This window comes from Mytilus galloprovincialis, chromosome 13 (genome assembly GCF_965363235.1).
Source record: "Mytilus galloprovincialis chromosome 13, xbMytGall1.hap1.1, whole genome shotgun sequence".
Taxonomy (NCBI): Eukaryota; Metazoa; Mollusca; class Bivalvia; order Mytilida; family Mytilidae; genus Mytilus; species Mytilus galloprovincialis.
The window spans coordinates 23,816,410-23,888,498 of record NC_134850.1 but is presented as its reverse complement, the minus strand read 5'-3'; the positions used below and the strand labels follow the sequence as shown (position 1 = coordinate 23,888,498).

The following is a 72,089-nucleotide window of genomic DNA, read 5'->3' as shown; positions in this document are numbered from 1 at the left end:
ACAAAACAAGTGCTTGAGAAGGTAAGTCACTAGTTATTTCTGCCATATTTCTCATGGTAAGTACATACTCTTTGATAGGCCTCATGTTATTTTCATGTTACAAAGAACAAGATTGTGGTAATAACAACCGAAACATACCCTCGGGTACAGCAAACCTACTCGTGGTGGCATGAGTGAAACTGTGCAAGGGATGGGTCATCAACTTTAAACTTGTTTGGTTTTCTAACAATTTTGAGCTGAGTGTCATGAAGCGTACGTCTGGTATAGCAAATTATTAGTACCTGGTACCTTTCATAACTATTTACCATTTCGAACCATAGTTCATTAGCTTCAATGTAGGCACCAATACTTTACAACGACAATTCTAAAAAAAATACCGTATCAACGAGCTGATATATATTACATATAAAGGCGCTGCTAGAATGGAAATTGAAGTGTTCCAGTCGTTAATTGATAATGCAGCTATTGTAAAAGAGGGACAAAAGATACCAAAGGGACAGTCGAACTCATAAATCCAAAATAAACCGACAACGCCAAGTCTAAAAATGAAAAAAAAAAGACAAACAGACAAACAATAGTACACATGACACAACATAGAAAACTAAAGAAAAAAAAGGAAATAAAGGAAATGCGTAATTTCTGCGTTTAACCTTTCAAAGATAGATTATCAAAAAGTTTACACATCTCTTGGTATTGAATGTCACCATATGGGGTTTCTATGTAATTGCGGTTAAAAACTTTTAGAACCTTTATTTCTATAGAATTGTAATGTAGTTTGAATGTCCGATTTTTAGAACTTTTTAGTGTTAAATAGTCGTTTAGACATGCATTGTTGATATTGTAATGCATCTTAGAATCAATAAAAGTATATTTTATATATTGAGTCTGTCGTTCATACAAATATTAAGACAGAGAACACTTGTTGCTTGTTTTTGAATCCTATGTGTATAAATCATAATATTTTTTGTTTAAACTAAGACAGAGCGTAACCTACATCTAAACATCATCGAAGGGGTGATTTCAACTTCACTATCTACTCTTTCTATGTATGAACTTGAGATGGTACTAAACCACAGGAACCCATCATACCATGGCCTAAACGGGACACCAATACACCATGCTACTATACAAGCATTATTGGATGTGCACCGGTCTCCTTCTTTGTATTATGTTAAAACAATAGACGGTGGAGAAAACAATCAATTCATTACACAAAAGCAAGACTGATCGGTTTTCATAGCATAACAAAGAGAATGAGACGTTTGCGGTCATACATGTAAAGCAATATACAATTGTGCATATACTTGTATGCAGGATTAATAATTCAATAATTAATTGAAGAATCTTATCTAAAAAAATAGGTTCTGTTTTTCAGATAGCGGCTTATAAGGAATATGGTCATTGTTATATTAAAGTTCGTTTCTGAGTGTGTTACATTTTAACGTTGTGTTTCTTTTGTGTCGTTTGTTTCTTCTTATATTTGAGTGTGAATTCACATTATTATAAGACGTGGTACTTTTCTGTCCCAAATTCATGTATTTAGTTTTGATGTTATATATTTGTGTTTCTCATCGGATTTTGTCTAATGCTTAGTTCGCTTCTGTGTGTCTTACATTTTAATGTTGTTTCGTCATTCTCCTCTTACACTAATGCGTTTCCGTCGGTTTTGGTTTGTGACCCGGATTAGTTTTTTTTCTAACGATGTATGAGTTTTGAAAATCGGTATACTACTGTTTCCTTTATTTGCAATATATATTATATATAAAGAGAAACGAGAAGTAGCAAATGTTTGTCACAAAAAGATTTATAAATAAGTCAAGATATCACAACTTGCCAACCGACTCTTTATAAGGATTTCTATACTTTTTAAATACTTTAATTGATAGATATAAACTGTAAACAGTTAAAGTGATATTCAATACAAGTGTTATAGGGGTAAATTCAGTAAATACATATGCGTTATCAGAGACCGCGCATATTGAAGAGAACTTTCTGTATAACACTGAATGTCTGTGCTCTTCGGATTGGTAGATAATGTTTGTAGGAAATATTTTTTTGATAGATGGATCAAAACTAGAGTTAAAAAAACGAATGCTAAATGCACTCAATTTCTTTACTACAGGGTTGGAAAGTATTGGCAGTCAGTATAGGAATTGAGTGCGAATCTACAGTGTTTGTAAACAGGACAAACAATGCCACATGACCTTATGTATTTGATTGTTGATGGGCTACAATTGTACTAAAATGATAAATATGTGAAAGCTTCTGATTCCTAAAAACAAATCAGTTATAAATTTAATAAAGACATAAATTTGCATACAAGTCAATGGCAGACTTTTTACTAAATCAACCCCTATAGAAATGACAATTAAAGTAATTTACAAATAGGCCAACATGACTGATCGCAGTTAAAAAAAACGTTCATCTGGCAAATTTTTACAAAGTGAGATATACATGCTCTTTGCAGTTTCCTTTGTTTTACCTATTTTATAATTTATTACTGTTAGAGGTGCATGCTCAATAAAGTGTATTATGTACTATCATTGGGTATTCCGGATAATAATAATAATAATAATAATAATAAATAATAATAATAATAATAATAATAATAATAATAATAAAAATAATAATAATAATAATAATAATAATAATAATATTAATAATAGTAATAATAATAATAATAATAATAATAATCTTTTATTCGTAAGCAATACAGCTGATAGAATATAAATGTTACACATATTCAATTACATCAGTGAAATATATTTACATTTAAACAATTAATCAAATAATCATATAAGTAAGTATACCCATAACAGTACAGCAGACTACATAACGTAGGTAACACTTGGGTCTGATGCTATCTGTATCATTGATCAAATAAAAAAAAAGTAGACAAGTGTCTTCTGACATGATATGTCAAAACATCTGATATAATAACGAAGAGGTGTGGCATGAATTTAATGAGACAAAATAGAAATGAAAGGTACCAGAGGGATATTCAACGTCGTAAGCCGAAAACAATCTGACAGTTCTATGTAAAAAAAAAACGAAAAACGACGAAACACCAATCAGTTCACTAAACACACACTCAAACTTCACCAAAAAAATGAGGATGATCTCAGATGCTCCGGAACGATTAGTAGATCCAGCTATCTCACATAGTTCAAATGCAGTAAGAATATATATACCACTTAAAATATTCGTGTTAAACATATCTACCAACTGATACATAGTGTGATATGCCAATGTATTCATCCGTCATTGTTCAATTATGGTAAGAATGACATGTAATGAAACTGATTCCATAAAATGACCTCGTGTTTTTAACAAATGATTGACTAATAAACAATTATCAATTATTATATGACGTTTATTCAATATTGACATTGTCATTGACGATTCTTACATAAATTGATGCATGTTTAATTTTAGCTTTAGTCGATTTGGTAAACACACAAGAACCAAACCTTATTATTTGATTTTTAATATAACGTCAAACTACAACTTCGGAAAAATCGCATACTTTGAAGCAATGATGCTGTTGTTTTTAATTATTAAACTTGTATTTAGTATCGGTGTACGCTGCCAAGGACAACAGGATTTACAAAACTTTTATACCAACTTGTTTAAAAACTACAATCAAAGGATCATGCCGTTGTCAGGATCAGCACCACTTACTGTTTCAATACGATTCAATCTCAATTCTTTGATATCTTTTAAGGAAGTTATTGAAACAGTATCTATTATAGGAGTAATGGCTGTTAATTGGATTGATCCGGCACTTAAGGTGGTACCCAACACTTTAACTAAAATTAATTTGGCTCGTTTAATTTTCTTAAAATTTTGACAAAGTATTTACTTTGACCTTTTTACAAAAATATAAAAATTTCAAAAAATTTGAACCAACCGTTTTATCAGAAAAATTACACTGGTTATATAGCAGTTTGACAAACACTTATTTTTATCATTGAGAAGCTTGATATTCCCTTAACAACACAACGTAATTAAAACGTTTAGCTGATTTTACAGAGTTATCTCCCTGTAGTGTTAGGTACCACCTTAAATGGAATCCACTTTCAGTTAACAATATATCCAAAATGATAATTGATCCATATGACTTGTGGTTGCCTCCTATATTCCTTATGAATGGAGTAGAAACAATGGAGTCTATTGGAACTAATACTTTGATCTACACAACAGTTGTATCTAACGGACGGGTATACTACAGTCCAGGAGAGATGCTCCAAGGTAAATGTCCAGCTAGCATTGCAAGATTTCCCTTTGACACCAAAGAATGCACTTTCTCGTTTCTTCCTTGGGGAATAACAAATGAAAGTTTAGTTTTATCATCCTTATATGAACATGCAAAGTTATATAGATTGGTATACACCAACTTCTGATTGGACCCTTCTAGAATATTCAACAAACGTTGGACGTGACAGTGGATTCCTATAGCTATGACATGTTTTATCTTAAGATAACAGTTAAGAAACAGTCCTTATATTTTGCAGTGATGAGTATTCTACCTACTTTTGTTTTTGCTTTATTAAACCCCATGGTTTTTATACTTCCGGCTGAATCCGGCGAGCGTATTTCCTTAGCAGTGACAATGCTCCTTTCCTAAACGATATTTTTAACAATTGTTTAGGAATCTATTCCTGTTTCGTCGAACCCTATGTGTGGGCTACTTATCGTCATGATAACAATAATAGTTGTGAGTTGTTTAAAAGTTTCCAGCGTTATAATTTGTTCACGATACGCAAACATGGATAATGTTGGAGAAGTCAGTACTATAGTTAAACGTTTAACAAAATGGTTTATTCAGAAAAGAAATAATGCAATAAGTAAAAAAATAAAGCCACTACCAGAGGTCAACGGAGAAAGTTATACAAGTGACATAAATGTGACTGGAAAAGATGTTGCTGCATTTTTAGATATGATATTTCTGTTGATATTTTATATGACTATTTGCATTTGTTTTTTTACGTATTTCCTGTATGTAGTGATCTGAAAAAACATCAGTAAATTCTGCCAAAAAATATAAAGTACATAGAGCTCGCCGATTCCTATTCGTCTTATTTTGCTGATGTGGTAACGTTTTGATTTTTATTCTACACTACAACGAAACAGGTCGATTTTCTAAACAAGCTTGTTAATACTATTCTAATCCTGGTATCTGTGATGAGTTTATTTCAATTTGGTTGTTATTCATCACATTACAAAGATAAAAAATTCAGGATTAATTAACTTGATGATCTATAGTTTCAAGCGGTCAACTGCTGCATAACTGATGTGCTTCTAATATTGACCAAAAACCCCATTCTCACGACTGATTAAATCATTTTTTTGTATCTGGCTTCATGAATGGCTATTAGATAAATATTTTGAAAATAGAAAAAAAATAACTATATAATAAAGATTCTTCTTCCAATTCCATTGAATTAAATATTGAATTACTGGATATACATTTCAAATTTTCCGAATTGGTGGTACTATATATATATATATATATATATATATATATCACTCTAAAGATTTGGACAACGGTACTGATATAAGATGTTATAATACGAAAATGTTGTTATTAAATCGTGTTGACAAATATTTCGGCTCAACAAATGGCCTTCTTCAAGTGTCACAAGTTTTAACTATACTGATACATAATGTATAAGGTGTAAAAATAGATCAGTAATAATACAGGTATGTTTTGGTCGATTGATTTTAATCCAAAATCCTGAATATCATAATATAAACAAAACACTATAATTCAATATACGTGACTGTGTATATTAACAATAAAAATGAGTGAAAAACAAAACTGTTAGTATTTCTTATTGATGCCGTTTGGATGATGTACATTAAGTTCCTTTATCCAAAAGCTTTCCCGAACCTGTCGCTGGGCATCACTCCAGTGAATGTTCTGTTCAATCACTAGAATTTTCATGCGGTTAAAGTCATCAGGTTTGTGACCCGACTGTCTGAAGTGCTGAGAAACTGGGAGAAGTGGCTTCTTGGAGATATCACTCCTATGGCCATTGAGGCGTTTGTGGAAAGGCTGCTTTGACTCACCAACATATTGGAGGCCACAAACCGAACATTCTAGTATGTAAATAACATACATACTTTTGCAGGTAACATTGCAAAATATCTTATAGTTGTTTTCAGTTGCCTTACTGTGAAATGTTGATGAATGCTCCATCTGTAGGCAGCATTTGCAGCGTTTTTCTTCACACGAACGACATTCTCCAGAATTACTTCTATTATCAGACACTTCAACCCGTACCAGCAGGTTCCGCAGACTACTAGGTTGCCTAAAAGCTATCATTGGAGGCTCGGGAAAAATCTTGGATAGTTTGGAATTCTTTTCAACTGATTTCCAATGCTCACGAATGACACCAAAGCTGTTTTTGAGAGATGGGTGGTAAGTAAGAACACATGGAGTCCTTTTATTTTTCTTTTTAACTTTGTATTCCAATAGTTCACTCCTCGGAATTGACTCCGCTTTCTGAAAGCTGTATTTGATATTTCTGTTTTTGTAGCCCCTTTGCTTCAAGCGAGTTTCAAGTTGACGTAGTTGTCTTTTAGTTGTTTCTGTGTTGGAACATATTCGCTTGACTCTAAGCGCCTGACTGTATGGGATGCTCTTGGTAAGATGAGCAGGATGGCAACTTTTAGGGGACAAATATTGATGAGTGTCAGTGGGTTTAGAATATAAATCTGTAGATATGATGCCCTCGGTGAGCGAACTTGAAGTATCGAGGAAGGCGATTTTGGATTTAGACTTCTCATGAGTAAATTTGATACTAGGATGTATGTTGTTGTCATGAGTGATAAAAGTATCTAAATCCTCGTCGCTTTTATTCCATTTCATATCCACATCATCTATAAATCTAAACCAGGAAAGCGGTTTTTCGATGGAAGTTTCAAGGAGTTGCTATCAACACTCGCCTCAAGGACATAACTACTATACAATCCAACAATTTAAGTGAAAGACAAAAAAGAAAATTCCGCAGGGATGGCATGGAATACATCCACCCTTCCTTACCATCAGAGAGAAAGACTAAACGAATTAGACGCTTTAAACGTAGACCTCAAAAGACTGATTCACCCTCCAACATCGTGGTCAATCTTTCTCAACACCATTTAACGGAATCGGAAACATCTCTTCTCTCTAGAGGCCTTAATTTCTGTCCTCTACCTGCTCCTGTCAATGACACCAAATTGTCGGAAGACCTTGACAATTTTGCTAGAAGTCTACGTATTAAGGAATATTTCACGTCGAAGGAGGATAACATAATAAGCTCGGATAGGGACTCAGAAATCTCAGAAGACGAGAACAACTACAAATTTATTAAAAAGAGTTCTTGGATCCCTAAACCGAGCAAAAACGCTACCCTGGAATCATTTATTGATAACTTTAAGTCGGACATTATTAGAAATACTAAAAATAACAATAAACCTTTTGACAATCTTACCAATGAAGAACGGACTGCACTGAAAAACTTACGATCTAACAACAATATCGTCATTAAACCTGCAGACAAAGGCAGTGCAGTGGTTGTCATGGATAAATCCGCCTATATTCAAGAGGCTGAACGGCAACTTGGCGATGCAAGGTTCTACCAAAAACTAGACTCTGATCCTACAACATCTTTTAGCAGAGAAATTACTAATAGTTTGGTAGAAATGCATGACGATGGTTTCATCGATGACAAAACTCTTGAATATTTGAAACCAGAAAATCCAAAACCGGGCAGATTTTATCTTTTACCTAAAATTCATAAGGCCAATAACCCAGGAAGACCTATAGTTTCAGCGAACGGTCATCCGACGGAAAAAATATCGGAATTTGTTGACTTCCATCTTCGTCAACATGTTGAAAACTTACAATCTCACATCAAAGATACAACCGATTATCTCAGAAAAATGCAGGCCTTAAATCCACTCCCCTCCGACAAGACTCTTGTTTCCATGGATGTCACCTCCCTCTACACTAATATTCCACATGCAGATGGCATCGATGCATGTAAAGAAGTTTGGAATTCCAGACCAGTGAAATATCCACCTACTGAATGCCTGGTCAAAATGCTCACGCTGGTACTTAAGAAAAACAACTTCACTTTTGATGGAGATCATTATTTGCAAGTAAATGGAACTGCCATGGGCACCAAAATGGCTCCGTCATATGCCAACATATTCATGGGCAAATTAGAGAAACAACTCCTTGAAACTTCCATCGAAAAACCGCTTTCCTGGTTTAGATTTATAGATGATGTGGATATGAAATGGAATAAAAGCGACGAGGATTTAGATACTTTTATCACTCATGCCAACAACATACATCCTAGTATCAAATTTACTCATGAGAAGTCTAAATCCAAAATCGCCTTCCTCGATACTTCAAGTTCGCTCACCGAGGGCATCATATCTACAGATTTATATTCTAAACCCACTGACACTCATCAATATTTGTCCCCTAAAAGTTGCCATCCTGCTCATCTTACCAAGAGCATCCCATACAGTCAGGCGCTTAGAGTCAAGCGAATATGTTCCAACACAGAAACAACTAAAAGACAACTACGTCAACTTGAAACTCGCTTGAAGCAAAGGGGCTACAAACACAGAAATATCAAATACAGCTTCCAGAAAGCGGAGTCAATTCCGAGGAGTGAACTATTGGAATACAAAGTTAAAAAGAAAAATAAAAGGACTCCATGTGTTCTTACTTACCACCCATCTCTCAAAAACAGCTTTGGTGTCATTCGTGAGCATTGGAAATCAGTTGAGAAGAATTCCAAACTATCCAAGATTTTTCCCGAGCCTCCAATGATAGCTTTTAGGCAACCTAGTAGTCTGCGGAACCTGCTGGTGCGGGCTGAAGTGTCTGATAATAGAAGTAATTCTGGAGAATGTCGTTCGTGTGAAGAAAAACGCTGCAAATGCTGCCTACAGATGCAGCATTCATCAACATTTCACAATAAGGCAACCGAAAACAACTATAAGATATTTTGCAATGTTACCTGCAAAAGTATGAATATTATTTACATACTAGAATGTTCGGTTTGTGGCCTCCAATATGTTGGTGAGTCAAAGCAGCCTTTCCACAAACGCCTCAATGGCCATAGGAGTGATATCTCTAAGAAGCCACTTCTCCCAGTTTCTCAGCACTTCAGACAGTCGAGTCACAAACCTGATGACTTTAACCGCATGAAAATTCTAGTGATTGAACAGAACATTCACTGGAGTGATGCCCAGCGACAGGTTCGGGAAAGCTTTTGGATAAAGGAACTTAATGTACATCATCCAAACGGCATCAATAAGAAATACTAACAGTTTTGTTTTTCACTCATTTTTATTGTTAATATACACAGTCACGTATATTGAATTATAGTGTTTTGTTTATATTATGATATTCAGGATTTTGGATTAAAATCAATCGACCAAAACTTACCTGTATTATTACTGATCTATTTTTACACCTTATACATTATGTATCAGTATAGTTAAAACTTGTGACACTTGAAGAAGGCCATTTGTTGAGCCGAAATATTTGTCAACACGATTTAATAACAACATTTTCGTATTATAACATCTTATATCAGTACCGTTCTGCAAATCTTTAGACTTATATAATGTTTTCCTTATCTGCATAGTATCGCCTATTCTAGACGATCCGGTACATAGTAAATTTGCTGGTTGGTCTTTTTTATAGACTTTTATATACTTTTATATATATATATATATATATATATATAAGTACGTATGAGTCAGTGACAACTCTACAACAGATGTATCCATCGGATCGCCATCAATGATGGTGATACATGGCTGTGTACATAATGTATATACAACTCGTCTAAACATCAACCCAACAATGTTAGATTTGTAAATTTGCCTTCGCAAATTTTTGGTTCTTCCCTCGCCGGGATTCGAACCCATGCTACTGTGATATCGTGACACCAAATCGCCTGCACTGCAGCCGTCCCGCTAGACCACACGACAACCTGGGCTCTCGAATAAAAGAGCTTTCGCTGGCCGTGTGTTACCTTTCCTCGTCAGTTTTAATCTAGTGGCGTACTACAGTACATGATATATATAAGGCATGAAGATGTTATTGTTACAGATCAGCTAAATTATCTATAGTAAAGGATCCTAGCTGATCTGTAACAATAACATCTTCATGCCTTATATATATCATGTACTGTAGTACGCCACTAGATTAAAACTGACGAGGAAAGGTAACACACGGCCAGCGAAAGCTCTTTTATTCGAGAGCCCAGGTGGTCGTGTGGTCTAGCGGGACGGCTGCAGTGCAGGCGATTTGGTGTCACGATATCACAGTAGCATGGGTTCGAATCCCGGCGAGGGAAGAACCAAAAATTTGCGAAAGCAAATTTACAAATCTAACATTGTTGGGTTGATGTTTAGACGAGTTATATATATATATATATATATATATATATATATATATATATATATATATATAGACCAAGAATATAATCCCTAGTGTGGAAATTGTATTATTTTCCCTTCTTTATACCCCTTCCAAATGTATTTGTACATGTGTTATGCAACAAAAAGTATTTCCGGGTATGAATTGACACTTTAATAACATTTAGCTCATGAATTTTACAGTGATTAAATATTAGCACTTCGACAGCTGTCAAAAGATTTCAAGACCCCCTTTACATAATTTTTTTTTTATATTTGAGTTAGAGCCGATGAAGTTTTCTATAATTGTGATACATGTATAATCTATCCCAAAGTACAATACATTTTAAAACTTTAATTCAGAAAGTGCAGGTGAGATTTTTTTATTTTTCATTTATTCTCTAAAAGAAATGCACTACGAAATAATTGTGGTCTGGAACCTTCTCTTATGATAGCAAGGCAAATAACGAGTCTATAATTCGAATGAGTATGGCGGTTAATGTTAGTTTGAACTTCTGATTCATTCTCTACATTTTGTTTCTATTTATCCTTCTTGTAGACAAAACATAAAAAAGATCACTTCTGGTCGCACCTGACAGTAGAAGTATCTAAGCAAACAATATTTGGTGAATAGTTGTCTCATTGGTAATCATACAACATCTCCTTTTTTGATATGGTTTGATGTGCGATTTCATCTAATAAGAGAAAAATAAAAAAAATTTCGAGTGTCAGTTTAATTACTTATTGTACAACCGAAATCAAAAATATTGAGATTCACGTAAACACCGATAAACAAGACGGTAACTAATGTGATATACAATGTAGAAGAGTCGACAGTTCCTGCTCATTTAGTTACACTAATTAGTCCAGTCAATCTAGCATGAATTTGACCCTAACCCACAAGTAATTTGCAACAGAAGATTTTAAAGTTTTCATCTCAAGCATTTTACCCCAAATATACACAGAAAAAAGTTCCATAAAATCTAACTTAAGGAAGACTATAAAAATAACCCTTTAAAATTGTTATAAAGATTTGCATTGAAAAGGAAGGGAGATAACTCTTGCAAAAAGGCAGAAATATCAATAAAAATTGATTCAAAATTAAAACTTTACCGCTTCTATTCATCAGAATGTATTGATTCTTGATTTTTTTGTGGTCTGTAAAGTATAACGAACAACTCTTAAGGTGTTTTCATATCTTTTATAAACCAGATTTCGTAATTCATTAGTTTACCATTTATTGAATTTTTCAACATGTCAAGGTAAAGAATTTCAAATTTAATCAAAATAATTAAGCATGTATTCTTCTTTTTGCGTTTTGTAGTTTAAAGTTTCTTTAAATAAGTAAGTTGTTGAAAAAATATAATACACAGACAATAACAACACAAAAGTTTCTCATTTTTTTCAAAATGGTCACAAAGCTTCAGATTTGCAATTTCGTTAATGAAAAATGAAAAACTACCTATAACACTTCGATTTTGTACATTTCATGAGCAGAAGATTATATAATTTAGTCAAATACGAACTTATAACCCCATCAAAGTATCATACTTTACATAATTCAAGAAAAACGACCAAAAACTGACCCCTAAAGACTCATTTTTGCAACAGTTCTCTCACCTTCCAATGTTAATTTCCATAGGAAATTAAAAATGCTGATTTTGAGTTTTTCTCAAGTTAGACTTTGTGGGACTTTTTTCTGTGTATATAAAGGACATAATGCTATAGATTAGACCTGAAACATTTTCTGTTGTAAATGGTTGGAGGTTAAATCTTAGTTTGACTGGACTAAATACTGTAAACCAACTAAATTTTGCATGCGATTAAAGTTTTTTCGGAACTTTTGCTAGGAGAAAAATATCGCGAATATAAATCGTCGCGAATATGTGAAACTTGGATCTTTTTTTATTTTTACTACATCAAACAATGTTGAGAATCGTAATTTTAAATCGCTGTGATATGGGTCAGTAAGGTCTTTACGCCTATTAAAGTATCTGTGAAAATAAGTTGGTTTACAGTTAGTCATTAAAAGTATTATATAATGTGCAACATCGTATAATACTCTATTTATCAATTTGTACTATACACTGTCCTTTAAAACTAGTGTTTGATACACATACTTGCATAGCAAAATGTTTGGTGTTTGCACACAAGTTTTGTAGTATTTGATCGATTGAGTTTACAGAATATTTTGTAGACGCTGGCTGTAATCATTCAAAGCATACAATATAATATATCTATCGCATTAACAAATCAAACAACAACATACCATATATGGAATTCCATTTCTTAAACATAAATAAAATACTTAGTAACTAAGGTTTTTCATATTGACATGTTACACCTTCGATCAAACAGTTAAACTTTCTAAGGACTTTTTATCATGGTGATGTTGTCTCATTGGTTTTATCTCCCATGTCCCCCTTTTTTGATAGCTAAAAGTTTCAATTATAAATCGAGTAATGTCTGGTACCCTATATAAACACCGTAATCAAAAGATTGTATAACACGAAAACTCCTTTAAAACAAAAGTTTAAAACTCATGCGTTATAGAAGGCTCGACATATGATGGTCATTTAGTTACTATAATAGTGCTGCTAATGTTATACTTCAAATAATACTCTGTATTTCTTTAACATTTTTTTTTTCATCCTGATGATGCTGTCTGTGTGGTTTTATTCCTTTTATGTCCCATTTTTTCATTGGAAAGCTGAAATATAAACATTTATTTTAATATGACGTGCTTCTTTCGCTTTGTTAATAAAGCCATGCTCTAAATCCAATATATTTTTTTGCTCATGCGTATATTGACTTCTGCAGAATACTGAATTTTATCAAAAAGGCATGCATTTTAATATATTTCATTAACTTAAAACACTTCCGAACTCTTAAATGGTGCACATTTTGTTACTAATTAATTTATTATGACTGTAATGTGTTGCACTCCGAAATGGACATATTTGACCTCGATACGACAACCGTTCATGCTGGCTGTCCAAAAACTCTGCCTTCTGAAAAACCACAGCGCATCCGTTTGCTTCATTACAAAAAAAGGGGAGGTTCATGGAAGAGCCTACACAATCGCTTAACCCATATACACATCGGGCATAGAAAATAATTGATGCAAACTAAACTTTATTATAGTTTTAACAGTGGTAGGCATTATATTTGTGTTATTTTAGCCCTCACTTTCGCTCGGGCAAAACTAATTACGAATATAATGCTTACCCGTGTTAAAACTACAATAAAGTATAGCTTGCATCAATTATTTCTTAATTATATTCTTTGTACTATATGAAATATTGCAGGTATATCCAAATATTTGAAAAATATATGGCTACTGATTTAAGTTAAAAATATCTTCACTGTTGCTTCAGGACCGTTTCTTGTTTCACAGATCGGTTTTTTTTCACATTTTTATATAAAAAAAAAAGAATTTTGGATGCGTACACATAAATTATAAGTTTTATAAGCTTGAATACGTTTTGAGAATACTTATCCATGAATTGATAGAATATTATTGGGAAATGAAAACAAGTGAACGAGACGAACTATGGTACATATATACTTAGTCGTGGATTTGTTCACTTACAGTTTCACTTAAAGTGATGGACAAATAAAAATATTTTAAAAGTCGCACAGTTGGAATTTCACTGATTATGGACGTTCTTATTGGTCAAAACGTTTATCACGAGGTCACTTTGATTATATAACGTAACTTAAGAACGTCAGTCAAAATTGTTTTACAAGATAGACATAAGTTTTATCTTTTCTTTCGACACTGCGTATTTTTTCTAAACTTTGCACTGCTTATTTGTAAGAACATTTGAAGGTGCAAAAAGTTTTCATATGGATGACATGCATATAATATGTTTTATAAACTCAGACTTTTATACACATGATACAATAGTTCAATTCAATTAAAAAAGACATGTTTCTTATCATTATTCATCAAGTTAAAGTATATTCCAGTGATCATGGGACAACTTTGTTTCATGTGCTATATGTTAACGTATTTGCACTGACTTATTTCTTTGTTTCAATCGTTCGTTTGGCAACATAACCCACAAATTGATAAAAAAAACATTGATCAGCTAGTTTATATGCTAAACACAGATATGCCAAACCACACATTATTACCTGATACTTAGGAACAATTAAAATATAAGATAAACAACCATCTAGTAGTGATAATAATCAACAGAAAAACACTCTGTAAACATTTATATTGATAGCAATCTAATTCAAAAGGGATACAATGGAACTTTTTGTAAATGGGACAAAAACGCGTCCTCCTAGAAAATGATAAAATAAAAAAGGCATTGTTGTTCAAATTAATTTTACAGTTATATTTAATGGTCTGTATGATGTTAAATAAAAAATATAAATCAATTGTATCACAATACAAATATCTCATATACGTAAGTAATAGCAAATATGCTTTGTTGTAATTAACCAAACAAATAAATTGACCTAAAATTACAATTGAAAAAAAAAATCAATATTGCATGAATCCTTAACTGAAGTGGGGAAACGTATCAGTTGGTTTCGATATTTTTTGTACACATTTCTTTAAAAATTTGAATATTTATGTTAATATTTGTTCAAAAGCAAACCACAATATCATTAAACCTCTTGAGGTCCTCAGTGGCTGCAAAATTTAAGAAGTACATCTGCATCAATCGGTCGCCTGTCAAAAATTGAAATTGGAACCCGCTCGCAACAGTTATATTCTACTCCTATCATATTTGACCAAGTATGACAGTTGAATTATTTCTCAATGTTGCGTCCTAGTGAATTAGATACAATACCGTTTTCGAAGGGTTGTTTTATCCCTGTGTTAAACACTGTTATTTTTATACTGATACATATTACCTTAAATGTGAGACCAAAGACTGAAAAACTTGTGCAATTTTACACATACACAGCCATGTTCAGTTCTCCTTAAATGTGAGACCAAAGGCTGAAAAACTTGTGCAATTTTACACATAAACAGCCATGTTCAGTTCTCCCTAAATGTGAGACCAAAGGCTGCAAAACTTGTGCAATTTTACACATATACAGCCATGTTCAGTTCTCCTCAAATGTGAGACCAAAGGCTGCAAAACTTGTGCAATTTTACACATATACAGCCATGTTCAGTTCTCCTGAAAGACATTTTGGTTTTTGATGACACATTACAACACTGTCGCATTTCGAAATGTGAGATCAAAGGCTGCAAAACTTGTGCAATTTTAATTACAGATGCTGAATTCACTAGCAATTTGACCAAGAAGTCATTTTTTACCAGAAGCTACGATGATCTGAATTGTAAATCGATAAATGTCGTCTACGGATTAGAGTGCAACCTTTTGCGGATTGTTATACGTCGGTGAAACGAAAGGAAGGCTAAACAAACGTATGTGCGGTCTTAGATCAGACACTAACCTCAATGCTAACGACATTCTATACCAGCATTTCTATCAGCCCGATCATTCCATCGTTTCCATGACGCATTATCGAAAAGATATACCATAGTTATAACAATCCTAATCTTTCAACGACCCTCCGTAGACAAAAAGAGGATTACTGGGTTAGACAATTGGGAACTGCGACACCTTATGGTGGCAATGACAAAATTGATGGTATAAGTATTCTATCTAGTCCTTCGTGTAACTCGGTGAATGTGATGAATATTTTAAACTCGACTCCTCGACGTAAACGCAGTCATGGTCATCTTCATTATGCATCACCTTCTCTGCATGATGTATCTATTAATGACTTGCTGCCATTTATACAAAAGCCGTTAGGTATTCATCACATTCGCACGAAACTTTATTCATTACCCCTTTCAAAACTTCATTCTCTGTTCAATTTATGTTTGGAATCCATTGTGACAAATCCTCATTCAAACCAAAACAAAATTACAGCTATAATTTCGGATATTGCAAGTCACAGACTTTTCAAGCCAGTCCGCATTGGCAAAGATGATAAAGAGAAAAGATCTTTCTTTAATCTTTCCTTTGCCAACAAAGGTAACGATGGCATCAACTTAGGCAATATCCTTCATCATAAATTAGTTCAATCGAAAATACCTCCTTATTTCAAAGACCAGTCTGTACCAATCATTTCTTATACCTATACCAAACCTATTGCAACTAAAATTTTCAATTACAAACACTTTTTGCAGGATCTCGATATTAACGACTTCAAGTCTAAACCTCCTGATTGCACTTGTGCTAGTTCCCAATTCACATATAATCCTGCTGGCCACGTTATTACCGGTGACCTCAACATTGTTAATAACACTTCTCTACGAAATGTGTTATCGAAAGGTCCGAAATATCGTGAGCCTAAATCCAACAATTGGAAATACAACTTTAAAATTTTGATGGATTCAGTTGATTATGCCAGGCAATGGGCTAAGCGCGAGAAGGAAGACGTAGACACTCTTTCCGAATGGATTACGGCAGTGAGGTCGTTGACACAAATCAGAATTAGGAAACTGAATGGGTCTATCAATGCTCATGCTACGTCAATCTTTAAAGACCTAAATGTTGCAAAACACCTATCCTACCTCCATGACAAATATGTTGTTGTCCCCGCAGATAAAGCCCCAAACAACATCGTTTTTGTGTGTAAAACTCATTACATTAACTGCTTGATAAACGAATTAGGTATTGACAATTCACTTGGAAACTCAACATATACCCTCACGACACTTACCAAAGAGGAAATCCTGGATAATCATAGGTCTGTTCTATGTTCCTTTGGAATTTCAACCAAAGATGAAGAACTGGATCTGCCATCACTGTATTGGATGCCTAAACTTCATAAGTGTCCTTACAAACAACGGTATATTGCTGGGTCTTCCAAGTGCTCCACGAAACCTCTTTCTAAATTATTAACATTTATTTTATCAGAAATCAAAGACGGGCTTCAAAGTTATTGTGAAACTGTCTATTCTAGAGTGGGCGTGAATCAGATGTGGATACTTAAAAATTCCAAAGATCTTTTAGAGTACATACAATCTAACTCTCTTTCATCTTGTAACAGTATTAAAACATTTGACTTTTCTACTCTTTACACTAGTATTCCACATTCCAAACTAAAAGACAAATTGAAAGAGTTGGTATTGCTTTGCTTCGTAAAAAAAATGGCCAACGTAGATACAAGAATCTTGTCTTAGGGAGGGATAAATCCTACTTTGTAAAGGATCACTCTGATTCGAACAAAAAAATCTCTGAAACTGATATTATCAAGAAGCTTGATTTCTTGATTGACAACATTTTTGTTACGTTCGGAGGACGTGTTTTTCAACAGACTGTCGGCATTCCAATGGGAACAAACTGTGCCCCTCTACTTGCCGACTTGTTTCTTTATTATTATGAGGTTGACTTCATGCAGGAACTTCTTAGGAAGAAAGATAAGAAGTTATCAATATCCTTTAACTCTACTTTTCGCTATATAGATGATGTTCTTTCACTAAATAATTCAAAATTTGGTGACTATGTGAAACGCATCTACCCAATCGAACTAGAGATAAAGGATACTACAGATACAGTTAAGTCGGCCTCATATCTTGACTTACATCTAGAAATTGACAATCGGTTGAAAACAAAACTTTACGACAAAAGAGATGATTTCAGCTTTCCAATTGTGAACTTTCCATTTCTAAGTAGCAACATTCCAGCAGCACCTGCATACGGGGTATATATCTCCCAATTGATACGATATTCCCATGCTTGCATTTCCTATCATGATTTTCTTGATAGAGGGTTGCTGCTCACAAGGAAGCTATTAAACCAAGAGTTCCAAATAGTGAAGTTGAAATCATCCCTTCGTAAATTTTACGGACGCCATCACGAGTTGGTTGACCGTTATGGAATAACCGTTTCACAAATAATATCGGATATGTTCCTTACGTCGTAACTACAATTCCCTTCCCTTTCATGAATGTGACCTACCGAATTAGACTATTTACCGGATTTGTTATCACATAAGCAACATGACGGATGCCATATTTGCAGCAGGATCTGCTTACCCTTCCGGAGCACCTGAGATTACCCCTAGTTTTTTGGTGGGGCTCGTGTTGTTTATTCTTTATTTTTCCATGCTGTGTTGTGTGTGCTGTTGTTTGCTTGTCTTTTTCATTTTTAGCCATGGCGTTGTCAGTTTGTTTTAGATTGATGAGTTTGACTGCCCCTTTGGTATCTTTCGTCCCTCTTTTATTATAGTGGGAGATATTATGGACATAATTGTGCAAATCGTGATACAAGCATGAAATTTGGTATAAAGGTTGACTACATGATACTTATAAAAAATCCGCTGCTGGCCAGAAAAAAAAATCATTTTTTCAAGATGGCCACCACAAATTTTGAAAATGGCATCATTACAAATTGGCAATCATTCGTTAATCCGTTGAATGGTATGTTATATGTAAAATCCAATGTTAGATTTAATAAAAAGTAAATGACAGTTCCTAAATTACGACTAGACAATACATTAATGAAACGGAAGGTGACTTCCGGTTTCAAAATGCCGGCAAAAAAGTCAAAAAATTGTATTTTTATACTTTCAAGCAACTTCACAAGGGATGTAAATCCTTGAAAGATGTGATATAGGTATAAACCAATGTAAGTTATGATAAAACGTTAAAAACAGTTCCTAAGTACGACAAAACAACACATAAATGTAGAAAAATAGTGATTTCCGGTTCAAAAATGGAGGAAAATACGTAGAAAATATTTTTATAATTTCCATCAACTTAACAAGTGATAACAGTCTTTGTTAAGTTTAAATGTCTAGTTTAGTTAGAAAGACAGGTTGCTTATCTTAAAATTATTTGACAATTGGCTGTGCAAGGAAAGCCAGAAAGGTAGCATTAACAGTTACCAACACAGCTGGATTTTTGCCTCCGCATTTCAAAAGTTCCCGAAACGAGGATGCAACGGCAGTCACATAAGTCCATTTCTGTTTGCAACTGTCATTTATGCTTTCTTTCATCCAACCCCAGTGGTCATGACTTGATACATGTACCTGTCGAATACATGAGTCAGGCTGAACTTAAACAACACCTTGATTTACTTCTCTTTTGATGTGCTCTGGAAAGGAACCTCTTGTATACGGATTTGTATCACAATGCCGTTGCTTCCTGGCAAACATTTCACCCCTTTCGTTTCCCACGACAATTCGACAAAATGTCACATCCACTGAATGCATGGACGAAAGGAAGAGCAGCTACACAAGGACCAAACGCATTTGATATGTCACGTACAGGAAGCCAACAAAAGTCTTTATTCCTTCTATTACCTATCCACAATGTGTTTTACCTAGTTGAGCGATTGCTGCAATTATTGATACTATTAAATCTGTGTCAGTACTACCTAAAATTACATTTAACAACACTTTTCATAATCATGCCGAACATGGACAAACATTCGTGTATCTGCTTCTTCATGATTACAAGTGGTAGATAGGAAGTATCCTTATTGAAATTGCAAAGAATATTTTCACAATGAATAACATACACATTTTAGTCTCTTTTGTCAGCAAGAAACTTGAACAATTTCATTTCGTTGTCATCTTCACAGAGAAAACTACTCCAAACCCTTGATGTTCTACAAGAACCATCACCTTTCCATCTGGCACAAAAACCTTGCCTTTGTCTTGCCTTTGTCTTGTCACAGCCTTTAAATTATTCATTTAGTAAACAACAAATACAATGTCTACTCTTGAATACTTATCGATGCAAGATTTTATGTAAAGCAGTATGACATAATTTGCATAATCACCACCTTTGTTGCCAAACCTTGTGACCTGGAATTAACCATTGCTGCCCACCAACGATCAATGCGTCCCCATTTGGATCAGCAAATCGCAGAATGTTTCAAGTAAACCCATTTGTAGCGATTTAATACCACTATTTCAAGAAACATCCTGAGATAAAGGCGGAGGAGAAGTTTGATTTTTATGGATTAAGAAATATTTCAAGTAAAATTGTCTACTGTGACAAGAAATGAAAAGTCTAGAAAAGATATTGCAATCACTTTTAAGGTTCTCTAGCTTTGTTTTTGACAAAGACGTTTCCAGTTTCAATTTTGCGGCCAAAATAAGAGGTTGTTGGTTTTTTTTTTGGTTATAAAAAGCAGGTTCTCCGTTTGTATTTGCTTCAACGATTTTCGTATTGTTTGGACCAATATCTTGGAGTTTACTTATATATTTTACCTGTTCAACAATTTCTCAAATGGAGTATATTTTTTTCCTAATCTGACGACTCTTCTGGAAATGAATTTCCAAACTCGTTCATCACTTTACAAAGCCTTTAAAGCTGTTTAAAGACATCTTTTCGTGTTTTCGTAGAGTCTTCATTAGGTCGTTCATCTGTTATAGAATGACCCAAACCACAAGATCTTTCAAATTCATCTTCTAGTATACTGACTGCTGGTCCAGCTACCAATCATCTGTCTAAATGGGATCTTCGGTTAATCCTATGGCACCAACATCGCACTTCACAATTGCATTATTCAGTTTTTGTGACTGATCAATTGTGTTATAAGAAAGAAATTTGCTGGTCTTACGTACAGTGAAATTATCATTTTCAAATTCCATTGACACCTGTGGGTGATGTTCGGGATGGGAAGTCATATCTTGGAGATGGGTCGGTAACGATCGAGCATAATTTACACGATCAACACCGAAAACATTACGCTATCATGCTTTATATTGACTGTTTGTAAAGAACGAAATCTCACTCATGGAATGAGCATAATACCAAAATTAAAAGAAGTTCTAATTTTTTAATTGAACGCCAGGAATGAAACTGTGGTCGAGATGACTCTATACACTAGTATTTTAAATCATTGTACGTCACAGAGTCATGACATAGTTATATATTCTGAGTTTAGCTTTCATAATCCGAAATTAACAGTGCAAGCAAAATACATGCAGTTGTCTGATGCGCCAGTCTAGTCCTAGGTACATTTGAAAATACATAAAAATAATCTGCCGTTCTTGGTGCTGCAATATTGCCTTCAGAAAGACAACATGTCCATCCCCTATTACGCAATATATCACCCAGAGTTTTATAACAAGTCATTTGAATGTGCATTCCACCAAATACGACAATAAACTTATCTTTTCCGTAAAAGTCAGGCCATTCCCAATGAATTTGCTCAGGAATTTCCAAAAGTGGCTGATCTGCAGTTACAATTGATGTTTCTCTGGGATTCACCACATTTTCGCCTTATCCATCGAATACCTGAGAATTGCCTGGTAGTGCATACAAATCTCTCTTGATGTCTATAAATAGTTTGCACATGCGCAAAAGTGTTAAACACATGTGTATCATAACCTTGAAAAATATGATCAAACCAATTCATAATATATCATTAGAAATCCAAAAACACTAAATTTATAGTAAATAGTTCAAATATTTTTGAAAGAATTTTGTAACCTTTCCGCGCATGCGCAAATACTGGATATTTCAAATATTCATTTTTAATAAATATGTGATGTAAAGAAGGTATCTACCCAACCTGACAATTGCAATTGGTTTTTACTGAAATAAGTTAAATAAAAAAAATTTCCAGAAAAATCAGTATTTTCAAACTGAAGAAACAGCCATTTTAGAAAATGGACGTGGCCATCTTGAAAAAAAATATTTTTTGAATGGCCAGCAGTTATTTCTTAAAAAGTATATAATAATGATGCTTTGTGGTAATTTTCATGCTTGTATCATCATTTGCACAATTCCCTCGATTTTGCTTGCTAATATCTTCAACTATTATACATGTTACAATCATAAAGGAAAAATGATGAATCATTTGATAGTCAAATGCTATGGCTTCGTTATTGTGATGAGTTGGGGCGTTCCTGACTCAGCAATCAACATACATTGTAATCAAAATGTCATTATAACAATCTTTTTGAACGTTTCTCTTAATGAATTATATTTTGTTTTATTAAAAGCGCTGAATCAATATTTTTGCATTTAGTAGTATTCTCTTATGTAAATGAAAGCAAATACTATAAATTGAAATGCACTTAATAGATAAATTTATTATTTTTCATGAAAAAAATGTTTAAGTTTGTCTTCACTTTGAATGCGTATATGTTTGCTTCTAGATGTTATGTTATCATTTCAGTGGTTTTTAATTCAACACACATGTTTCCGTAATTTTGTTGTTGTAAAGTCATATAACATTATAAACACGTTGATTTCGATACTACTCGTCGTAGTAGATTAAGCGAAATTTTGCGATGAACTTTAAATCAGCAGCTATTTACCTGACAATGTGTGTCTTTACAGTCACAGGACAAAACTTAGAAGATGCGAAATTATTACATGCCGATCTGTTGAAGGACTACAAACCAAGTGTCCGACCAGTTCTTAACCAATCAGAATCGTTAAATGTAAATGTGACCTTTTATATAACTTCATTTAATTCATTCAACCAGGTTGACGAAACAATATCTATAACAATGGGAACAACACTTACATGGAAAGATCCTTCTTTAGTTTGGGACCCTGCTTCATATGGAAACATTACGTTGACAACCCTTGATTCGATCAATATATGGACACCATTAATCTTCTTGTTAAATAGTGCAGAAAACTTGAAAACAATTGGCAGTGATGCAAAATTTCCATGTACTGTGTATTATACGGGAATGGTGGTACATCCTCCTGGTGGGATAATTTCAGCAAAATGTCCAACGGACTTTTCGAAATTTCCATTTGATACTCAAACTTGTACATTAATAATTATTCCCTGGGGTATGTCATCATCACAAGTTACCTTAACATCAGTTTACAGTAAGGCACAGCTAGGCTTCTACACTCCACATGCTGACTGGACCTTACTAGAGAGGAAAACTAGCACTGGACTGGCAGATGGCAATTATTCTGCATTTTATCTCAATATGAAATTCCAAAGACAGTCATTGTATTTTAATATACTAATCATTATACCAACTTTACTGTTTGCTTCATTAAATCCGTTAGTGTTTGTCCTTCCAGTGGACTCAGGCGAAAGAGTTTCGCTCGCCATGACCATCTTATTATCTTATGTAATATTCCTAACGCTTGTGTCTGGATCTATCCCTGCAACCTCAAATCCGATGTGTGCTTTACTTCTTATAATGATAGTAATTATTTCAATTAGTGGATTGATTGTTATTGGTACCATTTATAGTGCAAAATATTATTATCTGCACGCGGATGAACACATGGGATTTCTACCGAAATTGTTCGCAAAGCATTTCTTATTACGAACAGGTAAGATCGTTCCAAATGTAGATGGACCAGAATTAGTTATTACCGGTAAAGATGCGTCACGAGCTCTGGATACTGTATTTTTCTTTTTCACATATTTTGCAATTATCATCTGTGTTATTTGTTACTTTATCTATGTTTCCTCCTGAAAAAGATTTAAAGCCAGGTTTACGTTTGGAATTTTTCATTGTTCATATATATTTGTCGAAAATGTAAAATAATAAATTTGTTTTGATAGAACAATTAATGTTTTTGAACCGCCATTTGGATTTTGACAGTAGAAACCTCAAAAGTTGAAAGGTTGAAATATTTTTAGATAAACTTGTCATATAATTTCAGTACAATCTACTGTTGTTCAGTAGCCGTTGTAGTTGTTCAGACAACTCAGTATTTGTTTTATCAAATGTAAAGTCATATGCTTTCTACTGAAAACATAAAGAACAGCAGGTGTTAACTTTCCCTCTTCTCTGGTATGTGGTGTTAACATTTCTCAAATGATACGTTATGCTCGTGTATGTTCACATTATACTGACTTCAGAAGCAGGAATTTACTCCTTACGCAGAAAGTCTGTGTTAACTAACTTACGAATTTTTAACCATGTCTTAGAATTTAGTTTACCTATTGTGTCGTTTGGTCGGCTTAAGTAACAAACGTGACCTATTACCGTAGATGACGGTTTTACCGAGTGGAAATTCGCATAGCTAAACGACATGTCTCGGCATATATTAATCCAAAATTTATCTATTAAGTTGTTTCTTTTGTAGTATTGTTGGTACATTTCACATATGGTTTATTTGTCAGTTAATTGGTCAGTCGAAATATTTTTGTTTTTTTATAAATGATGTGGGTTTTCAAGTTTGTTACCTGTTCGGTATTACGTTATCTTGCCTTATGATACAGGTTTTTTTGTGTGTTTTTTTTCGTATTTGAGAAAAGATTAGTTATTTCACTTTACAATTCCAAATTGAAAGCAACATTGTGCAAAGAATTTGTTTGATTATACACAGTTTTGTTTAAGAAGAAATATTGACAATAAACTCATCGTAGATCCCAGGACTAAATTTTGTATATACGTCAGACTCGCGTTTCGTCTACAAAAGACTCATCAGTGACGCTCGAATTGACATAGTTAGAAAGAACAACATAATGACACCATATCAAACATAATTTAATATTCCTATCATTGTAAAGAAATACACGAATTAACATTAAAAATCAGATCCTATTTTCGCATTCTTGTTCCTGTCTGTAACACTACAAAAGTCAAAAAGTCTGAAAAGACCAGTTTTTGTCTGAATTTGCATGAATTTTTACTCGATATTCTTAATTTGTCTAAATCATTTTTAAAAATTCTTGACATAGTATGAATTTGTCTAATAAGGTTCTTGATTTTTCTTGACAAGTGTCTTGACAGTATGAACATTGTCTTAAAATTTCTCGACACTTCCTGTATCATATAATAAGAGTCTGGATTAGTCTCGACCAATTCTTGACTGTCTTAAATTTGTCTCGATCTGTCTTGACATAATCTTGACATTCTTAACATGCTTAATAATGTCTGAATATGTCTTGACATATTCTTGACATTCTAAAAAATGTCTGAATATGTCTCGACACATTCTGTACAGTCTTAAATATGTCTTGACACTATATTTCTCAACAGTATAAATTTTGCCTTAAAATGTGAACAGACTTATTCTGCACTGTTTACGACATTCTATTGCTGGTATATACTCCTTTTTAATATGGCTAAACTAAACTTTGAAGAATCAAGGATTAATTTGGTATAGTAAGATACTCTTTTGGTGCAACTAAGTAAGAATACCCTGAATAACCCCCAATGTAGTTTAATTTTGATTTATTTTTATTTAACATTTAATGAATTGTTTTCACTTGGAATACAAGTTGAAGTTACTGACAAACAGTATTTAGATATTTGCCGTTCGCAAAACTGCAAGTCAAATTTTCTTTACTAAAATAGGTGTCTTGTAGGACCCATTATAAATACATTTTTTATTATTCCTGGAGAATTAAATATTTTTCTTTTAATCTTTAAGAAATATTCAAATTTTTTTATGTAAAAATAATTAACTTCATAATTTTGATGAAGAAAATTCATTTTAATTTCCTCTTTTTTCATTTTCATTTATGAACAAACTTTTTAAATTGTATTGGCGTGGTAGGTCAATTGATAAGCTTATTACATGTAAAGCGGTAATTTCTATTTGACAGTTGCGTGTAATCTGGGGTGTGGAATATCTTAATTTTATTGGGAACATCCTTGTGCAATATTTAATATATATTCCAACTGATGACATTAAACAAATTTTCTTCTGTTAAATGAATCATTTGTATATCATCATAGTTTGCTATTTAAATAAACCATATGTTGGTACAATAATTATTTACCATTTAAACATTGATTGGTTTTAATCATTTAATTTATAAAATTAAGTAATCAAAATGTGTAATTATTTAAAAACCCAATTTTAAATCGTTTTATATCAACACAACCACATTTGAATTATTTTATACATTAAATTTCATAGCAATATTTGCATTTGTAAAGATATTTATATACCCAAATTTTCAATTGTTTTATATGCTCAACTTTTATTGAAGTGTAACTTGAAACAACAGTATATTATATTTATATATTATATAAAGAGAAATAAACATTAAAATTATATCATGAATATTGGTCATGATTTGTAAAACTCAGAACTGTCGAGTAAATTTAAGACACAATTCAAAATATGTCAAACCATACTGAGAAAAAACAAGAATGTCAAGAACATGTTGAGAAATTTCAATACAGTATTCAAATGTCAGGAATTTGTAAAGAAATTTTAAGACAATATTCAGAATGTCGAGAATATGTCAAGTAAATTTCATACAAAGGAGTAGGTCCGGTAAGGGCCGATTTTCACTACACGAAATCCCGGATTTGAAGAGGTATGAAAATGTTATGTAAATGTATTCAGAGACCGATATTTACATATATTTACAAACCGCTGCATTTAGTTTATCTTGTCTTTACATGTAGTAAATATCAACATTTCTTGTGCTATACCCTCCTATAGGCGGTTATGAGAGACCGCGGTTTATAAAATATATTAACACCTAATCAAACCATTTTAAAGTTTAGAATTTGCATATATTTATAACCATCTCAAAACTTTCGCAAACGTATGTATTTGTATACCTCTGTAATTGGAAATCTTTGTCATGTATTTTTCTATGATGTAAATTTATCCGCAAATGTGTTTCTTTGTCTAGGTAGCAAAGCATCATCATTCAAATAATTTTATAGGGGTTATAAAGTGTAAGGTGCATCTACATTTGCCTGGTATGTAAACCAATTGAAAACGAGAACTTTATAGAGGGGTGTAACGCATCAGTTCCTTTAATCTGCAGAGACCTGTCAAATGTATTGTAAAGGAATATTTTTGTTAGTCTTTATAGTCGGCTGAAATGTATGTCAAATCAGAACATATCACAAGCCTTTGAGCATATTCCTAAATGTATGGTAAATACATAGATTTGCAGACAATTTGTTTAATTAAGAAATGTGGCCAAATGATAATATCAATGACATGTGTAAATATATTGGGCATATGTAACTTTGAATACATATGCAAAGAAATGATAAAGAAAGATATTTCAGACAGCTAGAAATGTATATGTAAATATATTGGGCATATGAAACTTTGAATATGTATGCAAAGATATTATAAAGAAAGATATTTAAGACAGCTAGAAATGTATGGTAAATAGTTATATTTGCTTTAAGTTTGCTGATATATTTGAAAGGTGCAGATTATATGGACAAATATTGCCATAGCTTTACTGGTAAAGCTATGATATGACACATATAGCTACTTTGGGATTGGTTTTGGCATGTTGGTAATATCATTTATTATACATGTATTTCAATAATTTCGTTTTAATAAAAAAAAAAATCGGGTCTACATAAACGGTTCTTGATCTCTTGATGTACTGCGTGAATTTCTTTATCCATCAAAATCTTCTACTCTCGGGAAGTTATGATGGTTCATTCGCGTAGCATAACACGATCGTTTCCTTTGAGTATCTCTTTGAAACTTCTGGAATTGCACGAGTTATAATTCACTCTGTTTATAAAACATAGAATTTACTTTTTTTAAAAGAGACATATACTACAATATGTATTATATGTTACTGCAGAGGCATTTATACTATTTATATATGTCTCTTGTTACTGGTAGAAATAACACACATATACAAATTAAGCCAAAACAATACTAGATAATAACAAATTTAAAATCGGTAGCGTTCGGAAGGTTATCGAGCGATTTATCAAGTTTTTATAAAAAGTCCAAGTTTCTGAAATAGTCTAGAAATATTCCTTCATCTGTAGTAAAGTTGCCACATAATATTTGACACAAAACACATCTTGAGAGAATGCACACATAATTATATAAACGTTAAATCTATTGAAGAATATTTTCCTTATCCGTTAAGTCCTTTCACGAGATGTTGAACTCCGTGTGCCTCGATCATGAAGCGTCCTCTGCAAAAACTTTCTTGTTAAAGTTAAAATTTACAAACAAAGAACCAGTGAGTCACGTGTCATAATTGACACACAATTTACCAATGAAATCAAACAAAATCGATAGATAATATCATTCCATGGACGAGATGTAGCCCTTTCTCCGATCAACGGGGTTTATCAGGAGTTAAGTGTGACAATTATCACCTTTTACAGAAAGATCTGGTCCGAAAAGATCAATAGAAGACAACCGCTAGTATCAATATACATCAATATAATAAGGCACAAATAATTATCATTTCTTTATGATTTATAAATTGTCATAAAACAATGCCCCCGTTGTCATTTGATTGTGTTGTTTTAAATACGCAAAACTTAAAACAAGTTATCGAACTATCAGTCATTCGAAATCTCATTTACCGCCTATTTTATACTAAAATTTTACAGCGTTCAATTGTACTTTGACAGGAATCTTTTTTTATACGCCCGTTAAAGGGACGTATTATGGTATATCGTTGTCCGTCTGTCCGTCCGTCCGTTGTCAGCATGTCGGACAATAACTCAAAAACGCTTGACCCTAATTTCAAGTTCATCTAACGAAAGATTTTGGACACTTTTTAAACACTTAAGTGTCTATTTCAATTGATTCAATAAGTTTTTTGGAAAGATTTTAAGTGATTTAGTCATTAAAAACGCTCCAATTCAAGCTGAAATATGAAAAATCCATTAAATATGCCAAAAAACGTCACTTTTCAGATGGTTTTTTGTCAAAAATGAAAGTGGCCGCATCCGTGTTCATCCTCAACCTTTATATATGTTATGTATTATCACCAAATTCAACTTACATTTCAATATTATGAATGAACACGAATGCGGCCACTTTCATTTAAGACGGAAACCGTCTAAAATCTAACTAAAATGCTAAAATTGTGAAGATTTCAGTAATTTAGCATGACTTAATGGTGTTAGTACCCGATATATGTCCATTGTATTGTCAAAAACAGCCCATATTTATCATGTTTATGTAGCAGAAGCATTCTACTGTCCAATAAATAACTAAAAGTTTATATTTTAACGATTTTGTAAAACTGCTATATTTTGAGGCCAAAATCGGCCCTTACCAGACCTACTCCTTTGATATAAATGAGAATTTGTCAAGAAAAATTAAGATACAAATCATACTTTTGGAGAATGTCGAGTAAAAGTTCATGCAAATTAAGACAAAAAGTGGTCTTTTCAGACTATTAGACTTTTGTAGTGTAAGGAAAACAAATATATCGATTTTGATTTTTGATTTTTAATTGATCTGTGTTGATAAAAGTCACCACACAACAAATACGTCATATGTAACGTTGTGGCGTTGTTCGATAGAGCTATCTCTCAGTGTATACTTCATCTGTGTTGTCTTGTGCTGTCATAAATTCATGGGAGGTGTATGTTGTTAGTATGCGTTTCAAACTTCACCAATGTTGTCTGTGTACCAGTTTTGTTTGCAGACAAACTTTCCATGAGATTACAAGATCCGTATAATTTGGGGTTAAAGCTTGTTATCAAATTATTTATAGAACTTTATTTTATAAAATAGGGACAAAAGATACCAGAGAGACAGTGAAACTCTTAGATATAAAATAAACAGACAACGCCATGGCTTAAAATGAAAAAGACGAACAGACAAATAATAATACAAATGACACAACATAGAAAACTTAAAGACTAAGTAACATTTTTATACATGCAACAGCAAATATCATATACACTCAAAAATTAAATCGTTAATTTGCAATGATACAATAAATTAATGTTTATTTGAAGATTCCGTCTATCACGAATAAAAACTTATTCTAAATTTGTGTCCTAATGTAGCGTCTATCAAGTTTTTTTTTTAAAATTCTAAGTTATTTTCAAAATTTATTTGAATGTGATAGCGGCTACGATACAAAAGCTGATCAAAAGCGAGACAGTCATATAACATGGTTTTTGTTAATGGAAAGGTTAACAACTCTATTGGATTTACAACGGATAAACGTCCCAGATGTTTCCTCTTGTTTTAATACCATACAAGGTAGATTTCATTTTAATAATTATCATGCTTGAATTTAAGACTCATATATATATTCATGTAAGGTAAGTAACGCTGTTCATTCATTACGCTTATAAAGAATCAGAAGAACATTCTTAGAAAATTACCGTGTTTTACCACAATGGGCAATAATATTTCCGCTCAGCTTAAGCTATTGTAAGTTAATATAAAAAGGGAATTTCAAAAAAATATAAGTTGGGTTACAAGTAATACTGAAAGTTGAGTATGAACTGCAAAGCATACCACGCAATAAATAACTTAAATTTGCTATTGTCGTTTATTTCCATATTATAATTATTTTTTTAGTTTTTAAAAGTAATTTTTCTCACAACCTTACCGCCATCATCTAGACATCTTTTATCTTTTGCAGCACTTTAATTCAATTTTATTAATAGGCAACAACTGTACCGTTTGTGTAGTTAACAAAATCTGATTTACGCTACAATCTGTTTCACTTAACTTTCAAAGTAAGCAGGTTAATGCAGCTTTAATTAAGTACATATCTAATCCAAAATAAATCAAACGTCTTTCAATTGTAATACCTATGAACTGCCTAGAGTGTTCTATAACACATCACATGAATCTTATTTGTATAGGGTTTCACAAAATAAAAGAAAATCATTGGCTTTTACTTTTATTACATATTATTTTTTTTTATTTGCCATTTATCTTATTTCACTACGATCGACATGTGGGGACTATTATTGCATGCATGTTCAGGACGAAATTAAATCCTGGAGGATATTTTATCTTTGACATTATAAAAAAACAGTGTTTTTTCTAAATGTGAAGATATTGTAATTATGTGTTAATTGACAGATATTAGTTAACTCTTTTAAATATTCGATGTGTGATAAGTACGGTTGTGTATACAACTTAAATTTTTACCCGTTGTCTTTCTGCTGTTGGATACATATTTATTCACTTCGAAATTTAACTCACCCTAGCTAGAAGAGTCTACGTAAAATGATTGATGCTTATACAAGTTCAACTCCTGTCGGAAAAAAGCTGTAAATTTACATAGCGATTCATGTAGCTCTTAAAACTCTCTATTGCAATCGTGACCATTCCATAAGGTTATTTGGTGAGTCTGTAGATGGTCCTTCACGATAGAAACTATTTGCTTCTGTTCTATTCGTAAATCTCTATAACCCTTCGGGAGCAATTTTTTTTTTATTTGTAAATCAAATTTGAATATAATTTCAGAAAAAAATTCAATCAAACTTGAACAAAGTCATACAGCTTTTGAGTGAAATCTCAGAACTTGTCAAAAAGAAAGGTAAATATATCAGATTTCATCACTTTGCAAGGGATAGATACTTCTTAAAAAGAACAACAATACATTAAAGTGTTTAACGTCATGAATATATAATGTGTTATCTTTACAGGTTGATTCACATCAAGCTGTAAACCTGTAAACAAGCTTCCAGTAAATAATTTTTGAACATGACTATTTTGTGCGGAACCTTTATAGACTGATATTTTGTTGATATATGTTTATATGCGTTATACTACTGTTTTATAATGAAATCCCCATGAACTGAACCAAATTGACTGTCTACTTTCAGGTGTTACATTAAAAGACGTGCACGTGTCTTCGTTAAATCCAGAATTTATTGATAGTATACTTATAAATTGCTTTTTAAATATTGCTGACTTTGCAACAGAAAACAGACACTTTTGCAGCATTTTCTACAATTTGTTCATTTACGCAAACATTTGGCTACTCACAACATGCAATTCTTTTGTTGTTTGTGGTTTTAATAATAATTTTCTAGTTATTTTAAGTCACAATGGATGAAGGTAACTATTTTTTAAACAAAGATGAAGATATGCAGCGCATTATACAAACTGTTAGTTTTCGTGCATTGTTAACAAACGATGCGAGTCTTCGTAATCTGTAAACCATTATTTTTGACAAAATCATCAAAAATGTAGGTGGCTCATCAAATTCGAAAACTGGTCACTTAATTTCGCCATGTATCGGTCTGTTTTCCTCTATGGTAACGTATTTAGCACAATCTCCTGGTGATTTACATCTCTAAATGGTTAAAAACAATGTGGAATTGTCGAAGGATTACGCTACAAAAGAAGCAGGATATATGAAAGCCGTCGTAAGTGTGAAAAAGGAGATGAAGTGAAAGTTCGTCATTTTCCAAATATAAGTCAACAAACAATTGATACAAACTTTAGTTTTTTCTCTGGTTTCCTTATCAGCCGATATTCATAAAATAAAACAAAATTACGTCGCTATGTTTCATTGTTTCATTGAGCCCAATAGCAATTCTATCGATATCATAACATTGAATGTCTTATTTATATAATTACACTGTGAGTGAAAATGAAAATTACCGGAGATAAGCAATTAATTGTAAAAGAGTACATTTCGCATACTTTGATACATCGTCTTAATTTCACCGGTGAGTACTTGCCGTGTCTTAAGAAATATGGCCCTACCTCAGCTTCCACCTAATTATAAGTATTATATGCAATTCATAAGTACAAGTTAATCATTAAAGTGGTTTAAAATATATTTGGGTTATTATTAATAAATCGATTTTCGTGAATTCAAGAAGATTTTCAATTAACGAGTAGTCTGTATCAATAGTTCTCTTAGACTGGATGGGTAATAATAGTTATGTTTGCATAACAAATGATAAGGAACTCCATAAGTCAAACAAATGGATGGGAATCAAGATGAATAGAAATATTAGTATATAGAACATATGGAAAAAACGAGTAACTTGATATTCTTAAAACACAAAGCAAAAAGCTGTTCCTTTTGTTCGTTTTCTTTTTATCATATCATATCAATTTAAACGGAGTAGAAAAACAGGGTCATGTTATAATTTATGTTTTAATATTTGACCCCTTCAGTTAGAGTTACTGTTTGCATTATGTCTTTGATATACTGAGAGCCGAGAAATGTTGTATAACAGATAATTAAAGCACTATTTTAAGCTCACCAAACCCAGAGGACATGTTGAGTTTTTCTGATCAGTTGGCGTCAGACTTCCGTCGTTTGTCCATTGCCATCGTTAACAAATCTTCTTCCCTAACACTTATAAGCCAAAATGATACAAACGTGTTCACAAAAACAACTCGGTTGTATATTTTAACACATTTTTTTATGACACCGTCGGCAAATCAACATGACTGGCATATAAAACAGGAATTAATCAGCAAAACAAAACCTACAGATTGTTCACATACCCGAAATCGTATTCGAAATCCGTGTTTGAGTTAATCTGTTTTATATCGAATTCTACCGCATCTACGTTTTGGTGTTATTCATTGTGTCTGCAAACTGGAAGTATGTTACATGTTGCACTTTGTAAATACAGCTGTTTTTCAAACCACGCCTCTCTTGGGGAGATATATGATTTTCATAGATAGTTATTTATGTTTACGTACTGGTTCCTATATGTGATCTCTATGTTTTATCTTGTAGAAGCATACCTGTGTAATTTATCAGTAAATACATGTATGCATATGTATTTGGTCAAACTGAAATCTGTGGGAACCATTTAACCAAAGAAGGGGTAGTAAAGAATTTTAGTGTAAGTGAAGTTCGGGGCATATAACATGTATAAATATTGAAAATCTGCCGGACTAACCTATATTTTGACCTTAAACAAATAGTATTGCATATGAGCGTTCTATTCTAGAATTAAAAAAAATCAAAACTTCATGGTAAAAGTGGTACTTTTAGTTGTAAAAGTAGTCCCTATCATGGAAATTTGCATAGAGATATATACCGAAATGCAACATATAGAGACAAATAAAAATCATTTACATGTTATATATTCATCAGTTTGAATCTAATACCAAAGTCTGAAATCACTGTGTAGTACTGGAGAAAAGTGACACGAAAACATTTGAATGTAAAAAAGAAATACATAGGTATGCATGTCAATTTGACAACTATTCATCAACGTTCAGTTGAAGTGGAGAAAACAATTATAACAAACCGTATCGCTTTCGACAACATGAACAACTAGGAAACTCAATGCCGTAGTAACGTCAATAAAACACCCCGACATATATATACACGAAAAATGTAAAAAAAAAATCAATTGAGAAAACAAGCAGCTTATTTAAAAAAAAAACAATTTTCGAAATATAACCATGACAAACTGAAACCACTCACTGAAATACATTATCTTGATTTGGGAATGACAGATAAAGAATGGGAAAGGGTAAAATAATTATATAAGCACCAATGCTCAATTAATTTGAGACAGTGTTGTATCAGTAAAACCTAAGAACAAACAATGAAATCAGATATAAACAAAGCAGAAAAAACATTAAACACAAACACAGACTTGAGGTTTTATGGATGTTATACAACACTAGCATGGTATTATTTAGTTTCATCGCAAATCGTTGATCTCCACCTGTATTTCAATTATATATTTTAAACATAAACAGTAGTTCAGAAACATCTTTAATATCCAATGAGGGATATTTTTCGAACACATTTACAACTTATTCAAATCTGACGCAAACGTTGAAAGAACTATAACTCAAACAGACCTACTATGCCTTTCAAAAGCATTGGTTCTAATTTTGTCCAATTACATATATATGGTTTATTTCTAACTGCTTCAGATCGTTCTCCTGAAAATCAGAGAATATGTTAATATTGTTAAACAATGGAAGCAGTACGAAACATTCTGGAATAATATCCAAACTTGAAGGCAATAATACAATTGTTCTTCCAATCGAAATGTCGGATGTACTTATCCTATTTAATAGAAATATAAATTCTAGCATATTGGATAATAAAATGCATAAACAAACGGATAAGAGGACGTAGCAAGCAGGTTTTATGACTACTGTGTTGCTCATTCAAAATAGTAGTATGATTCAAACTTCCTCTATTATCTGAAAAAAAGAAAAATAATGAAAATGGCCTAGATATATTTGTACACTACTTTGCACACAAAGTTGTATTGTATGGTGATGTCCTTGTGATGCGTTATCTTTAGAGTACATTTCACATACAAAAATAAAACAATAATACCAAATTTTGATCAGGAAGTTAAGACAAAACTTAGTTATGGAAATACAAAACGTTAAATACATTCTTTGTTGATGATATAAAACCATCTTTAAATACCACTTTAATTTCAATTATATAAAAGATTTTATAACAGAAGGGTTTGAAAGTTTTCATTATTATTTTCCAAATAGTACAACCGAAGAAACCCAGGAACGTCTTTCTATGTTCAGGTATAGAATAATATCTTAGGAAAGAATTTTCCACATCAATTAACAAATGTTTATTGTTATGAAATAACTTTACAGCCAGTTCCTTACAGTACATTTCTAAATAATCTAAAACAAACAAGTCCGCCTTGAACATGTATTACAGTTTTTATTCAACGCAGTGTAAACATGAAATATTAATGCAAAACCGGTTTAAAAATGTTCTAATCTAAATAACAAAATGAGGGAATCACAAAGAATTCAACGGGGGAAAAAAGACCATACGAATGCACACTGGAATTAAATGTCAAAATAGGTAATACGGACATAATCGGTAAATTTACATATTACAGTAGGTAATTTAAAATAAGGGACGGTCAATTACAAAATCTTTCATATTAGAATTGAGTTTAGCTTGAGCCAACTGATGTCTTGATTAAATGGACAGAAATCAGAATATACGGGAAAAAAAACAGTAGAGTAAAACTGCAAAAACATGAAATAAACATCTCTTAATTGCAGTCACTGGTTACACATTCTAAAGTACAAAACGATACATAAATAATTTGATTCAAAAGCGTTTTTGGTTTTTATTAATCTTTTTTAAGACCCTGCCGAATGCACAAAAAGCCATGATTGTATGCATTCTTGTACATTATGCGTTATATTACAAAAAACAAACTTTAAGAACACGTCGAACATAGTTTTCACCGTTTTTATCGATTGGGTACATACATTACATGAGCATGTACTAGGTTAAAGGGAAATTGTCCAACAAAAAACGCATCTATTATATTTAGAGTAATACAATAATGGCTTGTCACGTTGAAAGTTTGCACTGAAAGATAACTCACTGTTTCCACATTGATCGAGGGAACAGTTTCAAGCATATGACGTGGTTTGTTGTGCATCTAAATCTATCAAACACTCCTCTGTTTTTTTTACAAATTATATTCATTTATGATCATATTTAATAGCGAGGTGCTGTAAACGGAAGATACTGTGGATTCATTTATTTTCGTGGTCATCAATTTACATGGATTGATCTAAATATGCATTATCGTGGATATCTAATTTCATGGTTTTGCTTATCTCTGCAAACAAAGCCTAAACAACTAGAATTAATTCAATAATTCGTTAAATATTTGAATTCGTGGTTCACCTGTACCGACGAAAAAAGGAATCAAACGAATAATTATGAATCCGAAATATTCCATGTTTAGTTCGTATACGAAAAGTTGAAGTTGCTTGTACTTTTTGGACGTTTGTGTAAAATGTAATTTTTTCTTCTGCTATCCGTAATGAGATCCTTATTTAAAAAAAAAACAAGGGTTTTCTATTTAAGAGGTGTGTATGTAAACAAAATATCCTTGACAATATAAAATCATGCCATGCACTTAATTATGTCACAAAGCTCCAATTATAAAAGCATTGTTTTTGAACATGACACACGTATGACATGATTTTATCTTTTCATAGTTTTTGTTTTAGTATTTGCGCCTCTTGAATAAAATCAAGGATGTTTTTATAATAATGTGGGTCTTATTTGTAAAATTCATTCATATATGTATATATATATATATATATATATATATATATATATATATATATATATATATATATATATCACGATTTTATATTATTCAAACATACTTTTAAAAAAAAATCGCTCGACGATGATAGATCATGTAGATTTAGATATTATTGTATATGGAAACAGAAACAAAAGAGGGACGAAAGATACCAGAGGGACAGTCAACATAAACATGGTAACCTAGTTTGCTATTTTGAAAACAGACATGTTCATGTATTATTATAAGTCGCAATTTTAACAAAACTCATTAAACATGTTTAAGACACGATTAGACACATTTTAGTCACAACACTTAGCATTATCAAGATAATATGATTTTGTTAGATAATCAAGAATTACATTGCGAAAGTAAACACAAAGACCTTTATATTACTTTACAAACACATAAGCATTAATGTATGTCCTTTCGTGGATACAAATCATTCAATTGCACACGGGGAGTTATTAAAAACTTTAAAGACAATAAGAACGATGATTCGTTCCCTATTTTTTAATTTCCTTTTCGGGACGGTGATGTCCAAATGACCCGTCACTTCATATATCCCAACTCGTTTGCTGTTATTGTGTCTGTTTAAACCAACGTAATATTTTATGTATCACTAGTAACTACTCATTGACAAGTCAGGTGTTTTGTTACCATAAAATATATAAATACCTTAACTAACTTCTCGCATAGATACTATATATAAAATAGAAGATATGGTACGATTGCCAATGAGACAACCGTTCACAGGAGACCAAAATGACACAGAAATGAACAAGTAAAGGTCACCGTACGGCCTTCAACAATGATCAAAGCCCATACCGCATAGTCAGCTATAAAAGGCTCCGAAATGACAATGTAAAACAATTCAAACTAGAAAAATAACGGCCTTATTTATATAAAAAATCCTGACTTGGGACAGGCACATACATACATAATGTGGCGAGTTACTTTTTCGGAGCATGGCTTTACCTTTACCTAAATTTGATTACAAATAGGATATCACATGCAGACATATATTGTGTTTTTGCTTATATAAAAAGATTTACTCATGATTATTTATATTTTTTTTGTATTTGATGAAGCGCACCACAGTGGTGCACACTCAATATATTCGTTCATTCTTCACTTAAAGTTTGTTCTTGCATTGAACAAATATCGTGTTTACCTTATATTGTGGAAGAGAACATATTTGATGTTGAATGCTTTACTAGATTTATGAAAATCGCCACGAATGACGTTAAGTTGAAATCCATCATTGTATAGTCCCTGAACCTGTGTCATATAATCAGTTAACTACGTTATATTTGACTTCCAAAAAAAGATTTAATACTTGACGTTAATCATAAACGTAATATATATATATATATTGTTATTTAAATTCAATTATGAATGAATTATGTAATCATATACAAAGTTAGTTTTTACATTATGTCAGTACCAACTTCAGTATATGAGCTATATAATGTCAGAAGTTTGCAAAAAAAAAAAAAATAAACAACAATTGCGTTTAGTGGATGCATGGACAACTACACATGCATGTATATCAGTGATGGGGCGAGGCTTCTCGTCAATGATAGATGTATTCAATTGGTATACTTATTAATATTCGTCATTTAAAAATATTAAGCAGTTTTGATTTTACAGTCTATATTGACATGGAAATGCTTGAGATGACTTACTGATATACAAGTTCGTGTAGTTGTCCATGCATTTACTTAACGATATGAAGAAAACAAAGAAAAAATGAACCCAATACTAGTGTATCTCTTATCTGTAAGTGTCAATAATGAAATACGGCAACTAGTATTGCTATATCACAGATGTATAAAGAACAAACATTTTGAAGATAAAATTAGATTTATTAGGTTTTCATAAAGCCTTTTGTTTGTAACCGATTTTTTCCGTTCTGAATAGATTTACAAAATTAAAACATAAAGGGTAAACGTATCTCGTCATAAGTAGAATATTTAAATACTTATCTACAGTTACAGTTGTCAACGAAACTGACAGGTAAAAAGTGAATAGTCGTCTCAAAAACAGTATTGTTTGTATATACTTGTAATTCGTCATTTAATAAATATTTGAATGACCTAAATGTTTGTCCATATGTATTTTCAAATAGAGGGTTAAATATACCAGAGGAACAGTCAAACTCAGAACTCGAAAATAAACTGACAACGGGATGACTAAAAACGAATAAGACAAACAGACAAATAAAGGTACACAAGAAACAACATAGAAAACTAAAAACTGAGCAACACGAACCCAACAAAAAACTGGGGATGATCTCAGGTGTTTTGGAAAGGTAAGCAGATCCTGCGCAACATATCACACATATCGTGTTGTTCATGTAATTACAAACCCTGTAAATAGTCTAATCCGGTAGGTCACCTTTATGAAAAGGGATGGGGATTGTAGTTACGACGTAAGAAACATATCCGATATCATCTACAATCGTTTTTGTATTTTTTTTCTTTGAAGTGTTTTGAAGTGTCTTGACATTTTCCCAAGAAACTCTTATAATCGTGATATATCAAGACCATCTATCATATCAAACAGAAATTTTATTTTTTCAGTCTCTGACCCGCCAACATGGATGCCATGATTACTGACGGTATTCACAAATGGTACATGTGGTATGCCAACCTTTAACTTTAAGAGGCAAATAACATACTTCGAATATTAAGGAAGCTCGCTTGTCATGTTTTGGAATTTTGATCAGATTTTCGGAATCCTCTGGTTTTATCCATTTGAATGCCTTAACAAAATTTTCCCGGTGACCCCCAATTTTTTTTTTTTTTTATATAATTCTTTTACATGTATAATGATAAGCTGTCTGTTAAAGTCTTATACAATTTTAATTACTTTTTAATAGTTTTTGAAGACTTCAACTTGTCAATGATAAGGCTATGAAAAGTCAAGAGAGAACATTTTCCCGCCAAAATTTCAATGTCTAATATCTCGAAAACAAGCACGGTGACCTATATATTTTTTTTTTGCTCTTTTGATTCCTTTATTAATCCCCTATCAATATATGCTAGTGTTTTGAAAAGTTAATTAATTTGAAACTGAGAAGCCAGCTCCCTTAACATCAATAATTATAGAAAAATAAAGTTTGATTTTGATTGATAGACATATTATATCCTATGTTTCTTTTTTTTTTAAATAAACCCTGTTCCTTTTCAATATCACATAACAGACATAGAATACATACAATCATGCAGACACAAAAGTCCAAATGGCCTAGATATATTTGTACACTAATTTGCACACAACGTTGTATTATATGGTGATGTCCTTGTGATGCATTATCTTTAGAGTACATTTCACATACAAAAAAAAAAAACAATAATACCAAAAATGATCAGGAAGTTAAGGCAAAACTTAGTTATGGAAATACAAAACGTTGAAAAATTCTTTGTTGATGATATAAAACCATCGTTAAAACCCACTTTAATTTCAATTATACAAAAGATTTTATAACAGAAGGGTTGGAAAGTTTTCGTTATTATTTTCCAAATAGTACAACGGAAGAAACCAAGGAACGTTTTTCTATGTTCAGATATAGAATAATATCTTATGAAAGAATTTTCCACATCGATGAACAAATGTTTATTGTAATGAAATAAGTTTACAGCCAGTTCCTTACAGTACATTTCTAAATATTGAATTTTTTTCTTTGAAGTGTTTTGTGCATGTCATATTTCCGCAGGTTATTCCTTTATAAAACATAAATCATAAGAGTTTGAAATTTTCTTGACATTTTCCTAAGAAACTCTTATAATCGTGATATATCAAGACCATCTATCATATGAGCCAGTCCATGCGAAAAGGTACAAAAAGTCCTTTTGGTAAACTTTACAGGACACGTTATCAAAGTTTGTTATAGTATTTTTGAAAAACGATTTTATCCGAAAAAAAATTACATTAATGTAAACATTCATAAGATTGTCAATTCTATCCCGAATTTGTCAACTAAAACCGAACAAGACGTAGAAATATCTGAATTTTTGGTATTTGAGCAAGTGTAAAATCATTTGTTCCCCGGACTAATGCTATACCGACCAGAAACTATAAAAAATTATGACACTACAGAGACAAAAGTCAATAATTTCCGTCAGTTCTACAGGTTTAAAGAAAGAAAGACAACATTAAAATATGAGGGAAAATGCAAAAACTATGACATCTTGTGTTTTAGAAATTGAAATTTAAGTTAAGTTAAGTTATTTAATATTATATAAATCAACCTTAGTTGCACGGGATTCGAACCGTTGCCCGGTTTGATTGCATTGATATCCGCATCGTAAGCGAGAGCCTTATCCCCACTGCTACCAGGTTTAACCTTATCAATTGGCAAATCAAGCCATTTAAACTGTACTTTGAAAATGATTGAAATATATGAAATAATTCACTAAAAATCTTGATAAAACTAGGGGGGGGGGGTCTCAACACTCGCAGGTGCGTGTAGCTCACAGCTTGATGATATGAGGGAAAGTAAATGTGTTTTATAAATCACAAGTCTACTACCAATAATTATGCACACTTTTTAGAATTTCGTAAATTTTTCGTTTTTGTACCTTTTCGCATGGACTGGCTCATATCAAAGAACAATTATAGAAAAATAAAGTTAAATTTTGAATGATAGAAATATTATATCCTATGCTTTTTTTTTTTTTTTTTTTTTTTAAATAAACCCTGTTCCTTTTTAATATCACATAACAGACATAGAATAAATACAATCATGCAGATACCAAAAACCAACCAGATGGTAAAAATGTTGAAGTAACTTTGGATTTCAAATATTTGGCCACGAGCATCATCACTGAAGAGACATGTATTGTCGAAATGCGCATCTGGTGCAAGACAATTGGTACCGTTAATTTTATTATGAAACAAGCAATTTCAATCTTGCTATTGGTTTCAGAGAAGAAATGTTTTAAGTTCAATGAAATGAACTAACATTAACAGGTTAAAAGAATGTCATATTTATTACATAGATGATAAAAAAGTTTTTTCATATGATCCGAATAATTTTCCTTTTCGTTGTCTATTGCATGGTGCTATGAATTGGATGAAACGACGTATTGATAACTTTGGACTTGAAATTAAAATATGTATAATTTTGATGCTTTATATCTCAATGAAGGGTTGTAATGACTTTAAGATAGCGAATATATATAGGAAGATGTGGTATGAGCATAAGAAGTTCATAAATGGCACTACAGTCCTTTTTAAACAAAAGACTCTGCTAATTAGAACTATGCACACATACATGTAACCGGATCGAACTATAAAGCCCGTTTTATAAAATGCTGCATGTTTCATGTGAAATCCTGATGAAGCTTTTGTAATGTTTTAATACACTCAATGAAATTAGTTTTGATTTGAAAACTGTTTTTTTTTTTTCAAAACGGATCTTTTTATATACCATATATGTGTAGAGCTAGGATTTCTGTATTTCTATTTCGTGAACATGCACCATTAGTTCATTGCAGCTTTGAGACTATAAAGTACACCAGTTAAATTTAAAAACAAAGTATTTGGTTCAAGATTTAAACCAACACAAATTATATCTGTGTTATGTGTTTGAAATTTCCAAAACAAGTGAAACTGCTATTTTAGTAAATAAAATGTTATATAAGGGAAATGCTTTACTTCTCACATTCACAACGAGTATAAACTTATTAGTTACATCTTACTTATTTCGAATGATTCATAAATAATACAATTTAAATCGAATATGGACGTATGTGTTGCATGCTTATTATACCTGCATTATTTTTATCTTTGAAACGACCCCCAATCTCACCTGTGAACTGCAAGTGTCATTAGTCGGTGTCGAGAGTTGTTGAAAACGTGTAGTTACAGATCTATTGTAGATTGGGACTGAACTTAAAAAAAAAGTTTACCTCTGACTCCAGTACCAAAGCTCAAGATATATTTCTAAACTTCATAAGAACGATCATGGAAATAAGATTGATGCGCATGATTTTTATTCTGATAACAATGGTAAGTGAAAGTTTTGTTTTCCATTTAAACTTAATGGACATTATACAACTAGGTGTCAACGTATTAAATCTACAGTCACACTTCCTGTTTAGTGATATTGTTAGCATACATTATTCACGATGAAACGTTAGATTATCCTTTAAATTAAATATATTAGAAAATACGTTTATTTCTTTTGTGTCGTGATCGTCTTTATTCGGAGATTGTGGTTATAACATAGGTGAATGTTTAAAAAAAGTACCTTTTACAGGTTTTTCCAATTATTCTTCTGATCTGTTTGAGTCGTATATTCAAATTTATAATTAATCACCCCGTCTTATTGGATAAAACGAACATTTCAAATAAACTGACAACGCCATTGCAAGAAAAAAAGACCAAAAGACGAACAACAGTATACAAAACACAACATATAAAACATAAGACTGAAGAACACGAACCCCACCTTAAACCGGTTGTAATCTCAGATGCCTGCTGTTTAAGAAGATTCTGCTTACCTTGTGTTACTCGTTGTGTTGCTCGTGTATTTACGAACCTGATGATAATTCAAAGCGCAACCTTCTGAAAAATATTCATATTTCCTCGAACTGTATTAAAAATTCAGAAAACATTAAAACATTTGAAATGGATAACAAGGGTTACATGATTTTGTTTTGCTTTCCAAATGAAATTAAAATTATGGAAAGAAAAGTGCTCTCACAATTTGTTTATAAACACTCAAGAAAGATTGCTAAAAAAAACTGTGGGTGTCCAATCATCTCAAAATAGAACAGGATCAGTAACGTTGACAATGTAAGCATATCCTGATATACATGTATATTTGTCACCAGCCATTCGAATTCAACAACACAATCAAAATTTAAAATTTGGAAATAGGACATAACGGAGGATAACATAACCATGATAACCCTTGAAAATAGTTCAAATATGTTCTATTTTGCTTAGGGACTTTCCGTTTATAATTTTCTGGGAGTAAGGTATTTTTGTAATTTTACATTTTTGTTGGAATTGATATGCAATGTTTATGGAATTTATATTTTTTACCAGAATATGTTTGCAATGACATCAACAGATCATTCTCTTTCGGTTATATCAACTGAAATTATTGATGCAGAAGAGACAACTATAGATTATATTTCCATTAGTATATTTTTGTCGGCAGCAGGAACGGACAGCTATGTGTATACAACCATTCAGCCTTCAGATTCCACTTCAAGTCTTAGTTATCAAATAACATCCTTAACGAGCTTAACTGGTGAGATATCATCTTACTATTTAACAGAAGAAACGGAATTAACGTCATCAAAAGTGTCAGTTGTAATTGAACTAGAAACGTCTACGATACTAAAAGATGAAATTAAATCTAGTACTTTAATCTCATCGTCAATGGAAGAAAACGAATTGCTTTCATCCATAATCGTCAGTCCAAGTTCAAAAACGCCTTCCGAAACGTTATTACATACTACCTTTTCCATATCGACGTCTTTTATTGACTCTATCTCAGATTCGTCAGTTATTTTATTCACTTCAAGCACACAGCTCATATCTACAAGCTCTGAAACAACTACCGCCTATAGAGATATTACCAGCATATTTCCATCAACGCCTCAGACATTAACAGAGGTTATAACCATGTGTTCATGCAATTCCGAAGAAAGCCATTACCGATCGAATTCTAAAATCATTTCAAGTACAAGTGATCAGCCATATTACACTTCAAGCACACAGCTTATATCTACAAGCTCTGAAACAACTACCGCCTATAGAGATATTACCAGCATATTTCCATCAACGCCTCAGACATTAACAGAGGTTATAACCATGTGTTCATGCAATTCCGAAGAAAGCCATTACCGATCGAATTCTAAAATCATTCCAAGTACAAGTGATCCGCCATATTACACTTCAAGCACACAGCTTATATCTACAAGCTCTGAAACAACTACCGCCTATAGAGATATTACCAGCATATTTCCATCAACGCCTCAGACATTAACAGAAGTTATAACCATGTGTTCATGCAATTCCGAAGAAAGCCATTACCGATCGAATTCTAAAATCATTCCAAGTACAAGTGATCAGCCATATTACACTTCAAGCACACAGCTTATATCTACAAGCTCTGAAACAACTACCGTTTATAGAGATATTACCAGCATATTTCCATCAACGCCTCAGACATTAACAGAGGTTATAACCATGTGTTCATGCAATTCCGAAGAAAGCCATTACCGATCGAATTCTAAAATCATTCCAAGTACAAGTGATCAGCCATATTACACTTCAAGCACACAGCTTATATCTACAAGCTCTGAAACAACTACCGCCTATAGAGATATTACCAGCATATTTCCATCAACGCCTCAGACATTAACAGAGGTTATAACCATGTGTTCATGCAATTTCGAAGAAAGCCATTACCAATCGAATTCTAAAATCATTCCAAGTACAAGTGATCAGCCATATTACACTTCAATCACACAGCTTATATCTACAAGCTCTGAAACAACTACCGCCTATAGAGATATTACCAGCATATTTCCATCAACGCCTCAGACATTAACAGAGGTTATAACCATGTGTTCATGCAATTCCGAAGAAAGCCATTACCGATCGAAGTCTAAAATCATTCCAAGTACAAGTGATCAGCCATATTACACTTCAACCATACATCAAACAACCTGTTCGTCATACATTAAATCAACGTCTGTATTTGAGATGACATCTGTTGATTATAACCAATGTAGTTGTCCAATACAACAAGGTAAGATCAAAATCATTGTATGGAAATAATATATTATGAATTTCTAATTTTGTTGAAAAATAACGAGATACAAAATCAAAAAATGTTCCTGTTCAAATCTTGAAACAAATACATGCATATCTATTTTAAGTACACTTTGTAGTCGTTCATGTTGGAAATATACCTTGTTAATGTTCAATGTAATGTTTTCTAAATTGTTTGAAAAAACTGTACTATAATGAAAAGTTTATATAGAGACCTAACTGTATAACAGATAAATGTGCAATTATATTTGTATTAATCACTGAAATATCAAATTGTATTGTATAGCTATCTATTTGACTTATATTATTAATGCATATCTAATTGTATAATCATGATATCATAATTTACTGTTTGGCTTATATAATCCAATGTATATTCAGTCACATCTTACATACTTTATCCACATATTGCAGCATCAATACGTATTGCTTGATTTGATATGATTTTGCTCAGAAGTGCTTAAAGCTAAATTAGTCAGCAGTGTGTAAATAATCAATATACATAATATCCTCATGTCTATTCCTTCATATTAGGCAACTGACATAAATGAGAGTTGTTTTTTTTTTTTAAATATTTCAATAATTTTAATTTCATCATACATATAAATATCCCTCTGAAGGCAAATACTTTACTTTATATGTACTGGTCATCACTGGGAATAAGCACTATAATTATTATTTCTTTATATTAACACAAACGTAGAGAGTTTTAGGAATGTATCACAATATTTAAATAAACACGTTTAGATAATGCTTAGGGTGTCTTTAAAGTATCTAAAACCATTTTTTTTTAGATTAAACTATTTTAAAATATTTTTTTTTCTGTGGATGCATTATCCGAATTATCTAACCATCAAAGTAAAATTTTGTTTTGTAAAATGAAACTTTATACTTCCTTGATTCAACTTAACACGTTTTGTTTATATTTAGATAAAAAAGAATCTTTTCACAGTATTCATTTCATTGATTTACATTTTCAGATTACAAAATGACATGTATGAAGGGGAGGTTTGATTGTATTTCTTATAACTATTTTCATATTGCTGCATTTGTGTGTATAAATTATTTTAAAAGAACAAAATTCTGATCAGACTTCATTTATATTGTATGCTCACAAAGATATTTTTCTATAATAAAGTAAAGTGAAAATGAAAATTCTTACGCATTATTTAAATCGATTGCATATTATGTATGTTGTTTCATAAATAATGTGACCATTTTCGTTTCAGGTCTCTGCAACTATAACTCTATTAAAAAGGCTTGACCATTAAATCGTGTTATAAAAGGAAGGCGAGACTTGTAAAAGTGCATACATAGGTTTATGTAACGTGCGTCTTAAATCGTTAAAATGGCATTCAAATCTTGACAGCTTCATCTCTCCTTACAATATCTTCTCCCGATAGGCAGTAAAACGCTTGACGAAGTGGGGCGTCTGTTTGGCTGTGTGGGATGTATTAAGTTTGCAGTCACGTCCGGTCAGATTGGGGACTTTAAATCAGATGTGTCGTGTTAAGAGAATGTCACGCTCTTTGCACGTAAAGAACCCTTGCAACAACTCTTTGAGGGCCCGTAGGTGGCCTGTTGCAAGGCTAAATTTCAGTCCCTATCCAATATACCCTTATTTTGCAGTGGAAGTCCAAATTTCCCCATTATCCCAAATGGCCTCTATTAAAGACCTACCCAGTGTATTTATTGTGAACTAGTTCTCGTCCTGAATATGCATGAAATATTTGCCACTGGACGTTAAGCAACCAACAATCAATCAATCAACATTACAATATTTTACATGCACCATTTGCAAGATTTTAACTAAATGTATAAAACGTCAGATTGATGATCTTATTTTACGCAAAATCTATGTAAACCCACCCAATTCTTCCTCTTTTTGTGTTTTGATACTGCTGTTTTATTTTACAGAATCCAGCTAGTCTATAACTCATATTGGATGAACCACTCATTGCCAGTTTTATAAAGTTAACACGATTAACATGAGTAACTACAGTACGACATCCATTTGACGAGTGATAACGAATCAACAGTTATAGAATACCGATAAAAGATGTCATGATAGTTTTTAAGGCAGAGGTAGGCACTAGGTTAGACTCTATAGGCTGCACCAGTACCAATTAACGTTATTTTTCACTATATTATTATTTAATTTATAATATTAATCCAGTATTTAAAATTCAGTCTCTCCTCTAACGTAGTTTCTCTGGTTTAATCCACCATTTTCTACATTTGAAAATGCCTATACCAAAATCAGGAATATGACAGTTCTTGTCCATTCGTTTTTCATGTGTTTTGTTATTTGATTTTGCCATGTTTTTATGGACTTTCAGAATTGATTTTCCTCTAAGATCAGTATTTTAGTGATTTTACTTTTTGTTGATGTCGGAAATCTTTTACCAGGTATGGCATGGTATTGGTTGCAAACATTCGATATTTTTCATTTATATGCAATATTTTATATTTAAACGGTATATTTCTTCATTTAAATGCAATATGTTTTCATTTGAATGGTATATTTTTTCATTTGTATGGTATATTTTTTCATTTGAATGATATCTTTTTTCATTTAGATGCAATTTTTTTTTTTATTTAAATGGTATAATTTTTCATTTAAATGGTATATTTTTTTTATTTAAATGCAATATTTTTTTATTCAAATGGTATAATGTTTCATTCAAATGGTATAATGTTTCATTCAAATGGTATAATTTTTCATTCAAATGGTATAATTTTCATTCAAATGCAATATTTTTTATTCAATTGGTATAAAAAATCATTTGCATGCAATATTTTTTATTCAATTGGTATAAAAAATCATTTGCATGCAATATTTTTTATTCAATTGGTATAATAGTTTTATATTTATATGCAATAATTGCATCATGGGAAATTCTTTGACGCCTTAAGGTCAAATTTGCAACAACGTTTGTGATTGGTCGGTATTTATTTAGATTTTCTTCCCTTTCTTTCTAAACTTGAGTGACCAATAATTAAAAAAACGCTTCCGAATATCGCCCCTCTAACTAAATCTGGCGAGTCCTGCACTGGCTGTTTTATTAAAATTTTGTGGTCCTGACTAGTATTTCTATTACAAAATTTCGATGGTCCAAACGTTCGAGCCACTTTAAAAACTTCCATTGTACAGCATATAGATATATATGCAAGTACATTGTATACCTTTTTTTTTTTTAAATAGGTTAGACTTTAAACGGTTTTACACTAGTCATTTTTTGAGGCCCTTTATGACTTTCTGTTCGGTTTGAGCCAAGGCTCCGTGTTGAAGACCGTACTTTGACCTATAATGGTTTACATTTACAAATTTTGACTCGGATGAAGAGTTGTCTCACCGGCACTCATACCACATCTTCTAATATCTATATACAACGTAAACTAGACGTTTCTCAGACTGTTTTTTTTTAAATCCTTTGCCGCGCGTTGTGTACTGTTTGACAACTCAATCAGGAAGAACAAGATTTATTTCAGTTCTACTGTTGTTTCATGTATTAGCTTTGAGCAAATTTCCAGTAACTGCAAATATTCTTATGTCGGTGCTTTGTGTCTATTGTCTTAAAATTAGTCTTTTTGTGTGTGTCTCGTTCCGATCGTTTGAGTTAATCTAATTGCAACTGATTTTACAGGTTGTTAAATTACTGTACTGTTTATATTGTTCGTTTCTGTGTGTGTTACATTTTAACGTTGCGTCGTTTCTTTTCTCTTATTTTTGAGTGGAATTCCACATTGCTATAAGACGTGTCACGGTACTTGTCTATCCCAAATTCATGTATTTGGTTTTGATGTTATATTTGTTATTCTCGTGGGATTTTGTCTGATGCTTGGTCCGTTTCTGTGTGTGTTACATTTTAGTGTTGTGTCGTTGTTCTCCTCTTATATTTAATGCGTTTCCCTCGGTTTTAGTTTGTTACCCCGATTTTGTTTTTTGTCCATGGATTTATGAGTTTTGAACAGCGGTATACTACTGTTGCCTTTATTTATACCACTGTCCCATATTCGGGATAGATTGAGGGCTCACAAACATGTTGTTGTACTGTTACACCGCTGTCCTAGATTAGGGGGAGGATTTGGGATCCCGCTAACATGCATATTTAACGCCGCCACATTCTGTATGTATGTGCTTGTCCCAAGTCAGGAGCCTGTAATTCAGTGGTTGTTGTTTGTTGCTGTGTTATACATATTTGTGTTCGCTCATTTTTTGGTACATTAATTCGTTGATTGCATTGTTTTACATAATTTGTGATTTCGGTGCCTTTTATAGCTGACTATGCGATGTATGCTAAGCTTATTGTCGAAAGCCGTAGGGTGACTTATAGCTGTTGATTTCTGTGTCATTTGGTCTCTTGTGGAGAGTTGTCTCATTTGCAATCATACCACATCTTCGTGTCTATATCAACCCTGCCATATTCTTTATCTACTTGTCCAAGGTCAGGAGCCTGTTGTTTAGTGGTTGTCGTTGGTTCATGTCTCGACTCATATTTGTTATTATATTTTGTAAATTGTTTTTTTTTTTATGTATAATTAGGCTGTTATTTTTTTCGTTTAAATTGTTTACATTGTCATGTCGGGCCTTTTATAGACGACTTTTCAGTATCAGATTTTTGACATTGTTGAAGGCCTTACGATTGTCTATAATTGTTTACATTCACTTCATATTTGAACTCCGGTGGATAGTTGCCTTATTTGCAATAACATTACATCTCTTCGTTTTTATATTATATACCTGACTTCTAAACTCGTGTTTTCATGAACAAGCATGAAATATTTGTCACTGGGTGTTAAAATTAGCAACATACAATCAATCAATTTAAACTTGTGTTAAATAAGAGCCATTTTATATTTATGTATTTGTTCAGTTGGGGGACAGAAGGATTTCATATATGAATATGGTTGCCGGGTAAGCGCTGAAAAATATTCATGATTAGAGATAGATTGAAATGAGTAATAATGCTCTCCCTATTAGATTAGATTCCCTGAAAATGACCAGTGATTTTATATAATCACTGATAATTTTAATTATTTATCTACAAATTCCCTATTATGATTTCAGGGATTATCAATAATTAAAAGCTTCAAAAATGATATCTCAAACCAATTACACTAGTGGTTCTAGGAAAGGGAGATCCCAAAAAACTATTGGTCAATAGTCACACGAAAAGACTGAAGAAGGATATCGCCTTGCTATTTAGCATGGAATCCTGCTCAGATCTTTAATACAAGAAATCAGTTTGAGGATGCTGATTTCCGTTCATTGGTACAATTTGTACCTTCAGATGTTTGTGCTAAAACTCTATTTCTCTGAGACGTGCCGTAAAATCTGATTTGATATGGAGGACAAGGGTTTTTTTAAATGTTGATATTGTGGTAAAAACAGATGTGAATTTGATAGATATGCCTGTTGAAAATCAGGGCAAATGTGTAATAGTCGATGCCATCCAAATTTAGTTTGTAAATAAAATGTTTAATATTAAAATATTATACATAACATTAACATTTATCAAAACGACTGTACGCATAAAAATCGTTTTAATGATAATTTCATTTTAATAACAATACGATAAAAAGAATAATCATTATGCCATTTAATATTTTCATACTGACTTCATCAACCCGCCCGTGTGGGCTCGCTTGATATTATTATATACTGATACAGTCAATATCAAAAATGGCTGGCTTGATATTATTACTGATAAAGTCAGTATTAAAAACAAAACATCAAGTATTCTATATATATTTTGCTTATCATTTAATTATATTGTGCTTATCATTTAATTGTTTTGTGTATAACATTTCAATATTTTTGTGTCTTTCATATTAATAAATTATGCCTAACGTTTTACAATATTAAGGTTATTATTATGATATATTAAGGTTAACTTTTAAGATATTTCAATATGTTATATATTTTAGTATTCATTTCAGTTATTCTGTATAATTCCTGACGTTTTTTCTAGTGATTATACATAATCCCTGAAAGTTTTAGTGATTATATATAAACCCCAAACTAACCAGTGATTATACATAATCTATGAAAATTTTAGGGATTCTACATAATCCCTGATTATACAAATTCACTGTAACATATACATCTCTATACAAATATCTAAACTTGAACCCCCCCCTTCTCCCCTAAGACACCGAGGTTTTTTTATCCGCCCCTGTTATGCGTGTCTTAATATATACATTTTGTACGACGGGTCTAGATAATAGCTAAACGTACAATCATTTAATTTGTTGGATACCTATAATTATATTTATTTATATACTGTATCACAAAATAAATTTGTATACCCCTTTCTTTCCCAATGCAGTATTGAAAAGTAATGATTAAAAAGTCCTGAAGATAAAATATGTTTTGAAATATGCTCTGCATACTTATTTAAGCAATGACATATAGTAATTATTGAACTACTGTGGGGCTTGAAAAAAAGTCTTTTTAAGGGATTCGGAGATGAGAACAGTAAAAAAAGCTCAGCAACGAATCCTAAATGTAAAATGATTTGCGGCATAATACATGAGAGCATATATAATAGATAGTGTTAAAAATTAAGTTCACGCCTCATACAGTGAAGTCCTATGTCATAGGACTATTGTTGTAACATGGGTTAGCAACTGGTTCCAATTTATCCTGAATTGTCTTTATTAAAGAACTAGTTCTGGAGTATAACAGCTTATGTCTCTCCTTGTCACGGGGTCTCTGGTTCTGCTATTGTAATTAGGTATTTTTTTCTTCATGTAGGAAAAAAAAGTGGCTTAGTTTAAATAATTATAACGTCCTGGAAGGCTTTTTATTCTTTTTTCGTGTTTGCCCACCTGCAACGTCTCTGAGGATCAAGAAACTTTAAGGAAACAAAATAATATACATGTAGCACACAAGAACGTCATGATAACATGTATCTGGACTTAGAGGGGGAGAGGGGACTAGCTATGTATATATTTTTTTTATTTCAATATGAAAACTGTAGGGGAGTTTCTTCAGAAAGGGTTTTTATTGGACATGTTTTTGCAATGCACGCAGGCATCTGTTTCTATCCATGAACAAGTTGTGTGTCAAATAAATTATTATTACTTGTCACTCGCATTTTTTGCTCTGCCTGGCCATTATATTGGCATTAATTGCCAGTGCACGAACTCGCACGAACGCCAAATTTTAGTTAGATGGGCGATATTCTGAGGCTGACGTGTTTTTTTAATTTTTGGTCCCTCATGTTTAGAAAGACAGTGGAGAAAATCCAAATAAATACCGACCAATCGCAAAAGTTGTTGCAAATTTTACCTTTAGGCGTCAAAGAATTCCCCATGATGCAATTATTATACTAATTGAATAAAAAATATTGCATGCAAATGATTTTTTATACCAATTGAATAAAAAATATTGCATGCAAATGATTTTTTATACCAATTGAATAAAAAATATTGCATTTGAATGAAAATTATACCATTTGAATGAAAAATTATACTATTTGAATGAAAAATTATACCATTTGAATGAAAAATTATATCATTTGATTGAAACATTATACCATTTGAATGGAAAATTATACCATTTGAATAAAAAATATTGCATTTAAATGAAAAAATATACCATTTAAATGAAAAATTATACCATTTAAATAAAAAAAAATTTGCATCTAAATGAAAAAATATACCATTCAAATGAAAAAATATTGCATTTAAATTAAGAAATATATCAATTAAATATAAAATATTGCATTTAAATGAAAAATATCGAATTTTTGCAAGTTCGTTTCTGTGTATATTACATTATAACGTTGTGTCGTTTGTGTCGTTTGTTTTCTCTTATTTTTGAGTGTAAATTCACATTACGATAAGACGTGTCACGGTACTTGTCTATCCCAAATTCATGTATTTGGTTTTGATGTTATATATATGTTATATTTGTTATTCTCGTGGGATTTTGTCTATGTGTGTTACATTTTAGTGTTATGTCGTTGTTCTCCTCTTGTATTTAATGCGTTTCCCTCGGTTTTAGTTTGTTACCCCGATTTTGTTTTTTGTCCATGGATTTAAGTTTTGAATAGCGGTATACTACTGTTGCCTTTATTTGCAACCAATACCATGTCTTAACCAGGGTTCAATATAGAACATATTTATTTCAAAATTGTATATTCTTTTAGTTTTCGTTTGAATTTGAATTTTGCATTTTGAATTTTTATTGTTTTTTTGATTTGTTTTAATTATTTGATTTGCATTAAGATTTTCAATATGACTCGCGATTACCCATATACCCGTTGTTTATTGTGTGATAACCAGCAGGAGCCATGAAATAAATTACATTTTTAATTTTTCTCTTATAATTACTAGAAATAACAGAACAGCATTGTCTTGGTTATTTTTCTCTTATTTGAAACAATATCAATATGTTGAACACCTCATATACTATTAAAAAGTATTAAGCAAATTTGACAAAAAAAAAAATCTTTCTTTTATATGTTTACAAACAATTTCGTTGCATATGCTAGTAGCTTTTGTGTAAGACAGAATCTGACCTTCCTCTATCCAGCAAAAAGCTGCACAAAAGGTATAAGGAATTATTATATTGTGTGTTAGTAAGCAAAAATAGAAAATAACACGGAGAAAACCGAAAATCAGAACTCCAATAATTCGAATATAAAGAATTCAAACAAATGTATGGCCCATAAAAGGACAAACAGCACTATACTTGCACATTGTAATAAAAACCAATAATAGGTCAAACTCGATAGCCCCTGGAAGATTGACAGTTGCTGTTTCACATGTAGTATCCTTTGTAATACTGATGTCTCTTAAATTATCGATTTAGTATTTGAAAAAAGCTAATTTTAAAGTTCTATAGCTTCTAATTATTCTCAAAAGGCGGAAACGGAAACATGGAACAGATTGGGCATGTAAAACGTTCCTTATTTGAAAAAAAACAAACAGAATGGTTTTACAATATTCCTCGGCTATAGTTTATAACAGGTGTGCAGGTGGACATTTTCTAAAAATGTTTACTTGCTCTAACAGACTCAATATCTAGCGTGCTAGGAACACATATTAACAGCATTATGTTAAGAATATATTGTCAGAGACTTCTTTATAATTGTTTTATTCGTGTGTTAAAATGTTCTTCCTTGAAACTCATGGTACATTTTACGCAACTGAATAAAACAGCAGTATATAGTTTTGGTTAACACTTATTTTAATATAATTCACTTTGCAGAAAGTTTGATTCTAGTTTAATTTGTTTTGGTGTTCATGAAATAAAGAGTAATCAAAATATAGACGAGAAGAATTCATTTATTTAACTTGTATTTGGATATAATGTTTCTAATAAATAAAAAAGTCTCCTATATTTTGTATTATTATATAGTACTAGACAAAACGAAATGAACTATACCAAAACTTTTAGTGAATTGCTTAAAATGTCGTGGTATTGTCCTTATTAAATTTGTATTCACTAAAAGTATTTATTAGACAGTAATAATGTACAAGATCAGACCTGTGGTGTATATACAAGTGTTTCTGTGCGTAACTACTTGTATGTAAAAACAAATGTTATATTATTACTCAAGGTAGAATGTCAAATATAAAAGGGTGTTATTTATTGCAGTAATCATGAGACTTATAATACATGTACCATCAGGTGCTTGTGAATGTAAATAATATATTAATTTCGCTTAAACTCTACACTGTATGTACGTGCGGAATTACAACATTTAAACATTTGGAAGGACGCATATGAATTTTAACTGAACACGTCTATTTATCGGTTATACTGTTATGTTAGTAAAAGGAATCCTGATCGCATTATAAAATTACAGAATTGTATCCAGCAAAGTACATTTACAAACTAAGAGATGAAGCACATTTTCACACCATGGAAGAAGATTGACGATCAATATTCCTAAACAGAAAGTCAGAATCTAATACCAAGAATTACATTTAAAACATTGTGATGACGTCATTCTATTGTTGTACCCGTTTTTTATTTTAGAGATTGGACTATCATTTACATATGAGAAACCATTAAATTACCCTTTATTACCAATGTTATTTCAACTGATTAGGCGAACCTTACGTTTTAGTTTGCATAAGGACAGTCTTTTTGATTATGTGTGTGATAAGGATGATTGCCGTTATAATTATTATTATTTCTAATCACCTATCAGTGTCACCAAACCGATATACAAAAGTACTGAGTGTATAATAAGAGACGATTAACTGGACACTTCATTACTGAGTTTATCCCTAAACACCTGTCCATAGATGGACTGGTCTTTAATAAGCGAACTGGTTAAACGCCGACCAGTAAAGTGAAATAAATCAAGTAATAACTGTCCAATATTTTTAAGAATAGCTCTCCTGCTTCTAAACAAATATTGGACAGCTGAAGGTAGCATAACTGATTTTAACAGGTAAATGATAGTCCAATCACTGAAAAAAACCTGTGATGATCTATTCCGCCAATTGTTTTCATCACGTGAAAAGAAAACAAATACAACCAAATAACAAATGAAAACTCCAAAAAACAGTTTATTTAAGTCCCCTTCCAATACAATAAGTTTGACACTCGTCAAAACAGTTTCTTTCAAAAAATTTATTCTCATCCGTCTTTGGTTATCAAAATCGACCTCTGGTGGTGTTGCTCTTTTTCCTGCTGACATCATTTTCATCTACAAATGAAATATAAGAACAATAAAGTACTGCTTTGTACGCCGCAAAACAAGGACAACATAAAACTCACCCTGTGTAAAAAGTGCATATCTAGAACTTCCTTCGTGAACTAGGGGACTACAATAGTTTTATAATTTTCAGGTTTCGGAGTTGATTAACAATATGTGGTTTTTAAGTCGGATATGATTGCTTGAATATGAAAATAATGCTACATTCCTTTCGCTCATGAACGACGATGAATATGTGAACTTATGCAGAATAAAGGAAAACGTTACCACATGTTATTTGTAAAACAAATCAATCGTGTGTTAGATTCGCACTGTGTTCGTAGTGATCGTTGTGTGTTAGAAAAGAAAATAAGAAAGAGTTTTTTTTTGCAAAGAAAATCAAGAGACAAAATTATGTTCCGTTAACATTAAAACAAACACACACACACAAGTGACATCAATACACAAATAAACGTGATAAAAGAGGTTTTTTTAGTTTAAACATATTTTATTTGCTCAAAGCAAAAAAGGATTAGACACAAGTAAAACATACTTATAAAGTCTTCTCCACAATACAATATATATATAACAATACAAATTGAACGTGAGCATGTTTCATATAATATAAACAACATAAATATTACTTAATTATACTGAAAAGTAGAGGGAATGAGGAAAGAACGACAGAGATTAGGTTGATGATGATAATGATGATGATGTGCGCTTTACCTATGTTGATACTATACTACGAGGAATCGTTTTGATCTCTTTATAAAATTGAATACTTGTTTAACAATTTGCACATTTTGATCATAGGAAAGAGTTTCTTTTCCAAAAACCAGTAGTTTTAAGTCCAAATCGCAGCCTTCGGGAGGGCAGCTGAGACCATTAAACAGAATAGCCCTTTCATATAGATAGAAAAGACAATCAAAGAAAAAATGGTGCATGTCCTCAATATCCAAACCACATATACATGTTGGATCAGATATAATGTTAGCTCTAAACAAGTCACAATTTAAGAATGATGCCGAACATCTAAATTGGGTTAATATTATATTCAATTTTCTTGGACCATATAAATAATGTGTTAAGTTAGATTGATTCTCATTTCGAATGTCGTAGTTTTTTAATTCTACTTTGAATTTTGATAACGAGTCTACATTTCGAACTGATATGTTCAAATTATTCCAAAGTTTAATAGTTGATGGAATAAAGGATTGGGAGGTCAGTGTCAGCCTGCAAAATGGTAAAATGATATCTTGTCCATTTCGCAAGGGATATTGAGTTGTACTTTGAATTTTAGGGGCACGAGGCTACATAAATATTCAGGGGCATTATTATTCTGAATTTTATAAAATAATTGTAGTTTTCTTCGTTTTCTTCGTTCCTCTAAAGTTTCCCAACCAACCTCTTTTAAGACAGCCTTATAGTGTGTGAAAACAGGCAAACCTGTTACAATTCGTGCAGCTTCAAGTTGTAGCTGTTTAAATTTAATTGAATAACCTTTCCGCAATTGTCCCATACTTCAGTTGCATATTCAAAAATTGGTCTAATAAATACTAGATATAATTTTTCCAAATTTTGTCGGCTAAGTTGATTTTTGAGTTTTCGCAGTATAATCAGATGTGTTTTTAACACTATTTAATATATTTTCAACATGGTTGTTCCATTTTGCGTCACTTCTAAATGTAACCCTTAGATGCTTATGAGATTGCACAATTGGTATTTTTTTATTGTTCATAGTAAAACTTAGGTTTTGTATCTCATTATTTGAAAACATCATAATTTCTGTAATAAAAAAAGAGGTGACACGACCTTCCAGGAAAATAATAGATAAACAATGGGGAGGGTATAATCAGGTGGTACCGTTTAAGTAAACAATACCATTCTTTCGAAAATTCCGATGAACAACAATAGAATTTAAAAGGATTGCACGTTGTTATCGTTTCATTTGTTCATATACATTATATATTTGAAACAAAATCTCAATATGTTTCAATGTGAACCTGTCTTCACATGTGTTTTTTTTTTTTTTTTTCTTTCTTTTTTCTCAGTCAACTAGTAAAAAAGAAACCCGAGAAGAAACAAGAAACTATGTGACATGACTACATTTTGAAATATATTGTATATAAAACTTGCCATTACAAGCTGCTAAAACTACATCCTCTTTGTAAATAAACTCATCATAGATACCAGGACTAAATTTAGTATATACGCCAGACGCGCGTTTCGTCTACAAAAGACTCATCAGTGACGCTCGAATCCAATCCACACTTTAATCGAATATATCTGACTACACATTTGATTTTAATCAAAAGTTTGAAACAGCACAGTCACTAATAACGACACCTAGTTCTTCATTTTTTTGCATTAGGAATATACTTTCCACGTTTTTATCCATTTTGGAACACAAAACGCGGGTAAAGGTCGCCATGTAAAGGTTTTTAAAGAACATATGTAGAGTAGTCATTTCGCACGTAAAAGTCATGATACGCATAGATCTACTCTGAGTCTTAATCTACATGTAGCAATCAATACATGTTGAGCATGTTTACCTTCAGCTGTACCTTTTCTGTTGTTAAAGTTGAGCTACTGTTTATAGGGACCAACATGTAGGCTAAGTTTTAATGTAAAGAAAGTTTATTCACAAAACAATTTTCACACTTGAAAATAAATCTTTTTTTTATTCGATTGCATTTTGTCACCTTTTTGACTAGTTAAACATTTTTAAGTAAGATAGAAGCCTCTAACAGTCCATTCTGTAAAATATTAAAAAGGTCTTCGGCCTGCGGCCTCAGAACTGTCCAATATTTTACAGAATGAACTGTAATCGGCTTATATCATTTACATAAAAGTATTATATCAGTAAAGAATTTTATTTAGTATCTAGTCATCAAATATAGTATAGTATTATATTATCTGTTTTGAAATTTGTTAGTTACTTCAGAAATTACTGCGTGCATTATTTATTGCGATTTTGTAAATTTTTTTTTACTAAAATGCGATTTTTATGTTTTCGATATTTATGATATTTAGAAAAATATTGTTAATTCATATTAAAAATAATAAAATGCGAGTTTAAATTATTGCGAATATTACTATGTCGCATTTTTCGCAATAAAAATTAAAATTCAACAAAGATGACAGTATATTTGCACGTTACCCGATATATAGGTGGCCTTTTTTGCTCTTTGGTCGGGCGTGTCTTCTTGATATGCCATCAACTTGAGTCATATCTTTTATCATAAATCAATTCGCTCGAACATACATATACATTCCTTGTTTGAAAGCAGTATGCACATATATCTATAATCCTTTTAACACTAAACTCAAAATGCAACTAAATTTTAAATTGCAAACACATGGGTCTTCTCACCTAAATGATAAATTGAAAGAGTTGGTCCTGCTTTGTTTCATAAAAAAAAAACGTAGATACTAGTATCTTGTCTTAGAGGGATATAAATACTTCGTTTAAAGAAAAATCTCTCAAACTGAATATTCCCTGAAACTGACATTATCAAGATGCTTTATTCCTTGATCGGTAACATTTTTGTTACAGTAACATTTTTGTTACATTTGGAGGAAATATTTTTAACAAACAATCGCAATTCTCATTGAAACTAACCATGTCCCTTTTATTGTCGACTTGTATCTTTATGCATATGAAGCTGACTATATACAAAACTCCCAAGGAAGAAAAAAATAGGTCAGTAGTATCCTAACTGTATTTTTCGCTACAGACGATATTCTTTCACTAAATATTTCAAAACTTGATAACAATATTATCTAATCCTTCACAAAATTAAAAGAATTGCAATGGAAAAGTCTAGGCCTAAGTCTCACGATATTTTTGATTTGTCACCAATTATGTTTTTTTATCCTCACTATTTCAGGAGGTTAGCTTTTCATTACACTAGTAAAATTGATAGGGGATTAATAAAAAATCCAAAAAAGCAAAACAAATATATAGGTCAATGTGCCTCGCAATTGTTATCATCCAATCAAAATTGCATATTATAATATCACATACAATGTAATTATTATTTCAAAGAAAATCCTTGTATGTGTTATTGTCCATCGATATTAATAAAAACAAAAATATCAGCATCTCTCATTTTTCATGAATCTTAGTTCAAAATAAAATCTGCATTATAAACAATTTTCGTCTAAAAAGTGCACTTGGGAATGCCAATAGTGTTCGTGGTTTACCCTTCTCGGTTTTTAATTTATAATATGACTTAACGTAAGTAGTGTATGCCGGAATGACAACTTATTACAAAGAAAAACATTCAATCATATAAACCAATGCTAAAGTTATATTACTTTAGACGATTTAATTAAACGCGATATATACTTTATCAATTTTAATAAATGTCAATCTAATTCATGTAATTAGAAAAAAAAAACTAAACAAATAACATCTAAAACTCGATTTTCATTATAATAGCAGCATGATTGCTAAGGGACCAAGTTAAGTCTCAAGACATAAGATTTATTCATATGTATTGCTTGCAAAGCTTGCAAAAGTTATGTCCAGGTATTAATCTCGATCATTGTATAATTCTAAATGTAGTTGTCGATTACGTCTCTAGTGTTAAGATGGTTTAATTGACATATTAATACTGAAATAATGCACTAGCTAAAACCTGATTAGATAATTCCGACTTTGCAATTGATCACATTGGTGAAAATGATGTTGACGCAAAGAGGAGTATATTTCACTGTGATCTTGGTTGTTATTTTAGGATCAGGCTGTAAGTGTTCATTTTTATAAGTCAAACATTTCGCCGTTTCATATTTTGTATCTATAAATTAGGTATCGTTTAGTTTTAGTACATTGTCTAATTACTATAAAACAATGTTATTTTACAGATCATTTACTGTTTGCAATTATGGAAATTGAATTTGTATTGATTTACCTATCGTGTTAATGTTTTATAAATATTGTTGCTTTTGCTTTTATTATTTTTAGTAACGAAAGACTGTCATAAATTGTATGAAATGCATATATATAAAACTAACTAGGAAAGTAACACCCAACCCCTGAAAGCTTTTTTATTGTAGAGCCTAGGTTGTCGAGTGGTCTTGTGCATTGGACACAGTACATGGCGATATGGTGTCATGATATCTCAGTAGCATGAGTTCGAATCCGGGCGAGGGAAGAAAAACAAATGCTGATGCAAATTTACAGTCCTGAAATTGTTGGGCTGTTATTTATACGAATTATATATACAGAACGAGTGTTCAACACTTCTATTTCAATCACTGGTGATCCGATGGATAACATTTGTTGTAGAGTCTTCACTGGTTCAGACATACTTTTAGTTTATAATTTAATTTTTGTATGTATGTGACTGATGAGGAAAAATAACATCCGGCCACCGAAAGCTTTATTATTGTAGAGCCTATGTGGTTGAGAAGTCTAGCGCGACGGACACGGTGGACAGCGATTTGGTACCACGATATCTCAGTAGCATGAGTTCAAAACCGACCAGGGAAGAACAAAAAATTGCTATCCCAAATTTACAGATCTAACATTGTTGGGCTGTTTTTAAGACGAATTATATTTATATATACTTGTGGACAAATAAATTTTAATTGTAGGATCGTAATGACTTTTATCTGCAAAATAACATGCATCGTCAGAAAAATGTATTCACTTGTATTCACGTCAATAAACTGCACAGATTTATAACAAACTGGTTAAATCTTAAGTGCATAATCTAAAAATAAAAGTATTAGCAGGTTAAACACGGTGGCAAACTCCTACATATTATTCTGTCTCTGAACCTACAAGTACTTGGTATTAATCACAAATGCAATGTGTGTGGCTCTTATAACTTTTAATCGGCTCACATATTGTTCACAGAAACAAGTTTTTTTTTAGGTATTCTATATTTTTTCAGGCAAGTTTGTGTCCTCGTACAGTGTCAGTGATGCAGAAAATATACATACAGCTATACTGACAAGTTATAACAAACATGTTCTTCCAGAAGAGCCTGTAATTGTACAGGCTGAATATAACCTTCTGACCATTAATTCACTTGTAAGTAACAAAATTGTAAAGTCGTATTAATATACCAGTGTCCATAGTTAAGGGGAGTGTCCAATCTTGATTCGGAAGAAATTCAGTTTGACATTAGTTGTAAAATGATGTATTTATATCTATTGTACAGGTAGAATCTAGTGTAAATATAAACCCAGTTTAAAATAATTAAAAACATGAATTTAATTTTACTCTATTGTTTTCTTTATTGTTTTTTTTCCCTAGCTTTGTTACAGTTGCTGGGGTGTTTTTATAAGAAGGGTCAAATAGTTTGTAGATACGTAATTCTACGTAATTCTATGCCATCTAAGTGTTTGCTCAACATACGAACCACAATCATAAGTCAACATAATGACACACAGAAAATTTGAGAATGTGGATTACAGTCTTTTCCAAAAAATAAATTCGACCGGTTTGATCACGTGTCCTCTGAAGTTAAAATGGTTGTATCCAATTTTTGAGAAATTAAAAATAAAACAATTCGTAATTATTTGAAGGGCTTTTAACACAGTTCTATCCAAATTCTGACAAATTAAAAAGAAAGAAAAAAACTGTTGGAACACTCGTTAACGCTTAACAAAATTTAGACGATGTATGTAATAATAAACTCTAAAGTGGTCTTGTCATTTCGGGACAATTTACTACGCAACAGGGGTTTAACTCATTGTTGATGGCTATACAATGACTAACAATGGTAAGTTTTGTGTTATTTGAATGCTTCTTCCTGTTATTTGTTTAACTTCACTGGGGTGTAAAAGCGTAGACCGAAGTACATTTTGTATGAAGTGCGGAAGCGCTTCATTATAAAAATGTGCGCACGGTCAACGATTTTACAACCCTATGAAGTTACAAAAAGAAGCATTCAATACTTATAATTACATTTTTAGCTAGGATCATGTAAACACGAATTTTATCAATTTTTTATTTAATTTACTTGTCCACTTTATTGTTGGACCTCGTGTTATCATGAATGAAAAGTTTTATTGAGTAATGCAATTGCTTTAGGAATAACACGTGATGTTTGGTTAGCCAATCAGAATAACGTATTATAGTGAAACATACATCTAATGTAATTGTATATAAATGATTAGACCTTAACGCATGGCATATCAAACAAAAAAAGATAAAGATTACATTTTAAGCCCAACTCATTCAAAGTATAAAATAGACTTGAAATGATTACTAGTTTCATTGGAACTTTGTTATGAGTTAATGAATTTAAAGATCTAAGCACAGATTAGGAATTCTTAAAAGCTGTTAATAACTGGCGTAATTGAGGATGTTTTTTCAGTTTGTTTATGTCAAAAGAATATGTCGATATTTTACCCTTCAAATATCTCAATGTAATTAAAAACTTTGGCTATAATGGATTTACATTTCTAATCGGACAATAGATAATAGAAATAGTAGTATGTTTAAACATTTCACTTTATCCGAATGTCATTATTACAGGAGAGTAATGAAAATAAATTTATTTAACAATTTTAGAATTTCTTTTGAACACCTTGATCAATAACAATCGACAAGTTGCATTTTCAGCTTTTTTTAGCTCAAATTTCAAATGTATGTCGATACTTTGATGTTTTAATCGCAAATCGACACATAAGGTCATATCTCTTTTTTCTTAGTTTGTCTTTTGAAATGTCTATTGATGTTTCATATGTTTATACAGTATAAACAACTCAAATTGGACTAATGAAGTTCTGTGTTTAATATAATGCCATGGAACATCTGGCTATTATTATGATTAGCTGGATTTTCTCATGAACAGTTTACTCAGTGTAGATTGGATATTATATTATGACAATTATGATCAGATTTCAACATCATCCCCATATATGTAACCCCTAGTTAACGCGCTTCTGGCGTACTAAATTATAATCCTGGTACCTTTGATAACTATTAATAGCTTATCAGATAAATAAGCATTCCTCAATTTGTCTTAATTACTTTCACTGTTAGGTTTTGAAATATAATTCATATGCTGATTTTCTTTATAAATTCCTGTAAACAAAATGTAAATTATTCAAATTACTGAGGTTCCTGCCTAAATATAAATCCTTACTGTATTTGGGACACTTTTTAGGTGCAATGATCTATAATCTGATAATTTCGTACTATATGTGGTCTTCAAATTCTTTCGCTTCGAGTCCAACTTCTTAGTCCAATGTAGACAAAATGTTCGTCTAGTATGCCAACTTGTAAGTTAAGATATAGTATCTTTGGTGATTATGTTTTCCATAATAAAAAAAAAAGTAAAATCACAAAACAAAATGATCTCCGAGGAAAACTCAAACGAATGGATAACAACTGTCATATTCGTGACTTCGTACAGTCATTTTCCCCTAGAAAATGGTGGATTAAATTTAGTGATATAACTAGCTAAACCTCTCACTTGTATAACAGTCGTGGAAGTGCCGACTTCAAAGTATTCGTTATAATAGAACTTTATTTCAAATCAAAATCCTACACAGCGTATCAAAAGGAGTAAATAAAATGTTAAATTAACAAAAAAAATTGTGTAAAAAAATAAATGCAAACATTCAGAGTTCCAATTCTATTTGTTCTGTTTTAGGAAATGAAAACTCAAACATTGACAACGTCTGGATGGTTTACCGTGGTAAGTTTTATCCTCGGTAATATGATTAAAATGTCTGTTTCTTCCCAGGAGTTAGAAAGATTTTAAAAACAGATATACCAGAGTATTTTTTTCTGTCCCTTTAATGGTTATTACTTTGACTCTTCTATTGAGCCACCTAAATGTTTAATTTTGTTCAAGAAACAATTAAGAATCGAATGCCTCATTTTGTCAATGTATTGGGGTGCAAAAGCGTTGACCGAAATTCATTTGGTATAAAGCGTGGAAGCGCATTATTTTAAAAAGTTACGCACGGTCAACGCTTTTACAACCCTATGAAATTACCAAAAGAAGATAGCAATACTTAAAATTACATTTTTTTTTACTATGATTATGACAACACGAATAAAATCATTTAAAATTAAAGTGTTTATTCCTGGGTTTCTATGAAAAACACAAGTCGAGTAAAATCACGATCAACACCGAGTTTCATAGTTATTTAAAAATATGAATGTAAAGATATAATGGATTAAAATTAATACGATCTAAAGAAAACATTATGGGGGAATTGATGGGAAATAAAACGTAAAAATCTAATTTAATTGCACTTTTAACGCGTTGGTTGTAAAAGCTAACGATTTGGTTGCACATTGGTTGTAAAAACTAACGCCATGATTTGTAATTCATACGGTATAAAAAACCTACGTGTTGGATTTTAATTCAATGTCGTAAGATTTTCATTACATACCGAAAATTTTGCACAATTGAATTGGCAACCAATAAATGTTTTTACCAAAAAATATCTAAATAAAAAAAGGCACAAAATAAACGTGTAAATTGAACCATTAGCACTATAAATATAAATATATTATATATATAATTCTGATTTTAGGTTTGGAATGATAGCAGACTTGCATGGACAAAATCTTCTTACGGAAACATAGAACATATTTACGCATCGCAAAAAATAATATGGCATCCCGAATTGATCGTGGGGAACTCGTAACTATGTTTACCTTTTATTTTTATATTATAATGTTCTTATTTAGATTAAAATTAAACAAGGATTTGCCTTTTTTATAACATAAAATAACACTATTGCTAAGTTGATCCTGTATAAATATATAGATAAAATCTTCTGAATAATTCCTTTGATACTACTAGTAAACATGTGAAATATCTCATCACTTCTACGATAAAAGTATGAAACATTTTAATACGGGGTATATATTTCCCAATTTATACGATATTCCCGTGCTTGCGTTTCCTATCATGATTTTCTTGATAGAGTGTTGCTGCTCACAAGGAAGCTATTAAACCAAAAGTTCCAAATGGTGAAGTTGAAATCCTCCCTTCTTAAATTTTACTGACGCCATCACGAGTTGGTTGACCGTTAAGGAATAACTGTTTCACAAATAATATCGGATATGTCCCTTGCGTCGTAACTGCAATCCCTTTCCCTTTCAAGAATATGACCTATCCAATTAGACTATTTACCGGATTGTTATCACATAAGCAGCACGACGGGTGCCACATGTGGAGCAGGATCTGCTTACCCTTCCGGAGCACCTGAGATCATTCCTAGTTTTTGGTGGGTTCGTGTTGCTTATTCTTTAGTTTTCCATGTATTGTCATGTGTACTATAATTGTTTATTTGTTTGTCTTTTTTCATTTTAGCCATGGCGTTTTCAGTTTATTTTCGATTTATATGTTTGACTGTCCCTCTGGCATCTTTCGTCCCTCTTTTAATTGATTGTTGGTTTCTCAAACTGCAGTTATAAACTTGCCAAGCATGTTCAGGACGAGAACGAAATAACAAAAAGGAACAATAGACCTGCAATAGCCGCAATCCGAAAATTTGGACTGTCACTAACACATGTAACAATTAAGGGTTAATATCATGATAGGGTTTTTGCAACAAGTTTCTTCCTGATCTCTCTCAAAGTTTATGAAAGGATTCTTACCGAGTGAAGATAACGTGGTGCTCTCTCTAAACGCGTGAGGTCATGATAAATTAGCTGATAATCAGGGCATTTGTTGAAATTATCGATTTCTATCTTTCACTTCCCTTTTTTGAAGCCTCGGTCACACCTTACCAGATAGCTCGAACGGACGCCTAACGGATAACTTTTTTCAATCTGTTCATATCCGTTAGACGTCCGTTCTTATCCGTTAGACGTCCGTCCATATCCGTCGCATGTCCGTAAAGCACACGTTTTATCCGTCGACGTCCGTTCTGTCCGGTGGAAACTTTTGAGCATGTTCAAAACTTTGAACGGACGTCCAACCGATAAAATGACCGTTGAACGTCCGTTAGGCGTCCGTTTTGTACGGTACTCGTCCGTTTCGTTCCCGTGTTGTATCCGTTACATTTGTACGTGTCCGTTACACATCCGTTGAAGGTCTGATCGACAAATTCACCAACGGACTTCTACCGGACGTTTTTAACGGATAAAACGGATGTTGAACGAATGAGAAACGGACTTCTACCGGACGGATAAAACGGATGATGAACGGATTTGAAACGGATAAAATTTAATGCTAACTGAAAATTTTGCGTCAGAAATGCCAATTATTGGTATGTCAGATTTCTTAAGGTTCGTGAATTCTTATTATTCATAATCAATCTTATAGAGTAAGGGCACGTCTTCACAATCAAGCAGCTCTTATGCAGGCCAGACACTGCCCTTTGGTGGCATTTTGAAGAACAAACCAAAACCAGTTACACAGAAACATTTGAATATTTATGCGATTTACATGTATTATTATTGAAACCTTTAATTTTTCTGTATATCTTGTTCATCCGTTTTATCCGGTATGCTTCCGTTAGGTGTCCGTTTTATGCGGTACTCGTCCGTTGGATGGACGTTCGACATCCGTTATGTCCGGTACGTTTCCGTTTCTCGTACGTTGCATATCCGGTGTGTGTCCGTTCTACATTCGTTACACGTCCGTTTTATTTGGTCAGTACATCAACGGACTCCCAACGGATAACAATTTTGTCAACGGACAACTCTTATTTTCATCCGTTAGGCGTCCGTTTGTGCTATCCGGTAAGGTGTGACCGAGGCTTAACATTCCAATTTTCTGCATCTATGAGCTTTCTAGTATTGACTGTGTATTGTCGTTCATGTTTTTATGAATGTTGCTCTCTAGTCTGAAAGACCTTATTACTTACACGTTAATTTATTTGAAAAAAAAAAATAAAGACAGTCGTATATAACTATTTTTTTTCAAACTTCAGGGTTATTGGTTTAACAAATCTAGGTCAAGATGACATTCAGTTAAGGATACAGTATGACGGAGAGGTACGATGGGAACCACCAGCTGTTTTGTCCACGTCATGTGACATGGATGTCACGTTCTTCCCATATGATATCCAGACATGCGAAGTAGAACTAGCCAGTTGGGGCTTTCCTTCAACGGCAGTAAATTTATCATTTTTGAAAACTCATGTCAACCTTAATAATTACAGGACAAATGGCGAATGGGACCTACTCTCTACCGACCAACACCATGGCGAAATAATTGAAGACGACTTGACCTATTCTGAATTGTTGTTTTCCTTACACGTGCAACGACTTCCGGGCTATTATTTAATGAGTGTTATATTTCCTGTCATTGTCACAGCTGTACTTACATCAGTAACTTTTATGTTACCAGTAGAGTCTGGAGAGAAGGTTGGATATATCTTGACTGTACTTTTAGCCTTAGCTGTATTACTGACATTGTTTTCGGATAGTTTGCCAACAACTTCAAAACATACTTCAGTTCTTGGTAAGGATTGTTATCATGATTATTGTATCGTTATATATTTAAGGTCATTGGTTGCCGAACAATTCACGCTCTGTAGCATTTCGACACTATAGAAACTTGTTTTTTGTGTACTGTAGTGTTGATTGTTGAAGTACACGTATTGCATTTTTTTCAATTCAAATAGTAAGTGAGCAAGAACAAAGATATGACCACAAAACAATTTCATACAAAGGCAATAATTGTATAATTCGTCGTATGTAAAACTGAGTTAAATGCCTTTTTACCTATCTGTGTGCCTCGGATTGGTAACATGGATAAACCACTATGATACGTATATATTTCCTCTTAAACAGCACATGTTTTACAGTGTAACACGGTACCCTCGAATGATAACTTTGTGTCTTCCGTTATATATAAAGGCCTTGGATGGTTTAAAATGTTTAGTAAAAAGTGAATGGTTATTCGAACAGCGCGGAACTGTGTATATTTCAGATGAGTAAGGGGTGTGATGTGAGTGTACAGAGGGTAATCTGTGCTGTAATTGAGGTTCGTGGATAGATGCGATCTTCAATAAACTAAAATGTCTTACATGAAATAATTAACGATTGCTTGCTTGCTTTTTGAATGAGAAGAATATTATCTTACATGACTGCACATGTATTTAACTCATTTTGATATATTTTTTTTTTATTTTTCAGTTATATTCCTTACTGTTACGCTTGGGCTGGCTTCGTTTGTCATCATATTGACCGTACTAATTATAAGACTTTACCACAAGCCTGATAGTGATGTAATGCCTCCGTGGGTCCATAGATTTGCAAACAAATGTAGAACACTGAAGTGCAAAACAGCTACATTATCATTAACTGACGACAAGGTATCTAGAAAGGTCAATACTACGCCACAGGGTGGCAAGTCTGTATGGAGCGATAAAGACACGGTTCGGCCTTTTGAAGATGATAAAACTACTAACAAAGACCTTGCTGAATTTTTCGACAAGTCTTGTTTTTGCGTATTTACAGTTGTCTATTTGATGGTTGTTTTGGGATTCACCATGACACTGGGAACGTCTTCATAAGTTAAACTATAGTGAATATATACATAAGTTGTGACAAGGTCTATGATTGGAATTATAATGACTTATTGTTGTTATGTTGTTTTATTACGGGCGTGTTTTGTTGTTGTAAGTTTTGGTACAATGGATTTGCATTTGGTACTTTTTACAAATTTTGTGCTGAAATATTGATTTTTTATCTGACATTCATTTAGAACAATGTATCACTGTCCTGACATTGCCCTTTATGACGAACAATTATTCGTAAAAATGATTGATCAATCTGACAGTGTATCGGACTTATAGTGCTAGATCTACACATGTGCATATCATGCAATGTCTAACACTATCTGTGAATGATGACTACATGTATGTTTAAAATTGCATCACCTGCTTCAGGAAATATGCGATAACTTTTGAATAAAACACTCGTTGCATAGATTACTATTCACAAAATGATTTATACAGTTGTATTTTTTATTTTTTATTAATAAATAAATTCATTATTTGTATGTTAATGCATTAATCATATCAATGCCGAATATTATCATTTTTGCCACAACATTTGATTTTTGTTTCGTTGGATTGCTGTCCTTTATTCCTTTGGTATTCATATTTGAAATACAACCAAAACCGGGTCTGGACTCGCTGCATACAGTTATTTGAAGTTGTGTACTATAAACTTTATGCATGACAAATACTAGTAATTGACTATTTGTTTTTCGTGGTAACAAAATGTTTTCTTTTACAATTAGTGTTGTAACATTTACTATTGGTAGACAAGACTAGTTTGCACGGCAAACGAAGAAAACAATTGCACACTACAACTCAGCATTATGAAGCTGCAGACCAATTTATATAAATCATTCTCTGCCACAAAACTACTAAAATTAACAATGAGTGTTGCAAATTCCAAACTATCGGCACTCGTAGTTATATATCTGCATGTGAAGACAGTCATGTACATTACTTACATTACCCTTTAGTTAAACAACGTTTTTATTTATTTCATGAGCAGTTTCTTGTCCTTAACACAAAATTAATTAGAAACGAAAAACTGTGTAATAATGTGAACATGTCAGTGTATACCACTTTTAAACTTGTTACATATAATATAAAGAAAAATCCCAACACACATGTCAGTATTCCTATTACAAACGCCAATTTCTACATTTCACAAATGTTATCCTATAAAGTATTCCCAAATATTGCACTACTACAAATTTAGGTATGTTTTTTTGTATATAATTTTATTGTTTAATATGTGGTCAGTAGTCTACTACCATGGTTACAAACGTACAGATAGTGGTTTCATTCGTAGTCGTCAAACTTTCTAATCTCCAACAGCATTGACATTGATACATGCAGGAGGTTGTTATACTATGACTGAATTAATGAACATCAATAAAATGATCTGTCCTAGTAATGCTATCAATTATACGGTTTATATCTCAATCACCCAACGTTCGAACAAATATATATAATAAGACATAAGGGATATAAATTACATGTAGTACTACATAACTGATTAAAAGGATGTTCACTGTGTATTAAACATAAAAACAATTTCACGGGTTCATGTACTTATTATACAATCTTGGCTTTAATATGTTGGGACGCTGGCGTTCCTGATTTTAGTAATCAGAACAAAATTCTTCGGATGAAACTATTTCTAAAGTTTATTTTTCATTTTCGGTCGAAAAAGTACAAATTATTTAATGAGTAATACAAATTATGGAAAACCGAAGTCTGCATTCTGAGTTTTATAAATTTTGGTGATTTTTTTTTTTTAAACTGTGACAGCTTTTTGTTAGATATTTCTGTTTCTTGTAGGTTTTATTAAGCATGCATTGTCAAAGGACCATCCCTCTATTGAAAATGTCAGCGTCTAATTAATTTGAGTTTAAAGACATGATAATTCCTATCCGCTGTTCCTGCTTCTTTTAAATGCTATTGTAGGTTTCTTTTTTAAGAAGATTAATGAAATGTAGGGTCAATAATCTTCAAAAGACTTGAAAAGAACATAATATGAAAATGAACAAATAAAAGGATTATTAAACAAATAAAGGAAATGATAAACTACGATCAAAGGATGACCTCCAAAGA

At 32.1% G+C, this 72,089-nt stretch overlaps 2 protein-coding genes across 3 annotated transcripts; both read left to right on the top strand.

Moving 5' to 3' along the window:
• The first annotated feature begins 22,896 nt into the window (after positions 1-22,896).
• LOC143057885 (acetylcholine receptor subunit beta-type acr-2-like) lies at positions 22,897-23,868 on the top strand. The gene has a single exon (XM_076231340.1). The coding sequence runs from the start codon at positions 22,897-22,899 to the stop codon at positions 23,836-23,838; it is 942 nt and encodes a 313-aa protein (XP_076087455.1). The 3' UTR covers positions 23,839-23,868.
• Positions 23,869-45,550: 21,682 nt separating this feature from the next.
• Positions 45,551-70,475, top strand: LOC143056788 (neuronal acetylcholine receptor subunit alpha-3-like). 2 transcript variants are annotated; one of them, XM_076229952.1, is made up of 6 exons: positions 45,551-47,970; positions 62,456-62,595; positions 65,171-65,215; positions 66,066-66,175; positions 68,418-68,950; positions 69,628-70,474. In XM_076229952.1, exons 3-6 carry the CDS (start codon positions 65,174-65,176, stop codon positions 70,005-70,007), a joined length of 1,065 nt encoding a protein of 354 aa, XP_076086067.1. In that variant the 5' UTR covers positions 45,551-47,970; positions 62,456-62,595; positions 65,171-65,173; the 3' UTR covers positions 70,008-70,474. The 2 variants fall into 2 exon arrangements, with proteins under 2 accessions (XP_076086067.1, XP_076086066.1); XM_076229951.1 differs by lacking the exon at positions 45,551-47,970 and adding an exon at positions 61,096-61,303 and having other exon boundaries at positions 69,628-70,475.
• The last annotated feature ends 1,614 nt before the right edge of the window (positions 70,476-72,089 follow it).

Coding starts and splice junctions, on each gene's coding strand:
- LOC143057885 (XM_076231340.1), top strand. CDS start 22,897: ATGGGAACAACACTTACATGGAAAGATCCTTCTTTAGTTTGGGACCCT.
- LOC143056788 (XM_076229951.1), top strand. CDS start 61,240: ATGATGTTGACGCAAAGAGGAGTATATTTCACTGTGATCTTGGTTGTT. Junction 65,216..66,065: donor CGTCTGGATGGTTTACCGTG/GTAAGTTTTATC, acceptor TTCTGATTTTAG/GTTTGGAATGATAGCAGACT. Junction 66,176..68,417: donor GAATTGATCGTGGGGAACTC/GTAACTATGTTT, acceptor TTCAAACTTCAG/GGTTATTGGTTTAACAAATC.